The sequence below is a fragment of the Triticum aestivum genome, chromosome 3B, assembly GCF_018294505.1.
Source record: "Triticum aestivum cultivar Chinese Spring chromosome 3B, IWGSC CS RefSeq v2.1, whole genome shotgun sequence".
In the NCBI taxonomy this organism is placed as follows: Eukaryota; Viridiplantae; Streptophyta; class Magnoliopsida; order Poales; family Poaceae; genus Triticum; species Triticum aestivum.
In genome coordinates, this window is record NC_057801.1 from 230,434,955 (window position 1) to 230,502,682 (window position 67,728).

General features: G+C 48.5%; 1 long non-coding RNA gene across 3 annotated transcripts; it reads right to left on the reverse strand.

Annotated features, from left to right (window-relative positions):
- Positions 1–51,609: 51,609 nt before the first annotated feature.
- LOC123069468 (uncharacterized) lies at positions 51,610–58,437 on the reverse strand. 3 transcript variants are annotated; one of them, XR_006432579.1, is made up of 3 exons: positions 58,131–58,418; positions 57,460–57,625; positions 51,610–51,930 (listed from the first exon to the last, which is right to left on the reverse strand). It is a non-coding gene; the product is annotated as an uncharacterized lncRNA (long non-coding RNA). The 3 variants fall into 3 exon arrangements; XR_006432580.1 differs by having other exon boundaries at positions 55,999–57,625; XR_006432578.1 differs by having other exon boundaries at positions 51,610–57,625; positions 58,131–58,437.
- Positions 58,438–67,728: the final 9,291 nt, after the last annotated feature.

The following is a 67,728-nucleotide window of genomic DNA, read 5'->3' on the forward strand; positions in this document are numbered from 1 at the left end:
CTAAACCACTAGATGATCCCCTGAGACACCTAGGGTCATAATAATAATTCCAACATAAATGTCAAGGCAATAGAATACCTCAACTCAACAATTAGTGTGATTGAGCTGGCATAAAGGAACATCGAAACCAGAGGGAAAGGATTTTGCAAATGCATCAGACTATTTAGAAACCTGGGATGACTCGGACAGCATAACGGCTGTAAATCCTCAGCAAAGATTTGAGACATACTACAAAATGGTGGCATAACCACTCAGAAGCACAATATCAAGGTTCCGAGATCAACAATTAACATACGGAAGTAGTAGGAACTGAACTGAGACTTAAATCCAACAATCTTATAAGTCCACTGATTAGTAACACGTGATCCTAATAGAAAGAAGAGATAGCCTAGTTCTTAATCCCCGTAGGAAAGATAAGATGACTCAGATCAGAAGAGCATAAGGTATAAGGAGTAAAAAGAGCCTTACGTTCCATCCCACAATCAATTCCCTTATATAACTAAAGAATTTCTAGACTCAACTTCGACCAGTTTGGCTTGGTAATCCTACAGGCAGTCAAGCTCTGATACCAACGCTGTCAGGACACCGACTCAATGCCACATCGATCTAGCATGTAACACCTCATATCACTTTGCGGCCTCACGCACGGTATTCCCACGGGTGTCGCCTTACCTTTGCCCGGGACCGTTTGCGCCTTTTGGCACACGTATATGACAGTGTCGCTAGCATCCATATGATAAGGAGCCCGGGCTCACATGGCTAGTCGTAAACCCAAAGTGGCAGAGACTTACAGGGATAGGCATCCATGACCCAGCATCGAACGTGTCAGTCATCAGCGAGTGAATCCAGGCTGTAGCACTGGGCTAGCAGGACTCCGGTGAACCGGGCTGTAGCGGGCTAACAGGACTCCGGTATTCATCGCGTGACATTTCCCTGAGGGGACAGACACAGGAACGAAGAAGGACACATGCTGGCCAGCCTAAGTGTTCCGGAGCAGTAGCAAGCTACCCTGGCTCGGTGGAAACACTAGGAGACATTTCCTGGTAAGAGGGGCTACTAAGGATAAACAACTAGATAGTCAGATCCCACACATACCAAGCATTTCAATAACATACACACAATATGCTCGATATGTGTAAATACAACATGGCATCACAACATGACTCTTCAACTCAAGTATTTATTCATTAGGCTCCGAGGAGCGAGATATTACAAACATAGGTCTCATGACCCAACATTCAGAGCATACAAATCAAAACACAAGCGGAAGCTATCATGTCTGAGTACAGACATCTATAAATGAAAAAGGCTGAGAAGCCTGACTATCTACCAAATCCTGCCGAGGCACAAGATCGTAGCTGAGGTAACAAGCTAAACGTCGAAGTCCACGTGGAACTACTAGTGAGACTGAAGTCTCTCTGCAGAAACATAAATTAAGCAACGTGAGTACAAATGTACCCAGCAAGACTTACATCAGAACTAACTACATATGCATCATTATCAACAAAGGGGATGGTGGGGTTTAACTGCAGCAAGCCAGCTTTGACTCGGTGGCTATCCTAAACTACGACTGCAAGTAACTCTTTTGAGGTGGCGCACACGAGTCCACATATTCACCATATCAATACACCACTATGGATCCGCTCCCGTCTCCCTACGAGAACGCCATCCATAGCACTCACGCTTATCTTGCGTATTTGAGAGTATCCACTTTCACTTGTCTATGAACTATACAAGGGGTCCACGTTTCCATATCCGAGGAATCAGGCTATTCGAATAGATAATGATAACCCTGCCGGGGTGTACTTCTTCACACACGCTCTCACCACTTACCGCCGTTTACACGACATGTACTCGGCAACCTTCAAGCGGAAGCCCAACGTGGGTGTCGGCCACGGCCTGCCTAAACACTCAAGTCTCTAGTCCAGGTTTATCGCCTATTCGGGTTCCATCCATGAGGAGATCCGGCCGGAGTTTCGCTCACAGCCCCAAACGATGTGAACAGGGTTCTCGAGACACCAAACGGGCGCCCGGTACACCGTGCCACGTGCCTACCGCATCACAGCCCACCCCTACAGTCAGCGCTGCGCACGGCCTCCAGCATACTACAAACACCAGAAACTACTTGCAACTCCTGGACAGAGGACAAGGGTGATTAAGAAGCCGAGAGGGTCCATTGGTTTCGGGCCCAATGCGTGGTAGTAGCTGAATCATGGATCACAAACACAGAACTCAGTTCCTGAGGACGGCTGCAATGAGACAACCCACCATGTACTCCTACATGGCCTCTCACCGCTACCTTTACCAAATCGTATTCACACACTTAGCTCACACACGGTAGGACATGTTCACACACCTCTGATTCATCCCCGATGAATCAGACCTGACACAACTCTAAGCAATAGCAGGCATGACAAACAAGCATGAATGAGTAGGCACAACAGGGCTTAAACAACTCCTACTCATGCTAGTGGGTTTCATCTATTTACTGTGGAATGAAAGGTCATGCAAAGGATAAAGGGGTTCAGCTACCGCAGCAAGTAACAGTTGAATCGTTGTTGTCCTAATGCAGTAAAATAGAGCAGGAGCGAGAGAGTAGGATTGTATCGGAATGAACAAGGGGGTTTTGCTTGCCTGGCACTTCTGAAGATAACATTGAGTCTTCATCAGTGTCAACGATCACAATGTCGGAACATCGTCAACTGGGAGGGAACAGATACCGGCAACAAAGAAGAACACAATCAATGCAATGCACAAAATGATGCATGCTATGACATGGCAATATGAATGTGTTTTGAGCTAGTGCAACTAGCAACAGATTAAATGAAGTTGGTTTGAATACAAGATTCAAATTCAAACTCCATATGTGATTATTCAAATGCCATTTAATTGATTTGTGCTATACAGCAGCTATAAGTTGTTCTAACATGCATGAAAATGGTACAGATGGATTCCTTGAATTTTTCTGATAATTTTTCATATATAAATTATTTAATTTGGAGTTACGGTTGAATTTCTATGAATTTTAGAAGTTTATACAATTTTCTGGAATTTCCTAATTATTTATAAAATAAACTAAATTCCAGAAAAGGAATATTGCGTCAGCATGGCGTAAGGCTGAGGTCAGCAGGTCAACTGGGTCGCCCAGAGTCAAACCTGACATGTGGGGGCCACACGTTAGTGTCAGAGTTAGTTAACAGGGGGTTATTTGCTTAATTAAAGGATTAGGGGGGTCGGGGCCCACTGGTCAGTGTTAGTGGCTAATTAGGTTTAGTTAATATTTAACTAAAATTAGCAGGGCCTGGCCCCACTAGTCAGCGACCCTGGGGGGGTCAAACCCCAGGTCAAACAAGTCAAACCCGCCGGCGACATGACGCCGGCGAGGCCCGAGACGGCGGCACGATCCGGAAACGCAGCACGGGCCACGGTTCGGGGCGCGGATGGCACCGTTGGAACCCTGGGCCTCGTCCGCGTCGGCTGGTGCTAGAGGGGTCGCCGGAGACGACTTAAATCGACGGCGGTGTCCGCTTCCGCGGCGGCCGGAGTTCGGGCACCGACCGATTCGACGCTATGGTGCACTACGGGAGGAACTGGTGGGTGCTGCGGGCTCCTGAGGTTGCGGTGAGCACGACGGTGGGCTCGGGAGCAAGCTGCGGTGGCTGTGGCCACGGCCACGCCATGGCCGGCGGCGAGAAGCTCTCGGCCGCGGTGGTAACGGCGGCTACGGAGGGAAATAGAGCACGGGGAGAGAGGGGTTCGGCAGAGGAGCTCACGGCGAGGTCGACGAGCAGCTCGGTGGGCTCGGGGAGGTGGCGGAGACGGCGAATCGACGAGCGGCATCCGGCGGCTGTGTGTGAAGAAGACGGCTCGATGACGGCGATGCAGGGCGTCCGAGGTCGCTTGACTCGTCGGAGAGGATGAGGGCGAGGTAGCCGAGCTACTGGGCACGCCGAGGGTCGAGGGGGAGGGTCTGGGTGTGGCAACAGCGAGCCGCGGCGATGAGCTCCGCTCGGGCTGCGCGAGAGAGAGAGCAGAGGAGGGGGAAGTGGTCGAGAGAGAGTGTGAGGGGGTTCCAGGGGGTGGCGTGGAGCTGCGGGAGACGTCCAGGAGAGGAGGAGGCAGCCAGGCAGGGAGGAGGTGGCCGGGGCGCGTGGCCGCGCGCGCCACCGAGCAGCTTCGGGGCGAGGGGGAGGAAGACGACAGGGGGAGAAGCGGCGGTGGGCTGGGCCGGCTGGAGGAGCTGGGCCAGGTGGGCTGAGGTGAGCGCCAGGTAGTCCTCTGGTCTTTCTATTTCTGTTTTTATTTATCTATTTTGTTCTGTGTTGTTTTAGTTCAGTAAAATACTAAACCATTTTATAAAATCCTGAAAATAGTTATGTGGCTAGAACTAAAATATACCAAACCACATAAAATGTTCCAGTAATTATTGGACATGTATTATTTATATATCAAATATATATCCAATGCAAATAGCTATTTATTTAATACAAAGGCCCAAAATAATTAACTCTGAGATACCAAAAATATTGTTTTGAGTTTTACCTCGTTGCAATATTTTCAGAGACTAAGAGGAACATTTTCTTGGACTTCTTTGAGGATATTTTAATGTTGATCATTTTTAGAAGGTTTCTGAGGCTTTGAAAATTCCTCAATTCAAATTTCATTTGAATTAAAACATGATGCTCACATGAGGTCTAGCCTAGTGCATAACAGGACCAGGGATGTGACGCCTGCAGCAGGGACAAGTGGTAGTACGAGACAAGTATGGGGGTTACTGGAACAAGACTCGATCTACGGTCGACTCAGGAGATTTATAATTTCCCTGCATGACATGTATGACAATTATAATTCAATCAACAGAATCACCGCTCATTATACCTTACTATGCCATACCGGACATAACCGTCCCGACGGAGATCGGCGACAAGCTCACGCCTACCCAAGGCAGAGGCTTTCCTGGATTCCTTTCCGGCATGCATGCAAGGCACATGAGGATGTTTACCATCACAAGTATATTCATTTCCAACAGCAAGGAAATCACTAATATGCATTCATGCAAATGATCATATCACCACATAAAATAACGAGTTTTTCCGAAGTAGGGTGGTGTTATAATCATGTCAACTAACAAACCAAAAATATTATGCCAGGGTTCAGAATGCTTGCCTTCAAGTTGTGGGGAGGCAGGGTGCACTCCAAAACCTTTGAAGGCTTTCTCTTCTCTCCAAAAATCCTATTTAAAATATTTTTGAATCAATATATAGTTTCAAGAAAAGTACCAAAAACTTGTCTGAATTTTTTTGAAATAAATCTTAAAATAAACTAGACAATATTTGGGAGAGGTAGGAAAAAGAATCAATTCATTTGGAGTTATATTTAAAAAGTTATAGACAGTCAAAGTTTTGGTCAAAATATGTTATTTAAAAAAACAGAAAAAGAAAACGATTCGAATATACGTACACGTCGAAGGCGTATTCCGACTTTACGCCTCCACTTATCCAGTGTGTACCGTGCGTGGTCACTGACAGTGGGCCCGCCTGGCCCACTTGTCAGGTTTGACTAGTCCACCTTCCCTCATCTTCCTCTGCCCGAGAAGGGCGGGACTCCGGCGACGCTCGCCGGTGAACGGTGGCACCGTTTGAGAAAAAGAGGTCACCCGCGGGCTCAGGGGGTCGAGGCGGTCACTCTGGTGGTCGCTTTGGTCTCTGGGGTGGACGGAGCTGCCGGCGGCGAGCTCCGCAGCGGACGATGGCCGTCGGGCAGAGTGGACTTTTGGCTCCGGCGGTCCCTGACCAAAATCGAGCAGGGGGGGTGGACTCGTAGGTGCTGCAGGATGTTGTTGGTGCAGTGAGTGGATAGGGGGAGGCCCTAGTGGCGCCGGAATGGCCGGGACAGTGGCGGCAGCTACGGTTGCCGGAGATGGGGAAGAAGACCTCCCCGGGTCGGTTGGCTGCCACGGGGGAACTAGGGGAGTGATTTGAGGCTTCCTGGAAACGGGACGTGCTCGGGGGCCTCTTAAATAGGCGGGCAATGGCGGTTCCGGCGATGGCCCTGGATAAGAATGCCGGCGACCGCCACTCTGTAGTTGGGCCGACGTGGCGGCGACGAGCGCTAGGGGACACGCTTGTGGATGAGCTCGCACTGCTCCAGGGGGCAGGTGGCGAGCGGGAGAGGCTCGGGTGGCACCGACCTGAGCAGGGGCTATCGGGCGGCCGTGGCGCCTAGCTCCTGGCTTGCCGGAGACGTGGCGAGGGGCTTCTTGGCGTGTTCTGGTGAGAGGGGGAGTGTGTGGCGCGGCTCTGCAGTGTGGGCAAAACCAGGGGCGCGACGCGGCAGCTCGGGCGCGGCACGTGCAAAACGGGTGCTCTGCTCGCGCCCAGAGCACGCACGAAACATGCTCGACAAAATGCCAGGGCATTCTAGATGTATCGGGTGAGGTTGGGGTTTAACAGACCTAGGTTAAAGTCATCTAGAGGCTTAGTGGGCAGGTTAGTTTTCCCAGAGGTGCAAGGTCACAGTGCAATTACAAAAGTCATGTCAAAGTTGTTCATGCACTCAAGGTGTTTGACAAAATGCCATGGGCACCTAGGAATTTCTTGGAGTGGCCAAATCTTCCAGATTGAGGTCTCTTTGGATGCATAAGAGGGGGGTGAGGTTAGTTTGTAAAAAGCACAAACTTGTTACTTCAAGTTTTTCAAAACTCCAATTCTAGACAGGAGGTAAATGGCATTATTTCATGAACCAAAAATGACCCAATGGGTGCATGCTCCTGGACTTAGGGGTTTTGTAGGGTTGACTACAAGTAGGAAAAGGAATCATGGGTAAAGGAGCAACTTAAGATGTAGTTGCTGTATAAATCCTCAAGTTGGACCAGTATGGAAAAGAGGTTGATTCACTCTAATTTTTCAAAGAACAACACTGGGTTTTTGCATAAAGTTTAGTCATATGCTACTACTAACATCCCATAATTTTGGTGGAAGCTCGAAAGAAGTATTTAATTGGATTGTAGTGCGAAACTGCCCACTGGACCAGATTTGAAAATTAGGTGTAGAACTCAAAATATCCAAGGATTGAAATATTTTTTTGCATAAAAATGTTTTAAAAACATCACATGACATCTCCAAATTTTGGTTGGAATATTGAATGAATTTATCAAATGGTTGTAGTTCAAATAGGACCATAAAACCATGGGAAACCATTTTTTTAAGAAAATAAAGATTATGAGAAATAAAATATGTAATTAATTCCAGTGATAAAAGTAAAGTTTTTCTTGAGAGGTTAAGCAAGCCCATTAACATATTTGAAAGGTTTTCACTTGGGGTAAAAACTCCATAAAAACAAAGGACAGAATGGTTCTGAAATCAAAAGAAATTCCAGAAATTAAAAGTTTAAGTTCCTGGCAAAATTTTAATTAATAAAAAAAGGTTAAAAATTTGGGGTTGTTACATTACCTGACCAACTCTCTGAAAAGCTTATTACCAAATCGGTCTCACCGAGTTTGTGTAATCGGTCTTACCGAGATTACGTTATGCCCTAACCCTAACCGAATCGGTCTCACCGAGATGCATGTCAGTCCCACCAAAATTCACTAACGGTCACTAGATTTACTAAATCGGTCCGACCGAGTCTGTTGAATCGGTCCCACCGAGTTTGGTAAATTGTGTGTAATGGTTAGATTTTGTGTGGAGGCTATATATACCCCTCCACCTCCTCTTCATTCATGGAGAGAGCCATCAGAACAGACCTACACTTCCAACTTACCATTTCTGAGAGAGAACCACCTACTCAAGTGTTGAGGCTAAGATATTCCATTCCTACCATATGAATCTTGATCTCTAGCCTTCCCCAAGTTGCTTTCCGCTCAAATCTTCTTTCCACCAGATCCAAAACCTATGAGAGAGAGTTGAGTGTTGGGGAGACTATCATTTGAAGCACAAGAGCAAGGAGTTCATCATCAATGCACCATTTGTTACTTCTTGGAGAGTGGTGTCTCCTAGATTGGCTAGGTGTCACTTGGTTGCCATGATTGTGGAGTTGAACCAAGGAGTTTGTAAGGGCAAGAAGATCGCCTACTTCGTGAAGATCTACCACTAGTGAGGCAAGTCCTTCGTGGGCGACGGCCATGGTGGGATAGACAAGGTTGCCTCTTCGTGGACCCTTCGTGGGTGGATCCCTCTGTGGACTCGTGCAACCGTTAGCCTTCGTGGGTTGAAGTCTCCATCAACGTGGATGTACGATAGCACCACCTATCGAAACCATGCCAAAAACATTTGTGTCTCCAATTGCGTTTGAATCCTCCAAACCCTTCCCTTTACTTTCTTGCAAGTTGCATGCTTTAATTTCCGCTGCCTATATACTCTTTGCATGCTTGCTTGAATAGTGTGATGATTGCTTGACTTGTCCTAAAGTAGCTAAAATCTGCCAAACTCTAAAATTGGGAAAAGGCTAAGTTTTTAATTGGTCAAGTAGTCTAATCACCCCCCCTCTAGACTTACTTCAAGGTCCTACACGTGTCGCCTGCTCCTTCCTCCCGTGGCCGGCTGTGCTGCCGCGGAGGCCTCGCCGCCCCCTACTACTCCCACCGCTGGCCAGGCCATCCCTCCACTCAACCACACCTCATGTTATTCTGCGGCAACGACAGCGCAGCCGAACCAGTGAACCCTCGTACTCCTGTCCGCGTGTGCATCCACTGCCGCGTCTTCCCCAGCTCCGTGTCGTCCCCTTCCTAGGCCTCGCCGTCGTCCACCGCCGTGGTGCTCTTGGCGTAGCATGGTCAACGTGGTCAAGGAACAACTTCCATCGGACGTGGACTGTACATGGAGAGGCTGACAGCTGGGTCCACGGCAGCCGCAAGGAAGTGCCTCCTTATTACGCGCAAAATAATTATTCCTCCACCTGACAGCGGGGATCCACTGGACGGGCCACCGTATTTCGCGAAAAAAAAAGATTCGCCCCCTGACTGCTGGGACCCATGAGCTACATCTTCGCACGCAAGGAAGTGCGTCCGAGAAAAAACGATTCGCCCCCCTGACTGCTGGGACCCACCAGCTATATCTTCGCACGCAAGGAAGTGCATCCGGAAAAAAACGATTTGCCCCCAACTGCTGGGACCCACCAGCTACACCTTCGCACGCAAGGAAGTGCGTCCGGGCAAAAAAAACGATGCGCCCCACTGACTGCTGGGACCCAGCAGCTACACCTTCGCACACAAGGAAGTGCGAAGAGCAAAAAAACAAAACAATTCGCCCCCTGACTGCTGGGTCCCACCAGCTACATCTTCGTAGGCAAGGAAGTGCCTGACAATCGGGACCCACCTGGTCGAAGCGTACGTAGCGTTGTCATCCTGGTCGCGAACGTGTACGTACATACTGGTCGATGTAGAGGCCCGCATGTGTCGTAGTAGAGGCGCGCACGTAGCATGTACACGTACGTACAGCGGCCAGGGTGCAAGAAAGAAAATACGGCCACGTATGTGTACATACGGGCGGGGTCTCGAACGCCTAGTCGCGCATACGTACAGCGAGGGCTCGTGTTCATGGGGAGGCAATGGAATGCGTCGTGTTCATGGGGAGGCAACGGAATGCGTCGTGTTCATGGGGAGGCAACGTAATGTGTCGTGTTCATCGGGAGGCAACGGAATGCGTCATGTTCATGGGGAGGCAACGGAATGCGTCGTGTTCATTGGGAGGCAACGGAACACGTGGGAGGCAACCGACTTGGATAGAACAGGCGATGGAAACGAGGCCTGGCGTACCCGCAGAACGGAGGAAACGGCCTTGTATTCGACCGGCCATGTTCGGAACGGGGTCCTGTTGATCGGGAGGGGTGTGGAGTACCGAAAAACGGAGGAAACGGACCTCATACGGTCGAAACGGGGGTCATGTTGATTGGGAGGGGTGTGGCGTACCGCAAAACAGAGGAAACGGACCTCCTACGGTCGAAATGGGGGTCCTATTCATCAGGAGGGGTGTGGCGTACCGCAAAACGGAGGAAACGGACCTCCTACGGTCGAAACGGGGGTCCTGTTCATTGGGAAGGGTGTGGCGTACCGCAAAACGGGACTCCACGGGATACTGTTCATCTCCACCGTTGACCTCCTCCAGCCTGCACGGGCTACCGTCGACCTCCTCCAGCATCCACAGGCTCCTGTTCATCCAGCCTCCATCGCGCGCTACTCTACCGGCTACTGTTCAACCACCCCTCCACCGTCTACTGTTCATCTAGCCCTCCACCTTCTACTGTTGATCCAGCCCTCCACACCACGGGGTCCTGTTCAACCACCCCTCCACGGCCACCCCTCCACCGTCTACTATTCATCCAACCCTCCACACCACGGGGTCCTGTTCATCCAGAGGCAATGCTACCTCTCACTGTTCATCCACCCCCCCGCCACGCTCACTGTTCATCCAATCGATCGGCTTTAGTTAGCAGTAGTAGCGAAGGAATCGCTCCATCGGGTTCAGTTAACAGCCATCGATCGATCGCTCGGGTTCAATAACGCATAGCCTGCAGTGCAATCGCTCGGGTTCAGTTAGAGCCCAACGCCTCGCTCAGGTTCAGTTAGAGCCAACGCCTTGCACGCAAGCGTGTACATGTACGAGAGAAACGCGCATCGCTCGGCCCCCGACCTCCCACCGTAACCGGTAACTCCCAGAAATTTTCCTACCCCTCGCTTCTACCACGGTTTTTTCTGTCATGGACGGCCCAAAGAATGTCATGCAGCTGCATCTCTGGCCCTCCCAGGACGAAAAGCCCATTTTCTGTCATGATTTTTTGTCATAGAACTAGGAGCCCACCACATCTATGATGATACCGGGTTCTGTCACAATAATCGTCATAGAAGTGTCATATGTATGACAGTAAAAAATTTCGTTCACCCAAAATGTCACAGATATATCTTTTTTTTGTAGTGACACAAAGGGCCTCGATCATGAAAACTACTCGGCAGCGGAACAACGTCGTAGCGGGACTCCATAGCACAAGGACACCGACGTGGACACGGTCTAGACTCGGACAACACTCCTTTCCAATGGAACTTTCCTGAAATCTGGCATGACACGCCAGGTCAGTACATTGAATGTACCTGCAAGCTCACAATAAACATAAACAAGATGACAGACAATATTATGATAATTATCCAATTTAATCAACAATGCAACTATATAACCAACATGATGTGACAGTGCTTAACAGATACTCATTCTCCCGACTTGCTTACCAGGTGTGACCAACAAACATAATATTACCAACACATACTCGTGATCCTTACGGCAATCACAACCCGACCATCTCATGGCCCGTGATCCTTATGGAGATCACAACCCGACCAACTCGTGGCATGTGATCCTTACGGCGATCACAACCCGACAACTCATGTCCAACTCAACACGATGACCTCACTGTCATCCTTAGTGCAATTTAGTGTGCATATTTATTAATTGTTGACCCATGGTGTACCTTACTTTCGAGCGTGTCCGTATCCGTGGACTCGGCCATCGATAGATTAAAAACACTGTGCAGAGGTTAGTACACTGTACCCACACTACGGAACCCATGGCCGCACTCTCCCATCCGAGTGGACCAACAGCGTTCCGACGAAACCATTTCATTGTCATCACACTCTCCCGGCCCCTCCGACTTAGACCCCACTGGGCTAGTCCTGGGTGGCCCCGCGTCTACCTCCAGACACATCGACCACTGTCATGGCCACGATCCACACTGGGATCCGGTACCAAACTTAACTTAACAACAGGCTCACAAGGTTATGCTAGCCTACCGGGCCAGGGTACAGCATGCCCATAACCTTTCCTAAATTGAGGTACCGACTAGAGGCACGACAATGAAATGCATTAAGGCCGTCCCATACCGGCAAGTGTGGTTGCACTGGGAAAGACTCGTTTCAGTGGCACCACGACCCGGTCAACAACATGTTCATGTTGAATTATTAATCAGGTTCAACTTTAATATGAAAATAAAATAACCAGTGTCATACTGCCATACCATGCATCACTTAACATATGCATCACATAACCGTGCAAAGACTGCACCAACTACGCTCCCACGGAGCCAACATAAACTCATGCTACTATACTGGTTAATATCTCTCTTTACTCATATCAGAACTATTTCTAGCAATAACCATCATTATACCTCATGCAAAATAATATTTAAACTACTCATCAAATCTTATGACCATATTATTTATTTAACTCTTGCAACTAAGTTCTCATGATGTTACCAACAATATTTACTTCAATCATACTGAAGTTCAAGTATTTTAAGATAACAAGTATATAACAGAATATATATATATATATATATACATTATAACTAATTTAAATGCATCAATATTCATAAGTTCAAGTATGAAAATCATAAATATTGAAGTGGCAAAATGAAAATGTTAATCTGGCTTGCCTTAGTACTGATGAGGTTCACAAGGCTCCTGGTGATCCTCAAGACAAGCTAGTTCCTCTGAAAAATATTCAAAAACCACAATTGAAAATATCAAGAAACCTTCTGAAAATTTCCAGAAAATCTAGACAACAAGGAAAAATCCCATCTTTTGGGAGCTGTTAGATTTTTGGACAAAGAACACAATGCAAAAAGAATCACTGCATTTGGACTTGTAGAATAAAAGTTATGGCTGTTTGAATGCTACTAGAATTTAAATAAATTTGAAAAAGAAAACAGAGAGGGGGTGACGTCGATGGCGTATTTTCCCGGGGCGCCACCACTCATACCGCTTCACGCGCCTAATGAGTGGCTGACTAGCGGGCCCCGCTAGTCAGGCCGGAGGGAGGGGGAAAGAAACAGAGAGGCGCGGCGCTTCGCCGGAGCTTACGCCGGCGTTGAGGCATCTTGGAGGAAAACGAGAGGGAGGGATCGACGGAGAAGGCTCTTGCGCACTTGCCCATACCCGTGGCATGGCAAACGGTGACCGGACGGCGTCAGATTCTTCCTCGCAAGCGGAGGCAGAATAGGGTGGTTGTCGGAGATGAGGAAGACGGCGGCTAGGGGCGGCTCCAGGGGCTTGGGCTTGGCGCGTTAGCTTCACGGAGGAGAGGCGGGGTCGCCTCGGCTTGGGAGTGGCCAGAGCTGCAGGGTCGATCCAAAGGGTATCGCCGGCGAGCTCGGATCGGTGACGGCAGCCCGCGGCCTGCCCGACCAGGCTACGGCTTCTAGTGGCTATAGGAGGGAGTGGTGGTGAGCTGTGATGCTACAGGAGGCTACGGAGGGGGGTTTGTATAGGCGGGGTGGCGAGGAGGGCTGGGGCTCCGCCGGAGGACAGCTGTCGCCGGTTCCCGACGACGAATGGTGCCAGAGAGAGAGGGAGAAGGCTACGGGGTTCACGCGGGAGCTGTGCACGGACGCGGACAAGCACAGGAGCAAGGAGGAAAGGGACGAACACAGTGCGTGGGCACTGTGCCGTTGGCCGGGCCGTGCCCGTGCTCGCTGCGGCGAGCTCCGGCTTCAGCGAGCGGCAAGGTGGAGTACAGGTGGAGACGAGGATGGTGGCATGGGGGGACACGCCCTGGCTGGCCGAGAAGCAGGCACGCGTGCCACAGTGGCGCTGGCGACACGTAGAGAGCGCGTTTGGCATGCCAGCACCCTCGGACGAATGCGGTCACCGCCTGGACCATGACATCAGGCCACATATACACTAACCATGATGTCTAGCGTGTAGTCCTTGGTAATCTTAGATGTTTCCAAGGCTCGGTTTGTTCCCAGGTGCAGTAGAAGTGAAATGGTGAAGATGTTTAGTTACTGGACAGAAACTTTGAACAGTTACTGTGGTCAAACCACAGTGATTCAAGGGTTGATCTTTGGGGTTTTACTGACTCTTACTAAGGTGAATAAGAACAGGGAAAACCAGCTACAATGGAGCTAGTAAAAAGGTAGTTGCTTTAGAAACTACCATTTCAGCCCAGAAGTGAAAATATTTTCTGTAGCAAAAATACTCCAAAAAGTGGTGAAATATTTTTGCTCAGAAATGTGCCATAGGGTCCAAAGAATATTTGGGATTTTTCTCAAGATTTTTAGGGCAACAGAAATGAGGGTTGCTTTGGAGGTCAAAGAGTTTAGCTACGGTTTAAGAGGCAAAATGAATATTTTTCATTTAAGAAAAATATTCCAAACAATTTTGTTGGGTTGGCCAGGGTTGAAATGATGGATTAGAAGAGGAGAGGGGGCACTTGGGTGAACCAAGGGATACCCAAGTGATCAAGTCCAAATGGAATGATTCAAAACTCCAAATCCAAAACCAACTCAGATGAAAATCAGGCAAAGAAAAGAGGGCAAAAACCAGGCTGTGACAAACCTCCCCCACTTAGAATGAATCTCTTCCTCAAGATTCGGTTGCTTGGGAAAACCATTCTGGATAACATGCCCTTAGAAATTCTTCTTATTCCCAGGTTGATTATGACTCGGTATGATGCATCCATTGAACCTTGTAAAACTTCCGTGACTTACTGCGAGTGACTCTTTCCATCTGTTCCAAAATTTTGACTGGCCTCGCTTCGTAGGTCAAATCCTTTGCCAGCTCTATCTCTGCCAAATTGGTCTTTTTCTCGGGTGGTGAGATGCACCGTCGCAGTTGTGAAACGTGGAACACGTTGTGCAAGTCGGACAGTTCCGGCGGCAGCTCCAACTGATGTGCCACAACACCTACTCGTGTCATGATGGGAAATTTACCAATAAATCTGGGTGCCAATTTTCCATGGGTTTGGAACCTTCTTACTCCCTTCATGGGTGTGACTCGAAGGTAGACATGTTCTCCGGGTTCAAAACTGATCTGTCGGTGCTTTGCATCGTAATAACTTTTCTGTCGCGATTTGGCCAGCTGTAATCTGTCTCGGATCTCTTTAACTCGCTTTTCGGCTTCCAGCATGAGATCTGTTCCGAAAATACGGCTATCTCCGGTTTGAGACAAATTTAACGGAGTGCGGCACTTACGGCCATACAAAGCTTCATAAGGTGACATTTTTAAACTGGTCTGGAATCCATTGTTATACGAGAACTCGGCGTACGGCAAACAATCTTCCCATTGTGGTCCTTCGACTAAAACACAGGCTCGGAGCATATCTTCGAGTATCTGATTTACTTTTTCCATTTGCCCATCCGTCTGAGGATGATAAGCGGTGTTGTATTTTAATTCCGTCCCAAGGGCTTGATGGAGACGGTTCCAGCAAACAGAGGTGAACAGTGATCCTCGGTCAGTAGTGATGGTTCTAGGAACTCCATGTAAACTGACAATCCTGGATACATACAGTCGGGCAAGCTCATCTGCTCGGTATGAGGTTTTGACTGGGAGGAAGTGAGCCACCTTGGTTAATGTATCCACTATGACCCAGATCGCATTATTGCCTCGTCGGGTCCTAGGTAATCCTGTGATGAAATCCATACAGACATCGTCCCATTTCCATTGTGACATGGGCAGTGGTTGGAGAAGTCTGGCTGGTTTATGATATTCCGCCTTAATCTTGTTGCATATGTCGCAACAGGCCACGAAATAAGAAATGTCCTTCTTCATTCCAACCCACCAAATTTTTTGTCGAAGGTCTTCATACATTTTTGTGCCTCTAGGGTGGATTGAATACGAGGATTCGTGGGCTTCTGTCAAAATTTTCTGCTTTAGGTCAGCTTGATTAGGCACACAAATCCTTCCCCTCAATAGGAGGGTACCGTACTGATCTTTCGATAAATCGGATGACTTGATGCATTTCTGCAGTTTAGCATCACCTGGCTGGGCCTTGCGGATTCCTTCCTCAAGTGTAGGAGTGACCGTCAGAATGTTGGAAAGACCAGCCTCAACAATGACCAGGTTGAGCTGAGCAATTTCATCTTTCACTTCTGAAGGTAGAGATTCCAGCATGACGTTTAAACTAACGGTCTTTCGACTGAGTGCATCAGCAACCACGTTAGCCTTACCCGGATGGTAATTTATTCCAAGATCATAGTCCTTGACCAACTCTAGCCATCTTCGCTGACGGAGGTTTAAATCCGGCTGAGTAAATATGTATTTGAGACTTTTGTGGTCGGTAAAAATTTGGCACCTTTTTCCAATGAGGTAGTGTCTCCAAATTTTTAAAGCATGAAGTACCGCGGCCAATTCCAAATCATGAGTAGGGTAATTGACTTCATGGGGTCGTAGCTGACGTGAGGCGTAGGCTACTACCTTGCCATCTTGCATAAGCACGCACCCAAGTCCTTGCAGGGAAGCGTCGCAATATACGTCAAAGTCGCGGTAGATATCTGGAAGTGTTAATATCGGCGCAGTTGTTAAGCGCTTCTTTAACTCGGTGAAACTTTTCTCACAGTCTGACATCCATTCAAACTCCTTATCCTTTTTAAGCAACTCCGTCATGGGCTTAGCAATCTTGGAGAACCCTTCAATAAATCGACGGTAATATCCGGCTAATCCAAGAAAACTCCGAATTTGAGACACGGTGGCGGTTGGCAACCAGTCGAGCACGTCTTTTACTTTGCTTGGGTCCACGGCTATTCCTTCAACGGATAGTATATGCCCCAGGAATCCAACTTGCTTGAGCCAAAACTCGCATTTACTGAACTTAGCATACAACTAGTGCTCACGGCGTCGTTGTAGCACTGGGCGAAAGTGTCCTTTATGCTCTTCTTCATTTCTTGAATAAATAAGTATATCATCGATGAAGACGACCACGAACTTATCAAGGAAATCCACGAACACTTTGTTCATCATGTGCATGAAGAAGGCAAGGACGTTGGTGAGACCGAAGGACATAACGGTATATTCATAAAGACCATAGCAAGTGGTGAACGCGGTCTTGGGAATATCCTCCTTTTTAATTTTGAGCTGGTAATATCCAGTCCGCAAATCAATCTTTGAGAATACCTTGGCTCCACTGAGTTGATCAAACAAATCATCAATTCTTGGCAGAGGGTATTTGTTCTTGATCGAGACATCATTCAACTGTCGGTAATCCACACACATATGAAGGCTGCCATATTTCTTGTCCACAAAAATAGCGGGTGATCCCCATGGCGAGGAACTGGGGCGGATATATCCTTTTTGGAGCATTTCATCAAGCTGTTTCTTTAGCTCCACCAACTCGGATGACGGCATTCGATAATATTTCTTGTGTATTGGTGTGGCTCTGGCCACAAGTTCTATTGCAAACTCAAGCTCTCGGTCAGGTGGCATGCCTGGCAGTTCTTCTGGGAATACATAGGGAAACTCACTGACCACTGGAATTAATTCCATTTCTGCTATTGCTGTAAAAACCATTTCCTTGGAGGGGATGCTTCTACGAGCAATAAACTTGGTAGCTTGTCCATCTTGTCCGGTCAAATTGACTTCCCGGGTCGCACAATTTATGCATACTTGGTACTGAGTCAGCCAATTCATACCCAAGATAACATCCAGTTTTTTAGACTCAATGAGTATCAGACGTCGGGAAACGGATTTCGTTGATCCTGACTTCTAGATTGCGGCAGACAAGATTGCTTTGAATAATAGATCCCTGGGTTTGTACCAGCATATTCTTGCCGAAAAGCAAACAAGGAAATTTGTTTTGGGCGACAAAACTCTGAGAAATAAAAGAGTGGGAAGCCCAGAGTCAAATAAAATTACTACAGGTATGTTATTAACAGGGAACATAACAATGACGACTTTGGGATTTTCTTGGGCTTCGTCGGCTGAAATGTGATGAACATATCCTGTAACGTCGTGCTGACTTGGACCGGCTTCCAAATAATGGATTTGAGGCTTGAACGTAGCATTGGTCCGGGTGTTCTTGGGACACTGTTTGGCATAATGTCCGGTTTGTCCGCAACTATAACAAGAATTGTTGCGCAGGCGATTCTCCATAACTGGGTTGAGCACATCATTCTTCACTTGCGTGGTGGTCTTCTTAACATTTTGATGCCAACTGGGCTGGTATGCCATCAGAGTTGGCTGCCAGGTACGAACCTTCAGCACTGGTTGCATTTCCTTCTTGGGCTCAAACTTGCGCTTGTGATCGTTGTGGGCAGACTTAGTATCTGACATGAGCTTGCGTTCCCTTTTAGCAATGAAAGCCTTGTTCACCAGGGTTTGAAAATCTGGAAAATCGAACATACTGAGAGCATAGCAAAGGCGGGTTTAATCCACCAAGAAAGCGGTCCATCTTCCTTTCTTCAGTGGCCACGTCATATTGAGAGTAACGTGACACGTGATTGAATTTTTGTAAATATTCTCCCACTGACTGACTTCCTTGGAGGAGGGCGAGAAATTCATGCTGCTTAGTCTTCATAATTCCCGCAGGGATGTGATATTTTCGGTATTGCTCCTTGAATCTTGGCTAGGTGATTGCTTCATTCTCAGTCCCTATGGCTTTCTCACTTTCCCACCATATGGCAGCAGCGCCTTCCAGATAATGTGTTACAAATGGAACTTTATCTTCTTCATCAGTTCGAGCAACCTCAAGTTTCTTTTCAATAGTTCTTAACTAGTCATCTGCATCCAAGGGATCAACGGCCTGACTGAAACTGGGAGGCTTAGTCCTTTGAAAATCATATAGTTTGGAGTGAGAGGCAGGCTGATTTCCATTCTGTCTAATCATTGCTTGAATACTTCTGAATATTTCCATTAGATCATTGTTCCGTCGTTCCTAGAACATACGCATAATTTGCTCGGTGGAGGGCGGATTTGGCGGTGGAGGCGGTGGTGGAACGTACGGCTCGGGTGATTGTCCTGCCTGTCGTGCGGAACGCCGAACAGGAGAACCCTCGGGAACATTGCTACTGCAGCCTCCCCGTGTCATCCTAATATGATTTTTCCCAAGCGAACGCAACCGAGATGAGAAGCATTCAACAAAAACTGAGGAGAAGCCAGCAACAAAAACCAAGCGAAACCAAAATGGCGAAGAAAATACAGCGAATAAAATAAAGTCCAACATAATTATACATACACTCATACATGAAATATAACAACATGCCAGGTCCAGCTACCCTCATACATGAAATGGAACATCATGACTAGTACGGTTACAACCATACTCCATCCCGACAACTGAGAATACTCGAAAGCTCTACTGCTCGGCTGGCGCTACGGGGTCCTCTATTGATGCGGACTCGGATCCAGAACTAACGGGGTTAACGGAGACCTCCGGGTTAAAAGTGACACGACGGCGCTGCCTCGAGGGCTCTCCGTCTGGGGCAGGTGAAGGGCGGATCATCGGGGCTGCAGGAGTGGCGAGGAGTGAAACCCACTCTGCAGGAGCACTAAGGGGACTCGCATTCACGGTGCCCGAGCTACTCGGGGGGTAACCGGAGAAACAGGGGATCTAGAACTGGCAGGAACATAGGGAATAAATCCCACAGATGGAGAAGTAGTGGCTGAGCGAGCAGTGACTAAAGTAGAAGCTAAAGCAGTACGTGCACGACTCAGCTCACGATCCAGCTCGTAGATAAGAAGATAGCTAGCAATGATGTAGCGAGAAAGGTGGCTAGCGACACTATCAGACTCCGGATCAATGACAGGGAAACGGACACTACCATTATCATGGAGAGAAGGGTAGTAGTGGAAACCTGGGTGATTCTGCATCCGGACCTCGTTGTAGAGGGGCTCAACAAGTACCTCGAATGCAGCAAACTGGACAACCTGAGAAGCAGAAGAAGCGTAGCCGCTACGAGAGGTACGAGTGTAAGAACTGGAATCGGAACTGGTGTGCAGAGTAACCACGACGTGATACTCATACACTGAGTCAGCAAGGCGCTCTTGGTACACACGATAGACTGGATCGTCTCCGTGAGGGTACAGCCGACGCCACACGTTATGAAGGCGATGCGGCAACGTGTACAGCATCAGCTGCAACTGGCACGGATATAGCATCGGAGCCATCTACACTCACAACCATTAGCAGGTTATCATAGAAAAAGAAATATAATCAGTGCATGCAATCAACAACCAGCTACAGTTCTCACCGACACTCAGCTACAACTCTTATCTAGCGTCAAGTTAACTTGGCTTAGTCTAGCATGGCCTACAGTCACCGCGGCTCTGATACCAAGGGTTGTGGCACCCCGGCTCAGAGCGGCCGGTTTACCCTGCATTGCCAGCCCAAAGACATTGTCTTCTGGCAACACACAACAACATGGTACAGAAAACAACCGCTTTATTCATGCTAGCGGAACATAGTTCATATTACAACAGTTAGCGAGGCCAAGCGACACACACGGTACGGCTGAACAATATGTACATTATTTAGTGAACACAAAGGGCCTCGATCATGACAGCTACTCGGCAGCGGAACAACATCGTAGCGGGACTCCATAGCACAAGGACGCCGACGTGGACACGGTCTAGACTCGGACAACACTCCTTCCCAACGGAGCTTTCCTGAAATCTGGCATGACACGCCAGGTCAGTACATTGAATGTACTTGCAAGCTCACAATAAACATAAACAAGAAGACAGAAAATATTATGATAACTATCCAATTTAATCAACAATGCAACTATATAACCAACATGGTGTGACAGTGCTTAACAGATACTCATTCTCCCGACTTGCTTACCAGGTGTGACCACCAAACATAATATTACCAACACATACTCATGATCCTTACGACGATCACAACCCGACCATCTCATGGCCCGTGATCCTTACGGCGATCACAACCCGACCAACTCGTGGCCCGTGATCCTTACGGCGATCACAACCCGACAACTCATGTCCAACTCAACATGATGACCTCACTGTCATCCTTAGTGCAATTTATTGTGCATATTTATTAAGTGTTGACCCATGGTGTACCTTACTTTCGAGCGTGTCCGTATCCGTGGACTCGGCTATTGATGGATTAAAAACACTCTTCAGAGGTTAGTACACTGTACCCACACTACGGAACCCATGGCCGCACTCTCCCATCCGAGTGGACCAACAGCGTTTCGACGAAACCATTTCACTGTCATTACACTCTCCCAGCCCCTCCGACTCAGACCCCACTGGCCTAGTCCTGGGTGGCCCCGTTTCTACCTCCAGACACCTCAACCACCGTCGTGGCCACGATCCACACTGGAATCTGGTACCAAACTTAACTTAACAACGGGCTCACAAGGTTATGCTTGCCTACCGGCCCAGGGTACAGCACGCCCATAACCTTCCCGAAATTGAGGTACCGACAAGAGGCACGACAATGAAACGCATTAAGGCCGTCCCATACCGGCAAGTGTGGTTGCACTGGGAAAGACTCGTTTCAGTGGCACCATGACCCGTCAACAACATGTTCAAGTTGAATTATTAATCAGGTTCAACTTTGATGTGAAAATAAAATAACCGGTGTCATACTGCCATACCATGCATCACTTAACATATGCATCACATAACCATGCAAAGACTGCACCTACTACGCTCCCACGGAGCCAACATACACTGATGCTACTATACTAGTTAAAATCTCTCTGTACTCATACAAGAACTATTTCTAGCAATAACCATCATTATACCTCATGCAAAATAATATTTAAACTACTCATCAAATCTTATGACCATATTATTTATTTAACTCTTGAAACTAAGTTCTCATGATCTTACCAACAATATTTACTTCAATCATACTGAAGTTCAAGTATATTAACATAACAAGCATATAACAGAATATATATATATATATATTATAACTAATTTAAATGCATCAATATTCATAAGTTCAAGTATGAAAATCATAAATATTGAAGTGGCACCATGAAAATGTTACTGTGGCTTGCCTTAGTAATGATGAGGTTCACAAGGCTCCTGGTGATCCTCAAGACAAGCTGGTTCCTCTAAAAATATTCAAAAACCATAATTGAAAATATCAAGAAACCTTCTGAAAATTGCCAGAAAATCTAGACAGCAAGTAAAATTCCCATCTTTTGGGAGCTGTTAGATTTTTGGACAAAGAACACAATGCAAAAAGAATCACTGCATTTGGACTTGTAGAATAAAAGTTATGGCTGTTTGAATGCTACTGGAATTTAAATAAATTTGAAAAAGAAAACAGAGAGGGGGTGACGTCGATGGCGTATTTTCCCGGGGCGCCACCACTCATACCGCTTCACGTGCGTAATGAGTGGCTGACTAGCGGGCCCTGCTAGTCAGGCCGGAGGGAGGGGGAAAGAAACAGAGAGGCGCGGCGTTTCGTCGGAGCTTACGCATGCGTTGAGGCATCTTGGAGGAAAACGAGAGGGAGCGATCGACAGAGAAGGCTCTTGCGCACCTGCCCGTACCCGTGGCGTGGCAAACGGTGACTGGACAGCATCGGATTCTTCCTCGCAAGCGGAGGTAGAACACGGTTGTTGCCGGAGATGAGGAAGACTGCGGCTAGGGGCGGCTATAGGGGCTCGGGCTTGGCGCGTTAGCTTCACGGAGGAGAGTCGGAGGCCCTGGCGGTGTCGCCTCGGCTTGGGAGTGGCCGGAGCTGCGGGGTCGATCCAAAGGGGATCGCCGGCGAGCTCGGCTTGGGGACGGGAGCCCGCGGCCTGCCCGGCTAGACTGCGGCTTCTAGTGGCTATAGGAGGGAGTGGTGGTGAGCTGCGATGCTCTAGGAGGCTGCGAAGGGGGGTTTATATAGGCGGCGCAGCGAGGAGGGCTTGGGCTCCGCCGGAGGACAGTTGTCGTCAGCGCCCGGCGACGAATGGGGCCAGAGAGAGGGAGAAGGCGACGGGGTTCACGCGGGATCTGTGCAGGGATGCGGATGAGCACAGGAGCAAGGAGGAAAGGGACGAACACAGTGCGCGGGCACTATGCCGTTGGCCGGACCGTGCCCGTGCTCGCTGCGGCAAGCTCCGGCGTCGACGAGCGGCAGGGTAGAGTAAAGGAGGTGGAGACGAGGATGGTGGCACGAGGGGGCATGCCCTGGCTGGCCCAACAGCGGGCACGCGCGCCACAGAGGCGCTGGCGACTCGCAGAGTGCGCGTTTGGCATGCCAGGACCCTCGGATGAACGCGGTCACCGCGTGGACCGTGACATCAGGCCACATATGCACTAACCATGATGTCTGGCGTTTACTCCTCAGTAATTTTAGATGTTACCACGGCTCGGTTTTTTCCCAGGTGTAGTAGAAGTGAAATGGTGAAGATGTTTAGTTACTGGACAGAAACTTTGAACAGTTACTGTGGTCAAACCACAGTGATTCCAAGGCTGATCTTCGGGGTTTTACTGACTCTTACTAAGGTGAATAAGCACAGGGAAAACCAGCTACAATGGAGCTAGTAAAAACGTAGTTGCTTTAGAAACTACCATTTCAACCCAGAAGTGAAAATATTTTCTGTAGCAAAAATACTCCAAAAAGTGGTGAAATATTTTTGCTCAGAAATGTGCCCTAGGGTCCAAAGAATATTTCGGATTTTTCTCAAGATTTTACGGCAACAAAAATGAGGGTTGCTTTGGAGGTCAAAGAGTTTAGCTAGGGTTTAAGAGGCAAAATGAATATTTTTCATTTAAGAAAAATATTCCAAACAATTTTGTTGGGTTGGCCAGGGTGTAATGATGGATTCAAAGAGGAGAGGGGGCACTTGGGTGAAAATCAAGGGATACCCAAGTGATCAAGTCCAAATGGAATGATTCAAAACTCCAAATCCAAAACCAACTCAGATGAAAATCAGGCAAAGAAAAGAGGGCAAAAACCAGGCTGTGACATGGTTCGGGCATGGCTCCATAAAATTGACTTGTGGCCCGAATAGAGCATTCGCCTTGTTGCTCTTGGGACACTGCCTGGCATAATGTCCGGTTTTCCCACAACTGAAGCAAGAATTGTTTCACTGGCGCTCCTCGTGCACTAGGTTGGTCACGACATTCTTGACTTGGGTGGTAGTCTTGTTAAAATTCTGTTGCCAATTGGGCTTGTATTCCACCTGAGTCTGCTGCCAGGTACGAGCCTTTTGCACTGGTTGCCCTTCCTTCCTTGTCTCAAACGTGTGCTTCTGATCATTATTGGCAGGCCTATTATCCGATACAAGCTTGTGCTCCCATTCAGCAATGAAAGCCTTGTTCACCAGAGTTTGGAAATCTGGGAAATCAAACATACTAAGAGTACACCGGAGTTGCGGGTTTAATCCACCAAGAAATATGTCAATCTTTCTTTCTTCAGTGGCCACGTCATATAGGGAGTAGCGTGACAGATGATTGAATTTTTGCAAATATTCACCCACAGACTGATTTCCTTGGAGGAGCGCGAGAAATTCACACTGCTTAGTCATCATAATTCCAGTAGGGATATGATATTTCCGGAATTGTTCCTTGAATTTTGACCAGGTGATTTCTTCATCAGCAGGCCACATGACTTTTTCATTTTCCCACCATATGGCAGCAGCGCCTTCAAGATAATGAGTTGCAAATGGAACCTTATCATCTTCTTCAGTACGAGCAATCTCAAGTTTCCTCTCAATGGTTCGCAACCAATCGTCTGCATCCAAGGGATCAATAACCTGACTGAAACTGGGAGGCTTGGTCCTTTGAAAATCTGACAGGTTGGAGTGATGACCATTCTGATTTCCATTATGTCCAACCACAGCTTGCACACTTTTTAATATTTCAATCAGATCATTATTCCATGTTTCCTCAGACATACGCATAATTTGCTCGGTGGAGGGCGGATTTGGCGGTGGAGGCGGTGGTGCATCGTATGGCTCGGGGGAGTGTCCTGCCTGTCGTGCGGAACGACGAACAAGAGTACCCTCACGAACGTTGCTACTGTTGCCTCCCCGCGTCATCCTATTTTGATTTTTCCCAAGACAACGCAACCAAGATGAGAAGCATTCAAAATAAATTGGGGAAAGCCAGCATCAAAAGCTCGAGAAAAACCGAAATGACAAAGAAAATACGGCGAATAAAATAGAGTTCCAACTTAATTATACATAGACTCATACATGAAAGATAAACAACATGCCTGGTTCAACTACTCTCATACATGAAACGAAACCTCATAACTCGTACGACTACACTCGTACACCATCCTGACGACTGCAGATACTTAGAAGCTCTACTGCTCTGCTGGTGCTGCGGGGACCTCTCCTGAAGCGGACTCGAATCCTGAACTGACGAGGTTAACTAAGACCTCTGGGTTAAAGGTAACACGACAACGCTGCCTCGAGGGCTCTCCCTCAGGGGCAGGTGTAGGGTGAAGCATCAGGGCTACAGGAGTAGTGAGAAGTGAAACCCACTCAGCAGGAGCACTAAGAGGATTCACGGTCGCAGTGCCCGAGCTACTCGGAGGAGTAACCGGTGAAACAGGGGAACTAGAACTGGCTGGAATATAGGGAGTAAAACCCACAGATGCTGGAGCAGTGATAGATCTAGTAGAGCTAAAGTAGTACGAGCATGAGTCAGCTCTCGAGCCAGCTCATGGATCATAAGATAGCTAGCAGTGATATAACGAGAAAGGTGGCTAGCAACACTATTAGACTCCGGATCAATGATAGGGAAACTGATATGACCATTGTCGTGCAGAGAAGGATAGCAGTAGAAACCTGGGTGGTTCTGCATCCGGACCTCATTGTAACAAAGCTCGACAAGGACCTTGAATGCAGCAAACTGGACAGCCTGAGAAGCGGTAGAAGCGTAACCGCTTCGAGAGGTACGAGTGTAAGTGCTGGAATCAGAACTGGTGTGCAGAGTAACCACTTCGTGATACTCATACACTGAGTGTGCTAGACACTCCCGGTACACACGATAGGCAGGGTCGTCACCGAGGGGGTACAGCCGACGCCACATGTTATGAAGGAGATGCAGTGACATGTACGACATCAGCTGCAACTAGCATGGATACGGCACCGGAGCCATCTACACTCACAACCATTAGTAGGTTAGCATAAAAATAAAACAAGTACATCCAATGCTACAACCAGTTACAATTACTACCGACACTCAACTAAAACTCATATCTAACGTCCAGTTAACACGTTGTAGTCTAGCGTGGCCTACAGTCAGCGCGGCTCTGATACCAAGCGCTATGGCACCCCAGCTCAGAGCAACCAGTTTACCATTCATTCACAGCCCAGAGACCTTGTCTTCTGGCAACACACAATATCTTGGTACAGAAAACAACCGCTTTATTGATGCTAGCGGATCAAAGTTTATATTACAACAGGTGGCGAGGCCAAGCGACACACACAGTGCGGCTGAACAATATGTACATTATTAAGTGAACATGAAGGGGCCTCGATCATAACAACTACGCGGCAGCGAAACAATGTCGTAACGAAAACTCCATCGCACAGGGACACCGATGTGGACATGATCTAGACTCGTACAACACTCCTTTCCAACGAGACTTTCCTGAAATCTAGCATGGCACACCAGGTCAGTACATTAAATGTACTTGCAAGCTCACAACAAGCATAAACATAATGTCAAACAATATCATGATAATTAACCAATTCATAATAATGCAACAATGTATCCAACATGTTGTGATCATGCTCTTGTGATAAAAGTCCCTCGGACTGGCTTACCAATGGTGATCGCTAGTGGATCACAAACGTACCAACCGCAAGGTATTAACTAGAGATATCTCGTGATCATTCTGACGATCACAACCACGACCAATATTTGGTCTTAAATGGTGATCCTTCCGGCGATCATAACCACGACCAACACTTGGTCTAAAACAACAAGATGACCTTTCCGCCATCATCAACAGTGCAAAGTTCATAACTTAGTGTGCAAAATTTATTAAACGTTGACCCATGGTGTGACCTACTTTTGAGCGTGTTCGTAACCATGGACTCGGCTATCGATAGATTAATACACTCTGCAGAGGTAGCACACTGTACCCACACCACGGAACCCATGGCCTCACACTCCCATTCAGGTGGACCAACGGCATTCTGACGAAACCCCTCCATTGCCATGACACTCTCCCGGCCACTCTGACTCACTCCCCATCGGGCTATTCCTGGTTGGCCCCATGTCTACCAAAGACACAACGACCACCGTTGTGGCCAAAACATAAACGATCCCACTCGGGGACCTGATACCATAAACTCTACAACGGTCACACAAGGTTATGTCTGCTTACCGGGCCAGGGTACCGCACCCCCATAACCTTCTCTCGTTGGAGGCACCAACCAGAGGCATGACAACGGACCGAATAAAGGCCTTCCCATAAAGGCAAATGTGGTTGCACTGGGAAAAACTTGATTCAGTGGCACCATGACCCGGTCAACAATATATTCAAGTTGAGTTATTATCAGGTTCAACTTAAAGTGAAAATAACCGATGCCATAATGGCATGACATGCAACACTAACATATGCATCACATATCAAAGGAAATGACTGAGTCAACTATATCCACACTAAGCATCAACAACTCAGGACACTTCTCTGGTTAAGGTTAAACCTCACTTTAAACAGAATCTTTTCTAGAAAATTTTACCATTTTTACTCATGTAAGAAAATAACTCCACTAATTATTTATATCCATATCCATATTATTCTTTCATCACCCCAAAAATAAATCCTAGATTTTTTACCAACTAAGTTAACTTCAAACTTTCTGTGAATCAAGCATATTAACTAAAACAAGCAATTAACAGAATATAAATAACATAATAATGGTTTAAATGCATGGATTAAATCATTTGTTCAAGTAAGAAAATCACAAATATTGAAATGGCAAGATGAAAATGTTGTTGTGGCTTGCCTTAGTGCAGATGAGGATCACAAGCCTCCTGGTGATCCTCAAGACAAGCCTCACCCTATGAAAATAAATTTAAACACAAGAAGAAAATATCAAGAACACTTCTGAAATTCAGTAGAAAATCTAGACAGCATAGAAAAAAATCCCATCTTTGGTGAGCTGCTAGATTTCTGTACAAAGAACACAATGCAAAAAGAATCAATTCATTTGGACTTGAGGTTAAAAAGTTGTGGCTGTTTGAAGTTCTCTGGATAAATTAAAATTTGAATTTAAATAAAAACAGACTGGGGGGTGACGTCGAAGGCGTAAAAGCCTCGGCGCGCCACCACTCGTACTGCTTCACGCGCGTACTGAGTGAATGACTAGCGGGCCCTGCTAGTCAGGTGAGGTGGAGGGGGAGAGGGAAACAGAGGACGGCGCGACTTCGTCGGAGCTCACGCCGGCGACGAGGGATCCATGGCCAAAACAAGAGGGAGGGACCAAGAGAGGAGATGGAGGCGCACCTGCCCGTACCCGTAGAGTAGCTAGGGGTGGTCAGACGGCGTCGGAATCAGCCTCTCTAGCGGAGGCAGAGAGCAGAGATCGCCGGAGACGAAGACGATGGCGAACGGAGGCGGCACCAGGGGCTCCAACCAGGCGGAACAGCACCACCGACGAGCGGCGGAGGCCCTGTAAGGGTTGCCCAGGCCTGGGAGGGGCTGGAGCTACGGAGACTACCCGAGGGGATCGCCGGCGAGCTCAAGCTCGGGGACGGCAGCCCGCGGCCTGCCCGGCCGGGCTACAGCTATCTACGCGATTGTGGAGCGTGTGGGAGTGGTGGATGGTACTCGAGGAGGCTCGGGAGGGCTCTATTTATAGCCGAGAATCGAGGGGGGTCGGGCTCCGCCGGTGGACACCTGGCCATGGCACCTGGCAACGAACCGCGTCAGTGAGAGGGGGAGAAGGCGACGCAGCTCATGCGGGAACTATGGGCGAACGGGGACGAGCACAGAGGCGAGAGGAAGGCGATGAGCACAGTGCGCCACGCACTGTTGCATTGGCCGGACCGTGTCCGTGCTCGCTGCAGCAAGCTCCGGCGTTAGCGAGCGCCAGGGGGAGTTAAGAAGGTCGAGACAATGATTGTGGCGCAGTTTGGCATGCTCAGGCAGGCGGGGAAGTGAGCACGCGTGCAATAGAGCGCTCGGCGGCACTCAGAGCGCGTCGGCTACATGCCAGCACGCCTGGACGAACGCTATCACCATGTCAGCTTTGCCCTCAGGCCGACCTAAGTCCAAATTTCATGTCTAGCTTATTATTCGTGGTAGTTTTGAAGGTTACCATGCCTGGGTTTGGTCTCAGGTGCAGTAGAAAAGATTTCACATGCCAGGTAAGTTTCTGGATAGTAACTTTGAGAGCTTACTATGTTCAAACTACTGGGAGTTGGGGGCTGGGCTTTGGAGGTTAGCAATCATCTACTAAGGTGATGATGCACAAGAAAAACCAGCCACAATGGATCAAGAAAAATGGTAGTTGCTGTAGAAACTACCATTTATGTCCAGAACGGAAAATATTTTCTGTAGCCAAAATATTCCAAAAAGTGATGAAATATTTTTTCTCAGAAAGGTGCCCTCGGGTTCAAAGAATAATTCGGATTTTTCTCAGATTTGTATGGGCAAGAAAAATTGGGGTTGCTTTGGAGCACATTGAGCTAGCTAGGGTTTAAGAGAGGAAAATGAATATTTTTCATTTAAGAAAAATATTCCAAATATTATTTTGAGTTGAACCAGAGAGGGAATGATGGTTAGAGAGGGAATTGAGGCACTTGGGTGAAAGCCAAGGGGTAACCAAGTGGTTAAGTCCATATGAAAAGACTCAAACTCCAAATTTCAAATTCAAACCAACTGAAAATCAAGCAAAAAGAAAAGGGCAAAAACCAGGCTATCACAGCGCGTCAGGGGCTCTTGACCACGGCATCATGACCTGGCATACCAGCGACGGCTAAAGCCTACCTGGGGACCAGGACCTGTCAGCGTAGAGCACCAAGTGGTCGTGAGTTTAGAAAGGGGGAACCAAGACGGGACAGGACAAGCATTCGCACCGCTGAATAATAAGGATAATATCAACAAAAGACATCATAGACCCTTTACATGCCCCCGCGGGGTGTTTTCTCAATTCCTTGCAGGGTATAAAAGACGCGAATCCTAAGGAGCCCTAACTACACTCGCCTCCATGGCCGACGCCAATCCCATCCAGATCCGCTGCGCCGGCGGCCTGATGCAGCCGCCTTGCTCTGGGCACGGTGTGAGCTCGGGGGCACGTAGCTGTCATTGCTTGTCTCCGGAGTCACAAAGGGCTCGGGAGAGTCGCTTGACTCCCAAGTATCGCTGCCGCTGCCGGAGGAGCCGGTGGGGAAGCGAGCGGCAGGCCTAGCCCCTGCCACGATGATGTCCCGGCTGCCTCCTCTGGGGCAACACTCCAGGCGACGGCCTTCCGCGTCGAAGACCTTGAAGGGCATCAAGGAGGCGCCATCGTATTGGAAATGAATCACGAGGGCACCCCCTGTCCGGCAGACCCGGGCAACCTCGACCCAGCCTCGGGTCAATAAGACTTTGCCCGGAGCAACGACTTCAACCTCCGCTTTGGTCGCCGGAGCACCGCAGTCGGTGTGCTGCAGCCACAGCTCGAGAGGCCCCCTCGGCAGCATCTCGAAGGCGAAGAATGGAGGGAAGCGAATCCAGGTGCTTGGAGGCATCGCGGCATGGAGCTCGAGCTCGCGAGGGGAGTCTGCGGCGTGACTCCAGGAGCGACGGCACGCGCCACCATGGCTTGTCAACCTCGCATGCGGCGAGGGCAGCGTTGCTCGTTGTCCCTTTCTCCAAGGCCCTCAGCCCGGGCGTACAGGGGTAGTGGGAACCCAGGAGGTGGCCGCTCTCACCAAGGCCTCGTCATCTCCGGCCTTGCAACCTCGTCGCAGCGGCACGGGACCGGCCGTTTCTTCGGCGGGAGTGGGTCTGGCCCCTCCCAGGGGGCCTTTCCTTTCTCTTTGGCTGAGAACCAGCGGATCGGTGCCATTGGCGTCGAGAACAGAGGTGGAGCAGGGGGAAGAAGTAGGCGGAGCAAGAAGAGATGGACAACGGGGGCTCACGCCCCTCCGTACTTATAGTCCAGGGGAGGCCAACCGTCGGCCTCCACGATCACAGGTAATGATGACTCTTTTTGCATGCAACAGGGACTCGTCAAGTCAGGCATTTGCCGAGGCAGCGTGGAAGCGGAGACGCCCACGTCCAATCAACCGCCACGCGGCGACCAAGGCCGCAGGCTGTTGGGGCCTGCTGCGCTCCGCACTTGCCCTTTGGCTTTATTGCTACGCCAACTCCGAGCACACCTTGGGCCCGGGGGCTACTGTCAGCGTTCGGGGAACAGGGGTCCCTAGACATCCCTGCCTATGGCCTGCAGCGTGGCTCACCCGCGGCCCAGTACATCCCGTCTTCATCAACCCAAGCTCAAGACCCTCGCGAGGGGCCAAGCCTCGCGGGGCGAACGACACAAGGCCTCATCAGGGGTGGACTCACCAGGAAGGCTCATGAGGAGGCGAAGAGATCAAGGCGAGGGGTACCTCGCGAGGTGCTCGTGACGCATGAGGGAGTCCTGGATAAGGAGCCGGACTATATACTTTGGCCGGACTGTTGGACTATGAAGATACAAGACTCAAGACTTTGTCCCGTGTCTGGATGGGACTTTCCTTTGCATGGAAGACAAGCTTGGCGATTCAGATGTTAGATCTCCTTCTTTGTAACCGATTTTGTGTAACCCTAGCCCCCTCCGGTGTCTATATAAACTGGAGGGTTTAGTCTGTAGGAGGAGAATAGTCATAATCATAGGCTAGCTCGTAGGGTTTAGCCTCTACGATCTCGTGGTATATCAACTCTTGTAATACTCATCAGCAAGATCAATCAAGCAGGAAGTAGGGTATTACCTCCATCGAGAGGGCCCGAACCTTGGTAAAACATCATGTCCCTTTCCTCCTGTTACCATTAGCCTTAGACGCACAGTTCGGGACCCCCTACCCGAGATCCGCCGGTTTTGACATCGACATTGGTGCTTTCATTGAGAGTTCCTCTGTGTCGTCGCAGCAAGGCTCGATGGCTCCTTCAATCATCAACAACAACGCGGTCCGGGGTGAGACTTTTCACCCCGGACAGATCTTCGTGTTCGGCGGCTTCGCACTGCGGGCCAATTCACTTGGCCATATGGAGCAGATCAACAGCTACGCCCCTGGCCATCAGGTCAGGTTCAGAAACTTGAACTACACGGCCGTTATCCGCAGAGACTTGATCTTCGACTGATTCAGGCCTACACCAGGAGCGCCGAACAGTCACGACGAGCACGACTTAGATCTGCTGTCAGACAATATTCGGGATATCGCACCTGCAGTAGCTCCGGACCTAAATCCGGGGCAGATCGTGTCGTCCGAGGACGGGTGGATGGAACCCGCCCCGGAGGCCGCATACTCATCGGCGGTAAAGCCGAACACAGACTCCACCTCTAAGGAAGTCTGTGTCACCGGACCCCCCGACTTGTGTCCGGCTGTAGGTTCTAGACCGTACGCACCCGGGCCCATCGAATCCGATTGGGCTCCGGTAATGGAGTTCACTGCTGCGGATATCTTTCAGCACCCACCCTTTGGCGATGTGCTAAACTCTTTAAGGTCTCTCTCTTTGTCAGAGGACACTTGGCCGAACTATGTCCGGCTTGAGGGGGATTCAGACGGTGAAGAAAATCTCCGCCCACCCACCACCCACTTAATAGCCACTGTGAATGACGTAACAGACATGCTTGACTTCGACTCCGACGACACCAACGGTATGGACGTCGGCACAGGGGACTATTTGGAACCACCGCCTACGGGGCACTGGACTGCCACCTCATCATATGATATATACATGGTGGACATGCCTAAGGAGGACAATGGCGACAAAAAGGATACAACGGAGGATAAAACCCCCGGGCAAAAGCCAAAACGACGGCGCAGACGCCGCTCTAAGTCCATCCATAGTAAAAATAGCGATAACAGCGCTGGAAAATCGACACCCCTGTCAACTCCAAAGGCAACAACAACCATATGAACCCAGCGAAGGAGCAGGATGAGCCAGGTCACGCCGAACACAGCCTGGAGCAGACGCCCGATCACAGTGATCCCAAGGGTCGAACTCATCAACCTGCCTCCGGAGAAGAGTACAGTCCGGACGATGATGCATTCATCGTCCCGGAAAAATGTTTGGAACGAGATAACCTCCATAGAAGGCTTATGGCCACTGCGAGAAGCCTAAAGAAGCAGAAGCAAAGGCTTAAGGCCGCACAAGAAATGCTCAACCGCAGATGGAATAAAGTGCTAGACACTAAAGAAAAATATGGCGACGATCGCCATGCAAAGAGCTACCCAAAGCGAAAGCTGCTGCCAGAATTTGACGATGAGGCCATTCTACCGAAGAACAATACGACCAATAGGCCAGACCAACCACTTCATGACCGTGATAGAGCAGCTACTGACGCCGCACATGACCGTGAGGACATGCTCCTGTGCAGGATTACGGTCACCAAAATGATCAGACTGATTGAATACCAGTTCGGAATCAACACCGGACACAACAACAGTCGACAGCATACCACAACATGTCCAGATACAGAGGGGATGTGCACCCTCCATGCTTCACCGAAGAGGTACTAGGTCATGAATTTGCACAGGGATTCAAACCCGTGAACATAGAGGCATACGATGGAACGACAGGCCCTGGGGTCTGGATTGGGGATTTTATCCTTCATATCCACATGGCTCATGGGGACGACCTCCACGCCATCAAATACCTTCCCCTCAAGTTGAAGGGGCCAGCTCGGCACTGGTTGAAAAGCCTCCCCGAAAATTCAATAGGAAGTTGGGAAGAACTTGAGGACACTTTCAGGGCCAATTTTCAAGGGACCTATGTCCGACCTCCGGACGCTGACAATTTAAATCACATAATACAACAGCCCGGAGAGTCCGCCCGTAAGCTTTGGAACAGATTTCTCACTACGAAGAATCAAATTGTTGATTGTCCGGATGCCGAAGCCCTAGCGGCCTTCAAGCTTAGTATCCGAGACGAGTGGCTCGCCAGACACCTCGGCCAAGAAAAGCCGAGGATAATGGCAGCCTTAACAAGCCTTATGACCCGCTTCTGCGTGGGTGACGATAGTTGGTTGGCCCGTAGAGGCACCAGCGACCCGGGCACATCCGAAATTAAGGATGGCAATGGGAAGCCACGGCGCAATAAAAACAAGCGTTGAAACAAGGAAGAAAGTCCGGACAAGACGGCGGTCAACGCCGGATTCAGGGGCTCTCAGCCCTTTCAACAAAAGATGCCATTTAAAGGCAGCAAAGAGGGACCGTCCGGCCTGAACAAAGTCCTGGACAGATTGTGCCAAATTCATGGCACCCCCAAAAAACCTGTGAACCACACTCACAGAGAATGCTGGGTCTTTAAGCAGGCCGGCAAGTTAAATGCTAAACACAAGGGAAGGCAAACACCAAGTGAAGACGAGGATGAGCCTCGCCAGCCGAACACTAGGGGACAGAAAAAATTCCCACCAGAGGTAAAAACAGTAAACATGATCTACGCGACTCGTATACCAAAGAGAACGCGCAAGCGCGCTCAGAGACGTATACGTTGTAGAGCCCGTTGCCCCCAAACTCAACCCCTTGTCGGCCTACCTGCTCACCTTTGATCACAGGGACCACCCGACTAGTATCCGACATGCAGGATCGACTGCCTTTGTGCTCGACCGAATAATCGATGGATACCATCTCACTCGTGTCCTCATGGACGAGGGCAGTAGTCTCAATCTAATATATCAGGACACTGTCCACAAGATGGGGATAGACCCATCCAGAATCAGCCAAAGTACCACCACCTTTCAAGGGGTGATACCAGGCGTTGAGGCCCGCTGTAGGGGCTCCCTCGGAATTAGAGGTGACATTCGGTTCTCTCGACAACTTCAGAAGCGAAGAATTACTCTTCGCCATCGCTCCCCTCTGAAGCAGTTATCATGCATTGCTCGGAAGAACGGCCTTCGCTTGCTTCAACGCAGTACCGCACTATGCCTACCTTAAACTCAAGATGACCGGTCCACGTGGCGTCATCACCGTTAGCGGATACACAACGCGTTCCTTACGTGCGGAAGAATTTGTGGCGGCTCTAGCAGCCGGACACTAAGCGGCCTCTCCTATCAGAATGCATGATCGGTCGTTAAGACCACGAACATGGTTAGACGAGTCTGGCGCACCACCATCCGTAACAGCCCAGATAAACCTGAGCTGGGTGCTATACACGTACCCCCATAGAGGGCATTAGGGGTTGCAAACATGCAATAAATCCCACCCTTTGGCTTGACCTTACTAACATGCCAAGGTCTTACACTTCTACTATCCATTGACAATAACCAACTCTTCGCACGCTTACGCCATACTCTTTTCCATGAGTTTTCCTTTTTACATATGCCATTCATGCGACACCCTACCAGGACACGGCACAACGGAGACAAAGGCGCAGACGTGTAGCAGGGCCCCGCTCAAAGGTTTCTCTTTAGATTAAGCCCCTGGGTAAACCAACTTTATTGTCTCTTGTTGCTTGACATCCCATGGGTACTCAATACACCCACAGGGGATACTAGCGTTATTGGCATTTCGCCACGACAGACTAACACATGTACCTGGAAATACAGGGTTCATAATCAAGGGTGCTACTCAGGCCAGTATATGTTATAAAGTCCGAATACCTTCGGGAGTGTTCGGCGTCGCGAGTTTGGCCTTATATGCATCAGCTCCGAATCATGTCTTTGGTCAAATGTTGGGTTTGCCCAGCTCCTGGGTTTGCTACCTTATGTTCCGCTTCTATCGAATAAGGCGGCCAAAGGAGAACTACTGCGATTGTGCCCTGGTTATTCCGGATGAGCACCTCAGTAGAGAAAGCCGAAAACTGACTGTCATGATATAGCAAGAGATTGGTCAACCACTCGATGGCTCATCGGAATCTTTGGGATTCCTCCGCATTAACGAAGGGCCGTTTCCCGGTCATGTACATACGCGCCCGTATCCGGATGCACGTGAAGGTACCAGGGGCTACATAGTAGCCCCACCATCAAACTCCTATGGCTAAGTGAAAGTGTTAAAGCTATATAGTCTGGTTGCCTAGTTCAACGTGCGATCACCTCCTTAATGGACCAAGACGTTGGATCAAGTGTTATTACGCACATTTTGGCGAACACCCCCGCATTGTATGCGTGGGGGCTGAAGCCAACAACTGCTAACTTTCAGGTTATATATATACATCAAACGGCCGCACAGGAGGCACAATAACACTTTCGGGCGAAAGTATAAACATAGCCTCTATAATTAAAATAGAATTGTTTTTACAATGGAAAGACTTGTCACTCGAACATGACACTCTTCGAGCACTGAGCCTCTATTAAACGAGCACCTTCTGTTACCTTCTCAAAATAGTGCTCGGCTGAATCCGGGCTTCCTGCCGGATTCTGGGTTGCAATGATGGTGGCCTCCATATCCGCCCAATATGTTTTAACACGGCAAGAGCCATCCGTGCACCCTCTATGCATGCCGACCTCTTCATAGCATCGATTCGTGATACGACGCCAAGGAATTGTTGCACTAAACCAAAATAACTGTCCGGCCTCGGTCCCTTCGGCCATATATGGTCTAGTACAGACCTCATTGCAAGACCGGACAACCTATGGAGCTCGGCCACAGCGGCCATCCTTTCACTCAATGGCATCGGGTGCGTTGGAGCACTAAATTGCGACCAGAACAGCCTTTCTACTTCACTATCTTTTTCATTCTTGAAAAACTTGGTCGCATCAGCCGTACTTTTTGCCAGATCCGCATACGCGTCTGCAGCGCTCCAGAGCCGATCCAGAGGAGCGTACTTTAGATCTAAGAACTTCATCCGCAACAAATAGGGGCTTCCAGCCACGATTTCTCCGGCCTGTCGAAGCTCCTCCCACGCATCCCTAATTTCGGAACGCGTCTCCTTGGCCGCATGAAGGGCCTTCTTCAGGTTAGCCGACTTCGCCTGATTCTCCTTTTCAAGGAGCTCATACCGGCCGGCAGCGTCTCTTAGCTCCAAGCCATCTCGGCTATTTTATCTTCGCTTCGGCGATGAGCAGCCTGTTCGGCACTCAAATCTTCGGCCGCCTTTAGGGCAGCCGCATTGCTAGCCCGGGCTTGTTCCTTGGCTAGGGCTAGTTCCGCCCTCAGGGCCTCCACGGCAGCAGCTCTGCCTGTAGCCAAAGCATATCACATTAACATTATGCTCCTCTTAATATTTCCTATAACAAATGAGGAAAAAAGAGCACATACACTGTGACTCGTCAAGCTGCTCGTTTACAAGCGTGATGTCGGTGTCCACCACATCAAATCTGTCGCCTTAGTTCGGCGAATTCAGCAGTCCGGTCTACTGCCGGACCCTTAGCCACCTGCGCACGAATGTAGTGCGATCATTACATGAGAGTGTGATCCTCCGTTTGCCGCCTAGGGCGGGCAACCAGAGTCTCAGGGGCTACTATCTATACGGAGCACACCTAGCGCGTGCGGTACAACAAAAAAATTACGTACTTCATTATGTACCTCAAAGCCTTTGAGCAGGCTCGTAAAAGCTTCATTCAACCCACTTGTGGCGGATGAAATCTTCTCAATCACCATGCCCATTAACGCACGGTGATCCACCGAGAGAGCAGCTTGCTCCAGAAGGCCCGTCAGCATGTCCGGCCGGTCGCCGGACTGTACTGGACCCTTCTTATTGCCCCTCGTGGGAGCCGAACACTACGGGCTTAGGGCGGCCAAAGTGTTGGCTTCTGGCCTCGGCGAATCTGGACTCCTCCGTGACGACACCTCGGGGTCGCGCGCCCCATGGGGCAGAGAGGCAGGTGGGGTTGCATTCTCCATTAATCTCCGGAAGAAGATCGCCCGAAGACGAACTCTGTCGAGAAGAGCTATTGGCCGGACTGCAAAGGATGGATCCTGGTTATTGTTCTCAAAGGAGGAAGCAGTAGCTTTGTATTTACGATTAACTTACAGCTCGGTGGAGGGCTGGCCCTTTTGCGGGCATGGCGCGGTGAGGACGCCCTCCGGGGCAGGGCCCCCTGGTGAAGTTTTCTTCCCTTTTCTAGGCACCTCTGTTTCCAAGTCTTCGGAGGCGGCCCTCTTCTTCCCGCGGAGGGAGGAGACCTTAGATTCCCCTCCCCGACTATCCTCCTTCATGGAGACAGTAATTCCCTCGGTTTAGATATGCAATGTGTGAAGCTCAGCTTCTCTATTCTTCCCTTCGTCTTTCCACGAGGGCACTTGACTTAGCACACGTCTAAGCATCCTGGCTATTGCAGGACTAGGCGAGCCTCCGGGAAGTGGTGCCGGACACCTGATTCTCTATGCCTTGCTGAGCCAATCCTGGCTGCGGATGGTTTTCAGAATAAAGTTGTGATAAATATAAACAAAGTGTTCGGTTTCAGGGTTACTTACTTGGGTATCTGGGCGGTTGCAGCTCAGGCCAGCATCCTTGGTGCTGTCTAGGCACTTTACTTGTGGTCCGAAGAATAACCTATACATCCCTTCGAGCATCATGCCGAAGAAGTGTTGAATAGTTTGCAGACCTTTCGGGTTGAACTCCCACATCCGGAGAGGCCGACATTTGCACGGAAAGATCCAATGGACTAGCATTACCTGAATTATGCTGACAGGACTGATGTCCCTCTCAAGAAGCTCCCGAATGCAGCTCTGCAATGTCGGTACGTCATTAGCGGGCCCCCAGTCCAGTCCCACGTTGGCCCACGACGCCAGTTTAGGCGGAGGGCCCGAGTGGAAGTCGGGGGCGGCCGCCCACTTTGTGCCTTTGGGAGCCGTGACGTAGAACCACCTCCGCTGCCATAGATCGGACACCTTTGGGAAGAAGCCCTCTGGCCATGGGGTATCGGCGTTTTTGCTTATTGCAGCGCCTCCGCACTCTGCGTGTCTCCCCTCGATCACCCTTGGCTTTACATTGAAGGTCTTGAGCCATAAGCCGAAGTGTGGGGTGATGTGGAGGAAGGCTTCGCACACGACGATAAACGACGAGATGTGAAGGATGGAGTCCGGAGCTAGATCATGAAAATCTAGCCCGTAATAGAGCATGAGCCCTCTCACGAAGGGATCGAGGGTGAAGCCTAAGCAACGGAGGAAGTGAGAAACAAATACGATGCTCTCGTTGGGCTCGGCAGTAGGGATGACCTGCCCTGGAGCAGGAAGCCTGTGGTTGATGTCGGCGGTCGGATATCTGGCCTCCCTAAGCTTCGCAATGTGCTCCTCTGTGACAGAGAAAGCCATCCACCGGCCTTGAAGGTTGGATCCGGACATGATTGAAGATCCGAAGTGCCTAAGCTTGGGCTTTGGGTATTGGAACTCGAGATGCGGAAAGGCGCAAGCGCGGTAAGAGAGAGGGATAGGCCTCGGCCCCTCTATAAAGGGGGTGAATATCAAGCGTCCTCAGCGTAACCGCTTGGGACTTGCCTAAAAACATGGAGTCATACCAACAGGCGTAGTGGGGTTGGCCGCACCCGTGTTGATGAGAATCCCGCAATAAGGGGTACACGATCTCCGCTTCGATGAGGCGTGCCAATAAAACCGCCTTGCAGTGCGTGTCGTGGCAGGCTGAGGAAAACCAGTTCGTATTAAGCCAGGCCACGACATAAGGGCACGCCGTGAAAAATTGTCAGTAGATTAGATTTGTAAAATATTGTGCTCTCTACGGTGGTGTGTGGAAATTATCTTGTAGAGCCGGACACGATCCTTAATCTACCCGGGAGTATTTGGAGATGGAACCCGCCTTGCAATGCCGAAGACAGTCTGTGCACCGGACTCATTGTCATTGAAGCCTGGTTCAGGGGCTACTGAGGGAATCCTGGATAAGGGGGTATTCGGACAGCCGGACTATATACTTTGGCCGGACTGTTGGACTATGAAGATACAACACTCAAGACTTCGTCCCGTGTCCGGATGGGACTCTCCTTTGCGTGGAAGACAAGCTTGGCGATTCGGATGTTAGATCTCCTTCTTTGTAACCGACTTTGTGTAAACCTAGCCCCCTCCGATGTCTATATAAACCGGAGGGTTTAGTCTGCAGGGGGAGAACAATCATAATCATAGGCTAGCTCCTAGGGTTTAGCCTCTACGATATCGTGGTAGATCAACTCTTGTAATACTCATATCGTTAAGATCAATCAAGCAGGAAGTAGGGTATTACCTCCATCGAGAGGGCCCGAACCTGGGTAAAACATCGTGTCCCCTGCCTCCTGTTACCATTAGCCTTAGACACGCAGTTCGGGACCCCCTACCCGAGATCCTCCAGTTTTGACACCGATAACGCAAGCCATGACGATCAAGACCAGGCGGGCGCCAGGTGGGCGCCAGCCTGCGCAGTGTCCTTGTTACCTCTTTGGTGTAAAGGGGGCAAGCGTAGGCGCGGAGTACCGAGGCATCAGGCAAAGGTTTTCATATCGGTGCAACGAGACCAAGACCAGCAGAGCGGCAGGATGGAGATCACCGTGGAGCCCAAGGCGGCGTCGTCACCAGTACCTTTGGCAGTCGAAGACCACCTTTATTCAGGATAGCTTGTACTAGTTGTCCCCTTTCAAAATGGACATTGTTGTATCCCTTCCCACTCAATATTTGGGAAGAGGACCAGGGCCTCTATAAATAGGGCTAGCCACCACCATAGAGGGGACGGACCGATTCCTCCCCAAGCACACCACCAAGCACAAGAACACCTCCCCTCACGAAGCTGTTCTTCCCCTGTACTGTTCATCATCAGCTCGAGATGCAATCCACCACAACGGATTAGGGTATTGAACCACAATGGTGGCCCGAACCAGCATAAACCTCGTGTCTCTTGTGTTGTTCATCATGCTAGCTTACAATCGCGGCGAGGTTGAGGGCGTGTTTCGGTAGGGAGAAGATGTTCATGCACACCCCAGAGTTCGAACCTTAATGGTTTTTCCGGAACCCGATATCCGACACGGATCAACCCCCAAAGGCTTGGATTGAGAGCTACGAGATGGACATGGAGATGTTGGACGTCAATGACGCTGCATGCGCTAAGTATTTCACCATGATGTTGGATGGGCCGGCACGCACCTAGCTAAAATGATTGTTGTCAGCATTCTGGGAACGGGGGTCCCCAGACTTGCCTGCCTACGGCCTGCGGCGTGGCTCAAGTGGTGGCCCAGTACGGCCCATCTTCATCAGCACAAGACTCAAGACTCTCGCGAGGGACCAAGCCTCTCGGGGCAGACGATGCAAGGCTTCCTCAGGGAAGGCCTCGCCAAGCAGGCTCACGAGGAGGCGGAGAGATCAAGGCAGGGTACCTCGCGAGGTGCTCTTGACGCAAGCCATGACGATCAAGACCGGGCGGGCACCAGGGGGGCGCCGGCCTGTGTAGTGTCCTTGTTTCCTCTATGGTGCAAAGGGGGCAAGCACAGACGTGGAGTACCAAGGCATCAAGCAAAGGTTGCCATTTCGTTGCAACGAGACCAAGACCAATGGAGCGGCAAGATGGAGGTCACCGTGGAGCCCAAGACGGCGTCATCGCCCGGGCTTTTGGCAGTCAAAGACAAACTTTAGTCAGGATAACTTGTAATAGATGTTCCCCTTCAAAATGGCCATTGTTGACGCCCTTCCCGCTCAATATTTGGGAAGAGGCCCAGGGACTCTATATATAGGACTAACCACCACAAGGTAGGAGCGATCGGAGAGAGAGCCCTAGAGAGAGAGAGGCGATCGAACTCACCCAAGCAGTTCATCGCACCAGCTCAAGAACACCTCTCGCGAGGCTGTTCTTCCCTTGTACTATTCATCATTAGTCCCAAAGGCAATCCACCACACCACACACTGGAGTAGGGTATTACACCACAACGGTGGCCCGAACCAGTATAAATCTGGTGTCCCTTGTGTTGTTCATCACTTTCAGCCTAGATCTCACAAGGCAATCAGATGTAGATCAGTAGGGGAGATCTCTTCGTGCGCATCCCAGAGTTCGAACCTTAAGGGTCTACCGGAACCCAATATCCGACAGTTGGCACGCCAGGTAGAGGTGTGTCGGAATCTTCTTTCCTCCATCCTAAGTTCTGCCTCGTCACCGCCTCCATGTCCGGCGACCCGACGGCCAACTCCGACCGCTGGGCGGCATGGCCTGCCCATGCCGTGCCGCCTGCACAAGGTGCCTCAACCCTGCACCTCAGGCAGCCCGCGCCCCGTAGAACGCTGCAGGAAGCGGGCGACACGGTCAGATGTCCCCTGCCCTCACTCCACGGCAAGTACGATCGGCAGCAAGGGCCTCAAGCCAGGCTGCGGCCACGGTGCCGCACACCCGACGGGAGCAGGCAAACATGAAGGCCGCGCTCATGGTGGCGCGAGAGCTGCTGCGGTGCGTACTGCAAGAAAACGGCCGCGACGTGCTACTGGAACGCTTCGCTAAGCTCCAGGATGCCGCTGCGTCAGGGGCTCCCCCGTTCTGCGACTAGATTCCACCCCAGGGCCTGGGAGGATCGCTAGGCGGGCCGATCCGCGCCTGCGCGCCCCCGGGCGTGCCTCAAGGCTTCATCAACACCGGCCTGGCCATCAGCGTTGAGCAGCAGGCTGCGTCAACATCTCCCCTGGTAAGCGAGGGCATGCGCATCGCTGCCTTCGGTCCTAGTGGACCGCGACCTTACCGTCCCCAAGATGGAGCTTCAAGTAGAGCTGCATGGTCTGTGGAGCACCAGGGCGAGGCCTTTGGGGTGGTGGCCCCGGAGGGCTATGTGCCCCACATGGTGGATCGAGGGTACACGCTGGAGGAAGACCACGGCTCATTCCTCGGGTCAGGCTGGGAGGAAGAGGTGCCAGAAGCTGAGATCTTTCAGGAGCCTCACGGGAGCCTCGACAACTACCGGGTACCGCTAATTCCTCAAGAGCAGGCTTATGCTAACCATGGGTCGCAGGAGGTTCAGGTCACTGCAGCGGATGGCTGCCCCAGTGCGGCGATCTCCTTCCCCTCAGGAGGAGGGCACTGGGGGCAGCAGGAGAGGGGTCGGGAGCCAGGCTCCTCCCCGCGGCGTGCGAAGCAAGGTGTTCTTCGGAGGTAGGCCCTCTGTCGGGGAGGTGCCCTAGGGCCTGCCCTGGCAGAGGACCCATGGTCGTCGGGGGAACCGCTGGTGTCCCCTTTTCCCCATTGGCGTCATCTTAGTTTCCGGTCGCTGTTGGTGGGGTCAAGGGCGGCGCAAGGCGGGGCCCTCATCTGGTGATATGAAGAAAGGCCAGTACCTGTGAAGAAGGCCCAGTGCCTGTCAAGCTCGCCGCCCGTGACACTCTCACGTAATAATGAGTTGGAGCTGTACACGCCTCGGAGTCTCTGGAGAGCCGCCCTCGGGCCTCGGGGGCTCCCTCCCACGCCCAGTGGCAGCACTTAGCTCCGCGCAGGTGAGAAGACGTCGAAGACTAGACTTGGTGCCGGACGCGACCATTTGCTCTTGTTTTCCCTTTTCGTGCGAACAAGCTTTCTTGCCTCAGATCTAAGTTGAAGTTGAATTTGTGTTTGCGTATGCGGGAAGGGGTGTTGTGTATTATTCGTGTGCTTTCTCGTGCTCTGATTTCTACTCAAGTTGGAATTCACACTAGCTGCCTCCCTCTCGCGGACCCCTCGCGAGTAGGGCAGGGCCTAGCACATGCGCCCGCCGTCCCGTGGCCGGTGTTCGCTCCAGCCAGGCTCTCGCCCCATGATCAAACGGGACCCCCATGGGCCCTCGAAAGGACACCACAGGCCCACTCGAGGCTCGCCAAGACAAAGGTAAAACCACGACAACCTAGTCATCGCGACAATCACGCCATCATATAGGCACTCATCCGGCGCCAATCTTGACAACACATAGGCAACAATCTTCTTACATGAGGGAATTCCCCTCCCAAAAATGCTCTCACAACCTTCAGGGCCATGCCCAAGTCTCTTCCTGCGCAGGGCAAGCAGCTGGAGGAAGCACGGGGTCAATCGGACAAATCGCTCGCCGCATCTCGCAGGGCGTCCCCGGAGGTGTCGCTGGCACCACCGTTGCTGCCGCCAGCCCCTCCATCATCGTTGTTGGCACTGTCTCCACCATCGTTCACCACGGCACCTTCATCAGCAGCAACGATCACTCCGTCGTTATCGGAAGTGAAGGCCCGGACGAGCGCGTCAACATTGTCCTCCACCCACCGCGCTAGGTCGCCTCGGATGGCCTCAGGCACTGGGGCGATGGCGGCATCGAAGTCAAAGAGGGGATCGAGGTTCTGAAGATGGCTGAAGACGCAGGAGAATGCCCGCACGAGTAGGCCGCGGCTCCGTTCCTCCACCAGCTGGCGAGACCTCTTAGAGCGTTTCTCCAGATGCGTCACCACGTCAGTGAAGAACTGGAGGTTGTCGGCGTAGTTGGTCACATGCGGCTCCTCGATGGCAGCCTCGCAGATGTTGCCCAAAGCCGTATTGGCCCTTTCCCTGGGCGTTCGGAGCATGGGGCCCTGCATGTGTTCCAACGTCTGCCGCTGGCGTATCTCGTCCGCATTCCGCTCCGCGACGGCCTCGGCGTCATCAACCCTCCATTGAAGAAGGAGCAGTTCGGCGCGGGAGGAGGCCAGCTCAGCCTGCACCGTGCCTAGCATGGTGGCGGTGGCCTCCACTCGCTGTGTGGCTTCAGTCAACCTGGCCCTGAGGGCGGCAGTCCTGCCTGCGGCTTCAGCCCTAATCAACTCCAGCCGCTCTTTGTACTCGTGCTCAAGGCCAGTGCGAGCCTCCGCCATGCGACGGTCGATCTCCTCCTGGATCCGGGCCTCCCGCGCGCCAACGTTGTCCTCCGCCCGGGCGACCTAACGCTCCCTCGTCTCCAATTGCTCCAGATCGAGGTTGCGCTTGGTAGTCTCCAGTGTCAGCTCTTCCTGGTGCCTCCGGAGCTCCTCCTCCTAGAAGGGCCCCCCCTTCAGCAGCGCAAGGGCGGATCGGCGCAGCTCCACCTGCTGCTCCAGGGAGTTGCACCAATCCTGGAGCTCCCACACGCACTCCTCCGCAGCTTCGCGTCGCTTGTCTGCCTCCTGAGCTTCCTCGAGAACCCGGGAATAGGCCTCCCGAGAGGTCGCCACGGATGCCTCGGCCTTGGCGTTTTTGAGGTCATGCCGGTGGCGCGCGAGGCCAACGGCTGCCTTCAGCTTGCGTCGCTCCTCGACCAGCCTGAAGCCTTCAGCTACAAGACGCGCGTCCTCAGCCGCCAGCTCTGCGCCGAGCTGGCTCACTGCATTGGCTGCCCTCTGGAAGAACTCTTGGCGGACAGCGCTGCGCTCCTGCGCACGCCCAAGCACGTCGTCAATACCATCCTCCACCGTTGACACTGGCGGAGGGCCTTGGAGTGGTTCGCCCCCTCTCGGCAGGGGGCTAGGGGCTGGTGCCTCTGCGATCGCCGGGCGGGCCCCGCAGGGGACCCAGCCAGGCGTCGATCCACCTCTCGCTGAGGACTCAAAGATCTTCAGCCACTCGCCGTATATGATCAGTGGAGGAGCTCGGGGCAAGCTTGTGGAGCCCAAGGAGAGCTCACGAGGGAAGAATGGCACGCCGATAGGATTGAGGCACGCTGCAAGCCGGCCTACATCCTAGTCGAGCTTGCACCTAGGGCAACACGCAGACTTGGGGCGACCAAGGTCGGTAAGGGAGTAGAAGCCTGAGGAAGCGTCCTGTCAGCTAGCTCCGCGGGCTCGTCAGAAGGAATCCTGAAAGACCGCGATCAACAAAAGGAGATGCAGACAAGGAACTATGAGAAGGAGGGACTTACTCGTCCATGGCAAAATACTTCCTGTGCTTCAGTGGGTGGAACGGGCGATCATCACCACCGGAAGCCTCCTTCCTCTTGCGAAGGGCCTCGAAATCTATGTGGAACCGGCCCAAGCTCGTGACGTGAGGGCCGGCGCGCGACATAGGAGCCGAAGCATCGGGACGGCCTGCATCAAGGGCACCACCCTGAGAGGAGCAATCAGATGCCACCTCTTGGCGGCCTGCCGAGACCTCGGGGGCTTCGGCCTCGGGAGTGGCAGGCCGTACCCCCTCGTCAGTAGTCACCTTGCGAGGGGCTCTGCAAGCTCCGGAGGTTGACACTTCGGGAGTCCCACACGACATCAGGCCCCCCAGCTCCGGCCAATGCTTGCCCCCCTGCGACGACTCCTGGGGCAGGGATGGCACGGGCGGCTGGGGGAAGGACCACAGCAACCGGGTTCTCGCGGGGCCCCACGAGGCCAGCAGGGCGCAACCTCCATTCGTCAAAGCGAGGCATCTGCTTCATGAAGTCGACCCTGTTTGAGCAAAGGTACAACAGGGCGCCTCTGTGACGAACGCTGTCAGGAGAGGGGTTGCCAGTCAGGACCAGCAGCACCTTCTTCAGCGTCTCAGGCGCGAGATCCCCTTCCTGGAGCCTCATGCGGTCCTGACGACCGGCGTAAGCCCACATTGGGTGGTAATGGCGCTGGAGAGGAGCGATGCGACGCTGGAGGAACTCCTTCACCACCCGGGGTGCTGTCCTTTTAACCCCGAGCTCCCTCAGCCTCTCGAAGTGGTGCCACATGAAGGCAAGCTGGGGGCTCGTAAGATTCTCGTGACTCAAACCAAGATTGGGGATGGCAGGCAGCATCGGGTGCGCGAGCAGGGGGCTGGGCACCCCAACGTCCACATACAACCACCGCTCCCGGAACCCTCTCGCGGAGGGTGGGAGGCCGAAATCGATCCCCGAGGCAGCCGTCTCCGGCACGGCCTGGAAGCTCACGCATCCCAAACACCGGGAAGGGTCGGACAAGTGCAGAGAGAAGAAGTGGTGTCGAAGGGCAATAGAAGGAGTAATCCCCACCATGGCCTCATAGACAAAGGCGAAGACAGCAAGCAGAGTAATGGATTGGGGGCCAAGATGCATCATGTGGATCTAGTCATGAGAAACCACCACGTTGAAGAAGGCGGAAAATGGGGGAACCAGGCCTGCCCACAAGGCGTCGACAAAGAATTGGACCTCCGTGACGATCCTGTCGAAGGAGGCGTGGGATGCGGGCTAGACCGTTGTCTTCCCGCACTCATTGAAGCTCGAGGCAAGCATGGAGTAGACCTTCTCCAGAGCTTCCAGGTTGAGTATGAGCGATTTGGCGACGGCGGGAGCAGCCGCCAGAGGCGCGCTGGTCGAGGACGCAGGTTTCTTCCCCTTATCCTTTTTCGTTGGCGCCATGGCAATGGGAAGGGAGAAGAACTCGAGATGGATTGGACGCGGAAGCAGAGGCTCGAGGAGGAAAGAGGAACAAGGAGCGCGTAGTATGCGAAGGGAGGATAATTGTGTACAAGCCTCGTGGCTGCCTAGCCAGGCGCGTAATGGGAAGAGTGGGGAAGCGGAGATGCCCACATCCAATCAACCGCCACACGGCGCCCAAGGCCGCAGGCTGATGGGGCCCACGGCGCTCCGCACTTGCCCCTTCGCTTCTCCGCTAAGCCAAGTCCGAGCACGCCTTGGTGCCGGGGGCTACTGTCGGCGTTTTGGGAACGGGGGTCCCCAGACTTGCCTGCCTGCGGCCTACGGCGTGGCTCAAGTGGTGGCTCAAGTCTCGCGGGCGGACGACCCAAGGCTTCCTCAGGGACGGCCTCGCCAAGCAGGCTCGCGAGGAGGCGGAGAGATTAAGGCAAGGTACCTCGCGAGGTGCTCGTGACGCAAGCCATGACGATCGAGACCAGGCGGGCGCCGGCCTGCACAGTGTCCTTGTTTCCTCTTTGGTGCAAAGGGGGCAAGCACAGATGTTGAGTACCGAGGCATCAAGCAAAGGTTGCCATTTCGGTGCAACGAGACCAAGACCAGCGGAGCGGCAGGATGGAGGTCACCGTGGAGACCAAGACAGTGTCATCGCCAGTGCTTTTGGCAGCCGAAGACCAAATTTAGTCAGGATAACTTGTACTAGATGTTCCCCTTCAAAATGGCCATTGTTGGCGCCCTTCTCGCTCAATATTTGGGAAGAGGCCCAGGGCCTCTATATATAGGACTAGCCACCACAAGATAGGCACGATCGGAGAGAGAGCCCTAGAGAGAGAGAGGGGCGATCGAACTCACCCAAGTAGTTCATCGCACCAGCTCAAGAACACCTCTCGCGAGGCTGTTCTTCCCTTGTACTATTCATCATCAGCCCCAGAGGCAATCCACCACACCACACACTGGAGTAGGGTATTACACCACAACGGTGGCCCGAACCAGTGTAAATCTCGTGTCCCTTGTGTTGTTCATCGCTTTCAGCCTAGATCTCATGAGGCGATCGGACGTAGATCGGTAGGGGAGAGATCTTCGTGTGCACCCCAGAGTTCGAACCTTAAGGGTCTGCTGGAACCCAATATCCGACAATTGCCACCTAACTCCATCAGATCATGGACTGAATTGAAGGCGCGATTTATTTAGAATTTCAAGGATACATGTAAGCAGCCCACGTCAATTCTTTATTTAGACACTTGTGTCCAGAGTGAGGATGAATCAACCACCCATTGGGTATGCCGGATCTCAGCCATTATCCACTCGTTGGACAACATCAATGTCGACTCAGCCGTCCTGATTTCGGAGAAAAATTGCCAGTTCCTTCCCCTCAAAAAAATGTTGGGGCGGCTTAAGTGCCACTTCAATGATATGGGGGATCTTATGACGGCTCTTGTCAAATATGCTGATTCTGATAACACTAAGGACCCTGAGTCTGATGAGGAGAAGGTTGGCAAGGGGAAGAAGAACGGCAACGCAAAGGGAGAGCAGCACATTGCGGTAGGTCAAGGTAATAATGGTAAGCGCAAGCAAACTGACGGTGAGTCAGACTTTGTGGCTAATACCAACACGCAAAGTAATAATCAGCGTCATAAGGGGAAGTCATCAGGGCCCCGGTTTGGCGGGCCAAAATTCAACCTTGAGGCGATAATGAATCAGCCTTGCTTCATCATGAAAGATTGCTTCATCATGAGGGAGTATAGAAATTCCGGCTTTTATTAGCATAACCAGGGCCCGCACGGCGGGTCAGGATCCGGTTCTCACGAACCCGGCTTTGGAGGTGGCGGTTCAAACTCTGGATTTCAGGGCCAAGGCAATTAAGGAAGTTTTAATCAGCAACCTCATTAAGGTAATCAACAACAGCAGTCTGGTTATCAGAGTAATCCAAAGCAGCTGATGGTCAATATCATGTGTTTACCATAGAAGATTCATAAGTGCGCAGTGAACGCGGTTGATCCGGCGGTGCCTCGATACTTATGATGGTCAGAACAGCTGATTGTATGGAGCCATGAGGATCACCCGCCCCGGGTTGATAATCCGGGTCAACTGGCTTTGGTGGTGGCACCTCAAGTCGGAGAGTACAAGTTCACTAAGGTGCTCATGGATAGAGGAAGTAGTATCAATATCCTTTACTATGATACTTTTCGCCGTATGAATTTGACTGACAAAGATCTTAAGCCGTCCGCTACAGTCTTTCATGGGGCGGTGCCCGATAAGTCGGCATATCTAGTGGGTAAGATAGCCTTGGAGGTAGTTTCCACTAACGAGTATGACTACAGGGCCGAAAATTGACTTTTGAGATGGTCAAGATCAAGAGCCCTTATCACGCCATGTTTGGACGGCCGACTTATGCCAAGTTTATGGCATGGCCTTGTTATGTTTATCTGTAGCTTAAGATGCCGGGTCGTAAGGGTACCGTCACGGTGCATGGAGACAGAAAGATAGCTTTGGAGTGTGAAGAGGGCGACGCTGCCTATGCTAAGTTTACTTGTGCAATGGAGGAGTTGAAGTTCTATAAAGATAATGTTGACCCGGCAGATATGACCTCCTTGAAGAAGCCAACCACAGAGTAGGACCCTTTGTTGAAGTTTGAATCAGCAGATGATACTAATAAGGTTGACTTCATCCATGGCGACTCATCCAAGCATTTCATTATCAATGCTAACATCAATCTGAAATAGGAAAGCGCGCTCATCGAGTTCATCCGTGAGAATCGGGACATCTTTGCATGGAAGCCTTCTGACATGCCGGGTGTACCGAGGAACTCGCTGAGCACACTCTCAATATTGATCCGAAGTTTAAAACGGTCAAGCAATTCCTTCTTGTTTCAATGAAGAGAGGCGAAGGCCATTGGTGAAGAAGTTGCCCGACTCTTGGCGGATGGGTTTATTCTTGAAGTTTTACATCCTGAATGGTTGGCTAACCCGGTACTGGTACTTAATAAGAACGGCACTTGGCATATGTGTGTGGATTACACAAACCTTAACAAGGCATGTTCGACTGATCCTTTTGCTCTCCCCCGTATTGATCAGATCATTGATGCTACGGCGGGTTGTGAGCGTTTGAGTTTTTAGATTCTTATTCTGGTTATCATCATATCAAGATGGCAGTTAAGGACCAGGAGAAGACATCTTTTATCACTCCCTTTGGAGCCTTCTGCTATGTGTCTATCCCTTTTGGGCTCAAAAGTGCCCAGGTGACTTATCAACGTTGTGTTTAGAATTGCCTCCACAGCTAGACTGGATGCAATGTTCATGCTTATGGGGATGATATCGTTATGAAGTCCAGGAAGAAGGAGACCTTGCTAGATGATCTAAAGGAGACTTTTGACAATCTCCGGGTCTACAAGATGATGCTTAACCCGACCAAACGTGTTTTTGGCATGCCAAAAGGCAAGATCTTGGGTTTTTTGGTCTCAGAGAGAGGTATTGAAGCTAACCCAGAGAAAATCAAGGTTATCACTTTGTTGACTAAGCCGGCATGTGTTAATGATGTTCAGCGTTTGGCGGGTCGTATTGCGGCCTTAAGTCAGTTTATAAGCCACCTGGGGGAAAAGGCTATTCATCTATACCAGATGATGAAGAAGACAGATCACTTTGTCTGAGGTGATACTGCCAATGAGGGTTCAAGGCTCTTAAGAAACAGTTGGTTGAGCCACCGGTTCTTGCAGCTCCTATTGGTAAGGATCCCTTGCTTTTATATGTGGCTGCTAACAGCAGAGCCGTCAGTGTGGCAGTTGTTGTAGAGAGGAAGGAATCAGGCAAGGAATATCCGGTTCAAAGGCCGGTTTACTATGTCAGTGAAGTATTAATTGAGTCTAAGCAGAGCTTCCCACATTGGCAGAAGCTAGTTTATGGGGTATTCATAGTTGGTCGCAAGTTGAAGCATTATTTCCTTGGTCATCCCACCACTGCAGTCAGTTCTGCTCCTCTTGGGGATATTATTCAAAACAGAGAAGCTACGGGCCAGGTGGATAAGTGGGCCATTGAGCTTGGACCCCATTGCTTGAAATATATGCCTAGAGGTTAGTGTTTAGTTATGTCTTGAGGTTAATGTTTCCTTGCACTAACAATGCCGCTGAATATGAGGCTTTACTCCATGGTCTTCAGATGGCCAAAGAGATGAACCTAAGCCGTGTCAGGTGTTTTGGCGATTCAGATCTGGTGGGTCAGAGAGTCTCAGGAACTTGGGACTCCAAAGACCCACTCATGTCAGCTTATCGCCGGGCGGTTGATGATATTGCTGGTCATTTCAAAGTTATCAGGTTGAACATACTAGTCATCAACCTGTGCGGCCACACGGGCTAGTATTTATAATTTTATGATATTCAAGGATTTTTTATTGGTATAAATTAGAAAGATAGGAAATATATGATAAATCCACACTTGAGATATAATAATTCAAAAACATGGAGCAATTTTACTGGTCATCCATACAGTATAATACAATTGCATGTATGATTTAACAGCTTAGATTGTATTTTTTCGCTTAAAACTCAACCAAATGTATAACTGTTTGGACAGGAGTTATTCTTTATATAAGAACTTTGATATGTGCTCAATAAGGTCTTATATTTTAAGCTAAAATTTACAAAGCTTAGTCAACTAAAGTATTAAATCCAATAATTTTTTAGAAAAGATAAAGACCATTCAGGTTGTGAAATACCATCCAGTACATGGTCATACCATCCTAAAAAAACACTGATAATAGGAAGCTATAGTGTCATAAAGTACAGAATCGTACAGGTAAGAAAATTAATAATGTCTGAGAGATAAGAAAAAAATCAAATAGTTATCATCAGCCTCTTGCACACCAAATTGATCTGCTTTTTTTGTTGCACCTGAGACAAATCTCTTTACATATAAACATTGATTTCAAACCATATGAGCTTTTCAAAGAGACATGGTTCCTCAAGCAGTGTAAGTGCTGCAAAATGAAAATTCAGCGTGTCAGGATCAAGCCAAAGGATAAGAAAATGCAAAAACATAAGTCTTTTGGGTATCCAAAAACCATGATAGCTTCAAGTGCTACCGGAAATAGGTTGAGCCTGTTAAAAAACAGTGGGATACAATCGGTTTCCAGTAAGTGGCACAAAGTTCCTGATTGCCTTGCCCACTAATTTGTGTTTAGGAAGCAAGCACAAACCCGTAAAAATGCATTATTGTTACATGTGTTCTATCGGTATCGCAAAAAATTAAACCATGTACGACAACCCTCTTTAAAAGTTCTCATATTAATCCTGGTTGTGGCCATTTGTGGGAACATGATTTAGAATATTTAATATCCTAGAAGTTTACAACAAATGAAGCTCATATTTTTATTTTTTTAACAACTAAGATTGCAGTTATATCTGATCATGCTTGAGGCTCGATTTCCTACCCTGCAATTTACCTCTAGATAGGAAAAGAGGATACTATTCATCATTGCGAAACTGCCATGCAAAATTATATGAGATGACTACAAAATATTGTTCTATGATCAGACCCTATGCAAGCGGGAGCTACATGCACCGGGGTGCCTTTTTTACGCTGGATTATACGGATATAAAACTGGAAGGGAAACCACACGAAAAGAGAATTTGGCTTTAAACGTTTGCATATAGTACTCTTCTTTGGCATGAAAGCTACTCCAAAGAGTAGTACGTAACAATTAAATGAGTAACCCTTAGTTGAAAATGTAGTCAGAGCAGCCATTTTAAACATTTGCAACATGACCAATGTGTAGTCTAATTTCGTGAGCGGTCTAATTATCTCTAGGACAGGCCACGACAAATTCAAACTAATTCACAACTGAGAATTAGCAGATAACAATATTTTCTGCTACAGTATATTGGACTGAACTCAAACACTAAGTGTTTTTTCTTCTTTAAATACAGTTGGTATTTTCATGCATCATGGATGAAATGATGAATAGATTAAATCAGCGTTGAGATCATAATGAAGCTTGTTGAGGAAATAGATATTTGGACATTACACCTACATTTGTATATCCCTAAAATACTTGGGAAAATCAAAATCCTCAAGACGTACTAAATCTATCTTTTCACCCTTGAGATCACAATCCACATATTATCCCATATACAATACACATTTTTTTATCACAGTTATAATTTAGATAGTGAGCACCCAACAAAACTAATTCAACAGGTAGCTCCAAACTGAAAACTAAAAGCCAAACGGAATGCGTACATCTTTTAGGAAAAAATTGGGTAGAAATAATTTAGTTTTTTTAAGTTTGATGTAAATCTTTTTGGAAGGACTCCATATCATGGCTCCTGAGATCTGAGAAATTTCGACTTTGTGAACCCAAGCTTTGGTTTTGAGGCATTATGTATCTCATTAATCTGTATTTATTTTTGTATCTGACGTGAAGTTTCTGTCAATACCAAGGCGTCCTATGGTGACTTGGGGTCAATCTAAAGCTTAGCTAATCCATCCTAAAGTAGAATTTTACTTGGAAATAAAAGAATGGAAAATCACATAAGAGGTACATGGTCATGCAGATATTTGTTGCACCAACATGACGATAGCCTAAAAACAGAAGGACCTCCATAATCTAATTACACTAAATCACAATCATATAACTGACACAGACTGAGCCAAAAAATAATATTATACATACTCGATTTGCAAATTGCAAATATCAATACAAATCATATTATAAATACACAATATGCAAAGAACAGTAAGGAGCTCCGGATGGCGCATAGTATTTTTTTCGATTTACTATTTATTAGATATTAATACAAAAGACAAAATATCATGTTACTTTCTACATGGCCATTTTTGCAAAAAAAATGGTTTTTTTATATAGAATTCACAGTAAATGTTTTAGGACCTTAGGGAGAAACTGCAAAATGAAAATTCAGCGTGTCAGGATCAAGCCAAAGGATAAGAAAATGCAAAAACATAAGTCTTTTGGGTATCCAAAAACCATGGTAGCTTCAAGTGCTACCAGAAATAGGTCAAGCCTGTTAAAAAACAGTGGGATATAATCGGTTTCCAATAAGTGGCACAAAGTTCCTAATTGCCTTGCCCACTAATTTGTGTTGAGGAAGCAAGCACAAACCCGTACAAATGCATTATTGTTACATGTGTTCTATCGGTATCACAAAAAATTAAACCATGTACGACAACCCTCTTTAAAAGTTCTCATATTAATCGTGGTTGTGGCCATTTGTGGGAACATGATTTAGAATATTTAATATACTAGAAGTTTACAACAAATGAAGCTCATATTTTATTTTTTTAACAACTAAGATTGCAGTTATATCTGATCATGCTTGAGGCTCATATTTGATTTCCTACCCTGCAATTTACCTCTAGATAGGAAAAGAGGATACTATTCATCACTGCGAAACTGCCATGCAAAATTATATGAGATGACTACAAAATATTTTTCTATGATCAGACCCTGCGCAAGCGGGAGCTACATGCACCGGGGTGCCTTTTTTTTACTCTGGATTATACGGATATAAAACTGGAAGGGAAACCACACAAAAAGAGAATTTGGCTTTAAACATTTGCATATGGTACTCTTCTTTGGCATGAAAGCTACTCCAAAGAGTAGTACGTAACAGTTAAATGAGTAACCCTTAGATGAAAATGTAGTCAGAGCAGCCATTTTAAACACTTGCAACATGACCAATGTGTAGTCTAATTTCGTGAGCGGTCTAATTATCTCTAGAACAGGCCACAACAAATTCAAACTAATTCACAATTGAGAATTAGCAGATAACAATATTTGCTGCTACAATATATTGGAATGAACTCAAAGAATAAGTGTTTTTTCTTCTTTAAATACACTTGGTATTTTCATGCAACATGGATGAAATGATGAATAGATTAAATCAGCGTTGAGATCATAATGAAGCTTGTTGAGGAAATAGATATTTGAACATTACAACTACATTTGTGTATCCCTAAAATACTTGGGAAAATCAAAATCTTCAAGACGTACTAAATCTATCTTTTCACCCTTGAGATCATAATCCACATATTATCCCATATACAATACACATTTGTTGATCACAGTTATAATTTAGATAGTGAGCACCCAACAAAACTAATTCAATAGGTAGCTCCAAACTAAAAACTAAAAGCAAAACAGAATGCGTACATCTTTTAGGAAACAATTGGGTAGAAACAATTTAGTTTTGTTAAGTTTGATGTAAATCTTTTTGGAAGGACTCCATATCATGGCTCCTGAGATCTGAGAAATTTTGACTTTGTGAACCCAAGCTTTGGTTTTGAGGCATTATGTATCTCATTTATCTGTATTTATTTTTGTATCTGACGTGATGTTTCTGTCAATACCAAGGCGTCCTGTGGTGACTTGGGGTCAATCTAATGCTTAGCTAATCCATCCTAAAGTAGAATTTTACTTGGAAATAAAAGAATGGATAATCACATAAGAGGTACATGGTCATGCAGATATTTGTTGCACCAACATGACGATAGCCTAAAAAGAGAAGGACCTCCATAATCTAATTACACTAAATCACAATCATATAACTGACACATACTGAGCCAAAAAATAATATTATACATACTCGATTTGCAAATTGCAAATATCAATACAAATCATATTGTAAATACACAATATGCAAAGAACAGTAAGGAGCTGCGGATGGCGCATAGTATTTTTTTCAATTACTATTTATTAGATTTTAATATAAAAGACAAAATATCATGTTACTTTCTACATGGCCTTTTTTGCAAAAAAAATGGTTTTTTTATATAGAATTCACAGTAAATGTTTTAGGACCTTAGGGAGACACTCGTGTTAACAGACCTAGTAAATAAATATGCATATAAGGAAAGAAATAGCAATGGCTACCACATGGAAACATGTGGAGAGATATCTATACACAAGAAAAAAAATGACTTATGTACCATGGCTATTTCACGGCCATAACAAAAAGGAAGTGAAACAGAAGAACTTCAATACGTACAACAGTACTATTAGAGTTAACGAAGGGCTGGTGCTGCTTACTGTTTTCCTGCCGGACGATTCGTGCTTGCGGATGTTGATGTTAACCTCAATCTGTCTACAAGTTTTTCTTCAGTTTCTCTTATTTCTTCAGTAGCTGCATAAGCAATCACATGTGTCTTTGATCTGAATGTTTACTGTAGCCAGAATCTTGCTGCGTTCCTGTTGTGGCCCATACCTAATTTTAGCTTGTTTAATTAGCGTTTGACCCGGCACAATCCGGGCTCGTGGGATGGCACGCGCAACTATTGGATTGTGGCGAATTTCCCGTCTGTCCAGTTAAGCGATGAAATAAAAGGAAAGACTAAAAATGAAGCAAGTTTTGGGATGGCAAAAGCCTCTCTCCATGACTGAATTTCTGTTCTCTGTTTCCTTCAACCTCATGTGTGTTTGTTGTGTTCTTTAGAAATAAAATTCAGATAAAAGAGAGCAGATAAGTGATGAAAACTGACAGTGGAATCATTAATTGAAAACTACATATTAGATCAATGAATTTTGGGATCGCCAAACTGCTTCATATATCTTCGTGAACCATGAGAAAATGTACGGAATAAACATAGCTTCAGTTTGCCTAATTAATTTTTGGACAGGGCGTGGTCCAGTAATAATGATCAAACGTCAGGTATGTTGAGGACAGACATAGTCACCTATGTCAAACCTTCATGATTCATGGCATTGCCTGTATATGTATTAGATTGGGTCACGTTCTTCAAGGTCTGCAACATAGACCGGGGCTGGGTAGAAGAGGACATGGAGAGGCGGCAGAGGAGGAAGATCGTGGATGGGTGGAAGAGATGGGGAAGAGGTGAGATGGAAATATTTTTTTCAGGGAGAGGCCTAGAAGGAACTTTCTCATGTGGGATAGTTCGTACGGACTATGACGGATTTCATCCGATGGCTCCAGAGATGCAACTCTATGATCGGATGGATCATTTTGTTAATTTTCTAGGATTAACATGGTGTCTCAATTAGTGCTTCCAATTAGTAAATATATAAGGTAAGATGTATTGTGATTTAAAAATTAATGGAATGCCACCGATTGAGATGGTCATCCATCCCTCTTGTGGCAAGAAACAAAAAAGGTATAAAGGCCTAATTTTTCAATTTGGATTCCCAAGAAATAAATATGGTTCTACCCAAACAAATTGACACCGGCGATCCAACAAAACAGGAAGATTCGTTCAAGTATACATAAGCTAATTGCGGTAGTTCTTGCTGTTGTACACCGGGGCAAAAAAGAACCTGCCGAGACTGCCCAAATATGAAGGTGAAAATACCTTATTCTTTAGTCTATAGGCCATAGTTGTAAATTCGAAATATTAAAGGCTATTTGATAAAACTGTAGGGAGCAACCGTTACATATAATTGCAAATTGATTTCCTATGAACATGACCTCAAGACTCAAGCCATAAATTGATTTGATGGGTTAGAAAATAGAAAATGAAATTTCAGAATTTGGATTACCCTCTTATTGACTGATGACGAATTGACCTAGAACAATGTTCATGTCCAGAGAGCTGTTGCGCCCGTCTCTTGTAGTAGCTCCACTCGGCGGCCTCACCAGTGGTTGTAATTTGACTGACATCGGTATGCCTCATCCACTTCATTAACCATTTTTATCGCTGTTAGCCTAAATTGAACTCATTAGAAGCCATCATGATCACTTCATCTTTCTTTCATACTAAATAAACCAATCAGGCATCCCAAGCTAAGCAACAACAACGAATTTTAGTCCTTGTTTAGCAGCAATAATATGCAAAATTAGCACTGTTCAGCTAGAGCACTACTTAAAAGCATGTGAACAGATCTCAGTACTCCAAAATTATTATTAACAGGTCTGTAACATGGATGCTTGTATAGAACCTATCTGAAGTCTGCAAATTATCATCTTCTAGAAATTTGTCCAAACACACAATTAGCAAAAGTTAAGATATAGGCCTTTTTGCAGGTAAGAATTGAAGGCAGCACAAACTAATACACATGGGAACTTTCAATTTTCACTGAACTATTTAGGTTTAGCCACCCTGGGCTGCCTAATGGTTGCAGGTTGAACATGACGCTGCTCCCTCGGAGGCTTCTATAATCCAATCAGAGTAGAGAAGAAGTTCTACTAATAGATTTAAGAGTAATCTTACCTCTAGAGGTACAACAAAGCAGAGTTTTCATGGATCTAGAGCCAAGAAGCAGTGGAGTACGCATCTAGATCCATGAAAAGACGGCCGTGTGGCCGGCTGGACTGTGCAGTAGGGGTACAGAAAGGGGCCTCGCATGATTGGGGTGCGGCGGCAAGCTAGCCGCTGCCGTAGGAGGCCGTCGTAAGATCGAGAAAGAGGATGGCCACCGAAGATAGCAAGACCGTGGTCTGCTGGAGGGAGGACATGGTGATTGAGGTCATGAGGGACAACCTATGCGTGGAAAGCGTGGAGCGGTGTTTTTTTAAGGGAAAAAGCATGGAGTGGTATTGGACTCATGGATTGGTTGGAAACTTAAGCAAAAACCATCTTACACGTTGATTACTGATCGAATGGTAATTTTCTATGTTTTACTGAGGATTACCGTAGTCCTTTGTTTGGTGCTTCCAATTAGTAAATATAAGATATAAGATTGATCGCAGGAAAAATGAGGCGGTTGATGCTTTAAGCCGGCTGGGGTCTCAGCGTAAGCCGGTACCACCTAATGTCTTTCTCGATGTTCTGAGTAATCCTTCAGTTAAATTGCCTATAGAAGAGGATCTTGTTATCCCTGACCCGGAGGCATAGTTGGTGGTATCTCTTCATGTTATTCCTGATTGGACAGTTCCATATTTGGCTTATATGACCCGGGGCAAGTTACCTGAGGATGAAAATTTGGCCAGGCAAATAACCCGATGGTCTATGTAAATGACCATTGTCAATGGCGAGTTACACCGATACAGTGTCACAGGGGTATTTTAGTGCTATATCTCTCCTGAGGAGGGTTGTGAGATCCTAAGGGAGATTCATGAAGGAGATTGTGGCCATCATGCAGGCTCTAAGTCTCTCATCGCTAAGGCTTTTTGTCATGGGTTTTATTGGTTGACGGCTCATGCTGATGCGGAAGATCTGGTTAGCAAGTGTGATGGTTGTCAGAAATTTTCCTGACGAGCTCATGTGCCAACTAAAGATTAAATGATGATTCCAATTACTTGGTCGTTTGCAGTCTGGGGGCTGGATATGGTTGGACCTTTCAAGAGATCCAAGGAAAAAAAAGACCCACCTATTGGTGGCAGTTGACAAGTTCACAAAGTGGGTTGAGGCAGAGCCGGTTAGCAAGTGTGATGCGGCAACGGCGGTTGAATTCATTAAAAAGGTGATTTTCTGTTTTGGCTATCCTCATAACATCATAACTGATAATGGCACTAGCCTGTCTAAGGGTGTTATGAAAGAATTATGTCAACAAGAGCGTATTCGTCTTGATGTTTCATCGGTGGCTCACCCCCTGTCCAATGGTCAAGCCGAAAGGGCCAATCAAGAAATCTTGAGAGATATAAAACCTCGGCTTATGAACCCTTTGTAGAACACGCCGGGTTGTTTGGTTGAGGAGTTGCTCTCAGTGCTTTGGAGTATCAATACTACCCCCAATAGATCTACGGATTATACGCCCTTCTTCATGGTTTACGGAGCAGAGGTAGTTGTTCCCAGTGACATCCGTCACGACTCGCCCCGTGGGGCGGCTTCTGTTGAAGATGATAATGAAAAAGCACGTCAAGATGCTCTTGATTTGTTGGATGAAGAGCGTGACCTTGCGGCGGCTTGTTTGGCGATATATTAGCAAGATCTGTATCGCTATCATAGCCGCCGGGTTAAAACTCCAACCTTTCAAGAAGGCGATTTCGTGATCCGGCTCATCCAAGATCAAACAGACATGCGCAAATTATCCCCACCTTGAAAGGGCCCTTTGTGGTCAGCAAACACATGGAAAATGGGTCGTACTACCTCATTGATATCCGAGACCACAAGATTTCACGCACATCGGAGGAGGAGACCCGCTGGCCTTGGAACATTGCTCATCTTCGGCCTTATTACACTTGAGCCACTTGCTCTTGTGTTGTACATATTTTCGTCCATGTATATATTATGATCAAGTATAATAAAGTCGGCATCCCGTATAATTCAGGGCCTCTTTCATTTCATTTCTGAGTATCTAAGTCTTTATTGTCAGTTCATAAGTACACTTGGGGGCTTCCTGCTCATTGAGTATAGTTGTGACTACCCTCTTGATCTGGCTTGCACGCCTTGTTAAAAATTACATGGGGCCTTCCTGCTCATTGAGCATAGCTATGACTACCCCATTGATCCGGCTTATACGCCTTGTTGCAAATTACTTGGGGGCTTATTGCCCAAGTTAAAGGTTACCAAAGAGAACTTGCTGCAGTGCACAGTTCAAACATATGTATCCTTCCTTGAGGGCTCGCTACACATCACTTGGGGGCTCCCTATTCAATGAACATAGCTTTATTTACACTTTTGATTGGCTTGTATGCCATGTGTAAACACCAAATTATGGTTTATCCTGCCTTGTATGTCTGCCATTCCGCCTAGGTAATCCTGGACTGACCCGCCGTACTCTTGATAGTCAATCTTATAAAGACCCTGAACTTGTCTAAAGTTAAAATGGCGGTTGGTCATGTGAGGCCCGGCTTATAGGTTTGAATGAAGGATTAACTCAGTGGCTGTGCGACCCATGAACAACACTTGATGTTGAGGCTTGGCTGCCTATGAAAGCCTTGTTTTTTCTTATTTGTTATTTCCTCTAAACATTGTTTGGGTTTATATCCTTGTACCATATTGACATATGGTTGAAAATGATTCACGCCATGTAGCCTTAATCATTATGGCTCATATTTGAGCATATTTGGGGTTTTGATAACCCGTTCCGGCTTTGGACGTTAAGTCGCCAGTATACTTGGATTGTGCGCTTGGAGTTATGCACTCTAAATCTTTGGGCTATCATCTTCACCGGATATGGCGATGTAAGCGGACAGTGTGAACCAATTTCACAGGTATGTTTTACTTGTTATATGAATATGCGAGGTTTTGATAACCTGCCCTGGTTATAGACTTTAATGTCACCAGATAACGTTTTGTTGGGCATATGCTATTTCTTATGTGTGCAGGAACATTGCAAAATAGTATAATCTTCCTTGCCAATTTATCAAAGGCACACTGAAAATGCATCAGCAGTTTGAAGCTTAAAACATGCGCGATGGCATGGCAGATCATGGTTTTCAAACTAGCCTATTACAAGGCTCTCCAAGGCCCAAGTTGATTAAATTGTTATTCAAAAGAAAGCACTAAGTTGCAGTTTGAGAGCCGCTCCCTTGGGTCAGTTGTTCTGGGCTTGGTGTGTTGAAGACTCCGGGTCATCTTGCACCGGTTCTTTTTCTTCTTCTTCTTCACCCATTGGCTGGAAGTCAGATGTGGCCCAGTTGATCCCAATCAAAGCTCTAAATACAGCTTCATCATCTATAAGGCTCGACGGATCAATATCAGGAGCGAAGGTGTGCTTATGTGTTGGCGGGATGAGGTCCATGGCCGCATGAACTGGCGCTGCTAGTCTCAATTTCTCCTTTGTATAAGCCCCCCTGATATTTTGACAAGTCACTCCTCTGCTAGCTTGCTTGCCAAAGGGCGCATTTCTCTTGGTGAAATCGGTCTCTTCGAAGGGAGACTCGTCTTCTTTCAAGCTTGGGCAGTCGGTGGCTAATTCTTCCTGGTCAAGTTTTGCTTGCCATGCCTTTGCCTGGCTTAGCACGGTGATGGCACCAGATCTGGCGGCTCATAGCCTCAGTTCTACAACTCTTTGTGGTAGCACAGACAGCTTTTCCAACACTTCCTTGATGAGTGAAGGTGGTTGCTTCTTATGTGAGACAACAGAAATAGCCTGTTGAGCGCCGGTGTACAACTGCTCCGCAGGGTTATATGTAGCTTTAAGCTTTACGCGCATGTCTTGACCCAGCGTGGAACATCTGGATCCTGCATCAGCAAAGATATTGATAAGCTGGCTAATGATCGTTGTGCATTGGTGGTGAAAGATTGAAGTACAACATTACTTACCAAAGATGGCGGTTGTCATGCTATTAATCTGATGCTTTAAGCCAGATAGCTCGTCAGTCACCGGCTTAAGAGCAGCCTCAGCATCTTCAGCTCTTTTCAATAGAGTCGCCTTCTCTGTATCCCAGTTGTTCCTCTCGGTGTTGAAGTATCTTTTCAGCTTTTCAGTCTCTTCTAAGGCAGTTTTCAGCTCTGACTTGGCCTTTGAGCTCTCTGATTGTTGGGACTTAATTAATGTTTTGCCGCGGATCAGTGACTTGGGATTCTTTCATATTTAATTCAGCCTGCAATATAGAAAAACAGGCCGCATTATAATCATATCATTTGAAGTCCCAAGCATAATACATGTATTTTACTTGGCACTTGGGGGAAAATGCATGTTGCTCTTTTTCAAGACAATACTTTAATGACCCGGCTAGTTTTCTTCAACTACAGCCGGTCCATGGGGGCTACATATGTGGATTTGATCATAAGTATGGTGATAAGTCCCAGCTTAGCTATGCAGCTTAAGTCGGCCCTTGGGGGCTACATATGTGGATTTGAGCACTACACTTTGAAGTCCCAGCTTAACATTGCAGTTTAAGCCAGTCCTTGGGGACTATCTATTTTGATTCAGCAGTTACAAATTGCTATGGCATAGCTACAAGATCAAAGAGGTTATCTAAGTTTAGAGGATATTGAATTCTTTCATGTTCAGTAGACTTGGCGGCTTCCAGTTATATATATATATATGAGAGGAGTTTTTCAGTGTTTACCTCAAAAGCGCTCCTTTATCAGATTGACTAAGCTGGCTTCAAAGTCACGGCAAGTATGAAGGTGGTTTAGACAACCCGTGTGAATCTCATGAGTGTTGAACTGGGCATAACTCTCCAAGTCCAGCTTCCACTTGCCCTTTTCATCAGCTGAAAGTTCTTCTTTGGCACTGTGTTTTTCTAAGACTGCGGGGTTGCCCGACTCTACATAACCAGTCCCGGTGAAGATAACATCTTCAGCTTCTTTTTCGGCAGGCTTAATTGGACCTGGCGGCTTAGCATTAGCCGGATTGACATCCACGGAGTCCATTATGACATTGTGCTCTTCTGGTGGTGGATCATCAATAGCTGCTTCAGAGGTTTGATGCAAAGATTCAGACATTGTTTGCTTCTCCGGGTCAGCGGCCTTGGGATCTTCGATGGTGTTGGTGTGTTCGCCCGGCTTACTTATATTCGCCTTCTTGCTTGGCTTGGCTTTACCGCTGGCAATAAGACATAAAGATATTAGCATGATAATTTACAAAGGGTTTAAAAGCAAAGAAATTTAATATTCTCACCCAGGGGCGACTTTGAAAAGGGGGGTCTGAGTCGCAGTAGAGTCACCAGATGAGGAGTGAGAAGTGCATGTCGGTGTTCTGGGAATGGAGATCCCCAAACTTGCGTGCCTACGGCCTGCAGCGTGGCTCACCAGTGGCCCAGTACGGCCCGTCTTCATCAACCCAAGTTCTAGACCCTTGCGAGGGGCCAAGGCTCGCGGGATGGATGACACAAGGCCTCCTTAGGGGCGGCCTCATCATGCAGGCTCGCGAGGATGCGGAGAGATCGAGGCAAGGGGTGCCTCGCGAGGTGCTCATGACGCAAGCCATGACGATCAAGACCAGACGGGCGCCAGGAGGGCACCAGCCTGCGCAGTGTCCTCATTTCCTCTTTGGTGCATAGGGGGCAAGCGCAGGCGCGGAGTACCAAGGCATCAAGAAAAGGTTTCCATATTGGTGCAACGAGACCAAGACTAGCAGAGCGGCAGAACGGAGGTCACCGTGGAGCTCAAGACGGCGTCATCACCAGTGCCTTTGGCAGCCGAAGACCACCTTTAGTAAGGATATCTTGTACTAGCTGTCCCCTTTCAAAATGGACGTTGTTGGATCCCTTCCACTCAATATTTGGGAAGAGGACCAGGGCCTCTATAAATAGAGATAGCCACCGCAGTAGGAAGGGATCGGATCCTTCCCCAAGTAGAACACTGCACCAGCTCAAGAACACCCCTCGCAAGGCTGTTCTTCCTCTATACTATTCATCATCAAGCCAAGAGGAAATCCACCACCACACACAGGAGTAGGGTATTACACCACAACGGTGGCCCGAACCTGTATGAATCTTGTGTCTCTTGTGTTGTTCATCGTGCTAGCCTAGATCTGCGGCGAGGTTTTGGGGCGTGTATCGGTAGGGAGAAGATCTTCATGCACACTCTAGAGTTCAAACCTTAAGGGTTTTGCCGGAACCCGATATCCGACAGTGCCCTGATAGTTTGAATCAGAAGGGTTAAGGGGTTGTCAAACAAGACCCGCCTTTGGAAAAGCTAAGTCGGAAAACTATGAAACCTCTGCTCGGCGTTTGTGAGGAACCGGACTGTTCCTCCGCCCCCGCTATTCATGCTATTGTTTCTTCAAAATAAAGTTTGGATCCAAGTAAGCTAAAGGGTGAGAGAACCTTCCTTTCTGCCTCACTGGTTGAACTATCTGTTTTGGCAAAGGCTCTGAGTCAGAGGAAAGGATAGTTACCTCGACACCATCAGCGTTGCTGGCTTCCGCTTCATCCTGATGGCAATCAGTGTCAATAAGATAATTTAAAAATGAGCCAAGGGAATCAAGTTCTACCTCCGACTCATCGTCATCCAAAGCAAACAGCTCTGGGGTGTTGGTTTTCTTCTTGGCAGGCTTCTTGACAACCTTGTTCTTTGTCCTGACCTTTTTTGCCGGCTTGTCCTGGAGTTTCCTGTTCCAGAAAGAGGAATTGGCCTACAGAGATCAAGCGATAATGAGAAGACAATTTTAATAATGAATAAGTGGGAAGTTATTCAAAAATACTTATAGCTGGAGCTTTATTAAGGGTACAGAAAGGATTCAAGCATGTCTTGCTGCAAGTTTCCAAGCTCTCGCTAAGCAGTGACTTAGTCATCTAATTGATTGCGTCATCGTCCATCTCTATTTGGCAGTGGAGTTGGGGATCTTTGACATTACCAGTATACTCACACATTTAGCCGGGACGGCGACTTAAGGATAAGATCCTCCATGCGAGCCAGCATCAAATTAGATTGACTCTAGTCAAACCATTCGCCATTAAGGCCCTAACCTTTGAAAAAATGGGCATATATTTGGCCCATTCTTCCATGTTGATCCACTCTGGGAGATGGTGTTTGTTGCTAAGCCGATTTTCGAGGAAACCCGACAGAGGCTTTTCAACCGCTGGAGATGTGACTTGGCAGTAAAACCACATCTGGTTCCAGTCCATAGGATGATTGGGAAGTGCGGCAGCAGGAAAAGTGGCTTCTTTCCACCTTTGAATGAAAATTCCACCTAGTTCTAGGCTAGGCCCGTCTGTGAACTTGGTCTGTCGGTACAAGTAATAGAATTCCCTGAACAATTCCATAGTGGGCTCTTGTTGAAGATACACTTCGCAAAAAACTTGAAAGTTGCAGATGTTTGAAACAAAGTTGGGCCCGATGTCTTGAGGATGGAGTCTGAAGAAATGCAGGACATCGCGAAAGAATTTTGAGCCGGGCGGAGTGAACCCACGGAGCATGTGATCAGTAAAGACTACAACTTCTCCTTCCCTTGGGTCAGGTATAGCCTCATCTCCTGAAGCTCTCTAGTGGATAACATCTTTTGGTGCTAAGACGCCCACTTTCACATGGTCATTGAGAGATTCCTCTGTAACAGTGGAGACGATCCAGTTGCATGACGTAACATTTTTGGTCATTTTGTTGATGAAAGCCTAAAAAGGAAAATATTGCCGGATTAAGGTTATGCTGTTAAGCCGGCCAGTGATAATAAAGTAAGTGCAAAGTTAATTTATATGCAGAAGAATAATTGCTATAAAAGTCAGCATGGTTAAACCGGAAGACAATCTCGGGTTATACAGATTGTGAACATATACTGCCAGCATAAAAAGGGGACAAATACTATATGGTAGGTTACAGCTTATCATATAAGCCGCCCGCATGGCTCCTATTCATGACTATATATGGATCTATCAGTGAAATTTTGCTAAGTGCTAAACAGACAGTTTCACAGATTGGTTCTATGATTTTGGATCTGCGGCAGTTCAACAAAACAAAATAAAACTTAACATAAAGTTATGACAGTTGAGGAACTCGTGTGCTCAAATGAGATTCTGTACAGAAAGGGTACCTTTTACAATCATAAAGGGATGCTAAAACTACCAGTGCACAGCTTTAGTGTTGGATTCAAATGAAATTATGCGTTCTAGGGAGAAAGATGAAGAACGGTGAAGTTGAACGGCGGAAACCCTAATGCAGATCTGCTACACGGGAAGATGAGTACTTACTGACGCTGCTGAACAACGGAGGTGCACCGTAATTCTCTAGTCTGTTCAGGCCGATGCAGCGGCCGGTGTTGATGTGGTTGATGAAGGTCGACGACGGTGGAGCTCGGGCTTGCAAATGCGTCGCAAGGAGGAAGACGAAGACGATGGGGCAAGGGTAAAAAGTGAAAGAAGGACCACCTATCCCTATTTATAAGGAGGTGACCGGACGGTATGTGCGGGAATCGAGGAGGCCAAAAATGATTATGTGATTATATGGAAGCCTCGATTTTCTTGAGGTTTATTAATATAAAGATCTGTTGAGATGTCCTGGGCCTCATGCGGAATTAATGCGCATGATGTCATGGCGGGTTACCATGGTTCTGCGATATGATGTCATGGCGGGTTACATCGAATCGGTAAGGAATTGATAATGGAAGATTCTGCTAAGTCAAGTGGTGGAGATTGATGTGAACAAGTTCCAATCAACCTGGGGCCTAGTGTTGGGGATATAACTCCTAGGTATGACCCGCCAATTAGGAGCCGGGTCATGCCATTGGAGACTTAAGCATGAAGCTGGCGGTTCATCGATCAAGCTTATTGAAGGCCGCAGGCCGAGAGGCGACTCAAGGCCCAAAGGTGTGAACCGCCAGGAGATGACTTGTTCCATAAGGCAAGCTTAGTTAGAAACCGAGCCGGTCATGTTTGTGTGAGCCGGTCGAGACCCTGTAAGCCGCCGGGCATCAACCTGTATATAAAGGGGTGACTCTGCGGCGGGTTAACTCAAGAAACAATCAGTCAAGCACTAGGTCAAGCGTATTCGCTCCCTGGTAATCGAAACCCAAGAAATACAACCAAAGCAGGAGTAGGCTTTTACCTCATTGAGAGGGGCCGAACCTGGGTAAACTCTCTGTGTCCCTTGTCCCGTTCAACCCCTTTAAGCCAACCTAGTTGTGATGGCTCCACACCTAAGTCCTTTTGCTAGGGCATCTGCAGTGTTAAATCCATGACACCTAAGTTAAAAAACTATCTGAGAGAGAGCATCCCTCCCACTCGGGGGCTTAGCCGCGAACCTGTTTTTGCCTAAGATAAAAAACTACTCTGAGTGAGAGCATCCCTCCCACTCGGGGGCTTAGCCGTGAACCTGTTTTCGCCTAATTAAGTTAAAAAACTACTCCGAGCGAGAGCATCCCTCCCACTCTTGGACTTAGCCAAGAGCCAGTCCTCGACTAAGTTAAAAAACTACTCCAAGTGAGAGCATCCCTCCCACTCGGGGGCTTAGCCGCGAGCCAGTCTCGCCTAAGTTAAAAAACTACTCCGAGTGAGAGAATCCCTCCCACTCGAGGGCTTAGGCGCTAACCTGTTTTTGC